Source organism: Cololabis saira, chromosome 22, assembly GCF_033807715.1.
Source record: "Cololabis saira isolate AMF1-May2022 chromosome 22, fColSai1.1, whole genome shotgun sequence".
Lineage (NCBI taxonomy): Eukaryota > Metazoa > Chordata > Actinopteri > Beloniformes > Belonidae > Cololabis > Cololabis saira.
Window position 1 is genome coordinate 28,416,713 of NC_084608.1, and position 72,089 is coordinate 28,488,801.

The following is a 72,089-nucleotide window of genomic DNA, read 5'->3' on the forward strand; positions in this document are numbered from 1 at the left end:
TTTTAAGAAAATGCACAAAGGCTAATTACATATTGTTTGACATTCTGTAAGGCATATGCAGGGAAAATCTCCCAGATATGCTGACAGCTGGCTTGGCTGAGTAGCTTCAGTCTCTGAAGGGAGGAGATAGTGAGGTGAGCAATCTGCATTATGCACTGTAATTCCAGTGGAACCACCAGCGTTTGCACAGGTCTCCACTGCCCTCTAGATGAGCAGGGAAGGAAGTGTCCTCCTTAAAAGATAAAGCCTCTTTCTTTTCATATACACTATACCACAGTTACAGATCACATTTTCAACACCAACATAAATCCCCGGCTCTTCTGTATTCCAGGGGATACCTGGGAATTTTCCAAACAGATATACCGCATTATGTAAAAAATGTGCCCAGCCAGCTAGTGTGTATATCAATCACTTACCAGTGCAGTGGGCTGAATTGTGTAAACATGTAGTAACAATCGGATGTTAAAGTCTAAATGGATATTACGGTTTCCCACTGCCTGCAGATGGCTGCTGATGACTTCGCTGGGAAGGCTGAGCAAAGATATATTAATCATGACAAAAGCTGGAGTCTTTGAGCAGGCTGCATGCTGCGTTAGCAGCAAGCGGGTGGTGGGAGGTGGCGGTGAAGCATCACAGATCCCATATGCTTCCACTCTGCAGCATCCTCTTTGGGCTGTGTTTGATCATTAAAAAAAAGAAAAGAAAATGTGTGCAGCCAGTGCAGTGTCAGAGGAGGCGGCTGACGCGGCCCTGCGACAAGACTCGTGTGAAGGGGCAGTGAAGGGCGCTGGGGGGGCGGTGGGAAGCTCTGATGACAGTTACAGTTAAGCTTGCCACCCGTCCCTTGAAATACGGAATTGTTACGTAATTGGGAATTAAAAGTTGCGTTCCGTATTGAACCACTACGAACATATATTATGCTCTTATTTATTGATGTCATAATATACAGGTGAAGGTCGGAAAATGTGAATATATTGCAAAACTATATTCGTAATAAATTCAACTAAAGGTGAAACAAATATATTATTTCCCACTACATTCAAAGTGAGATATTTCAAGCCTTTATTTGTTATAATTTTGATGATTATGGCTCACAGTTTATAAAAATCTCGAAAAATTTGAATATTTGATGAAATCAACAATTAAATCATCAAAATTATGACAAATAAAGGCAAGGCAAGGCAAGGCAAATGTATTTATATAGCACAATTCAACACAAGGTAATTCAAAGTGCTTTACATTGACATTAAAAGCGGCAAGACATAATAACAAATAGGTAAGAATAAGAAAAGAAGTAAAATAATAAAAAGCACAAGCTGTTAAAAAAACAGCTAAATAAATAAAGGTTTAACATATCTTGTTTTGCATCTAATAAGACTATGTAATATATTAGTTTCACCTTTTAAATTCAATTATTGAAATAAATTAACTTTTACACCATACTCATCACCTGTAGATTTTACATCTTGGCTGATGTGGACATACATAGCATAGGAGGCTATTTCAGTTGCTATATGGTTGGCTGTCTGTACAGTCATGCAAGTTCAAAGCTATTAAAGCACTTTAAACTTTAAATCAAAGCATTTAGTTTTTTCATATAAAATAAATACATTTCTATTCAGTAGAGAAGTTTTTTGGCGCCTGGGCTGCTGAAATCGAGGCGTCCCTTATTTCTATTTCTGAAAGGTGGCAACCCTAGTTACAGTACGTACAGTATTCTGCAATGATAGTAGAACAATGTTTTAGCTGTTGCAGTTGATCCCTTGTTGATTACTGGGCACCTTTTATTCTTCTGCATAACTTAAATGAATTTAAAAGTACTGTTTTAATCCCCGAGGGTGAACTATATTGTTGAAGAAAAAAAAGCAGATCACTTTGTCAGCATGACAGTCAATGTGTATTTGCATATATTCAGTCAGCATATGATTGAATAATCATTTATCACAGCGGGTCCTGGTATTACACAACTACAGCCTCACACAAGTAGGAAAATGCACCATTCATCTTATAATTTATCCACATAAGAATTAAGGCAAAAAGGACAAAATCATGTGGGGAAAACTAAGCAAGCAGATTAAGTACCATTTAATACGGGGAAATCAATGAAGTCCTGCTAATTAAAAGCCTTTAATGAAATGATCATCAGCATGTGTGCAGACCGCTTTAAAAACTGGCAGTGTTCCCATCTAGAGTATTCAGCTGTGTTTAACAAAATGCCGAAGGGTAAAGGCATGGGCCTTGGTCTGAGACATCGTTTGTTGCTGCACATCAGTCTGGAACCAGTTATGAAGCAGTTTACAGTTTCTGGTTCAAAATTCTACAGCGAGAAACATCAGTCACCAGTGGAAAGTGCTCAAACAGCTGCTAATCCTACAAGGAATAAACATCCCTGCAAATTTACCCCAAAGTCAGACTGTACAATGCTTAGAGAAATACTGTTTAGTTTATTGTTTATTTGTAAGGATCCCCATTAGCTATGCCCTCAAACACACTAGTCTTACTGGGGTCCACATTCAAAAACAATACATTAAAGCATACAGTATAAAGAAAGAAAACGAAATAACACGACAAACCTACATTATACTTTACCTTACATGTAAATCATTATCTTAAAGCAGGGGTGTCGGACTCCAGTCCTCGAGGGCCGGTGTCCCTGCAGGTTTTAGATGTTTCCCTGCTTCATTGCACCATGATACAAGGAGCTGTGTCATCAACAGAACTATCCACACTTTGATGACAAGTTGATGACGATGATTAATTAGAATCAGGTGTGTTAAAGCAGTGAAACATCTAAAACATGCAGGACACCGGCCCTTCTGGGATTCAGTTTGACACCTGTGTCTTAAAGCAAAACAACATACATGAAACATTCCAATATACAGTAAAACATCATGTAGGACATGAAAATCAGATCAAAAATATCAGTTCAGTATCAGTATACGTGTGTGTGCATGTATGGTATCCTATGATATTCCAAGGTGTTTCATAATTTGCTTTTTGAATATTGATTTATGTGTTAATTTAGTCATAGGCAGTGGTAAAGAATTCCATGATTTCATTGATCTATTCTACTGTATGCTTCAGAAAATTAGTGTTTGGCTTAGGAAGTGAAGACCGGCCCTTTGCTGCCTGTCTAGTGGCGTATGTATATGACTCTAGATTGTGTCTTAACTGATTGTACTGATATAATGGAGTTTTGGATTGTAAAACCTTCCACATTGAAAACAGAAGTGCAGCATTCATTCTGTCCTCAACTTTTAACCATTGTAGACAGAAGTGCATGCTGTTGATACTGGTATTATATGGACACTGGAGAACAAGGCGTTGTTCTGTTCTGTATGTAGGTCTATGTGTTTAAGTACGAAGAACTTAAGAATTACATGTCAAACCCTAAAGTCCGTGACAGAATAATCATGAAAAATCAAAAAAGCTCATGTGGCACTGTTGTCAGCATGAAAAGAAGATGGTAACAATACTGTATCCCAACAAATTACAAGACTTCAAAAAACATCCTGTGAGTTATTCGGCCTTGGTGCCACTGCCATGTGTGGCAAAAACCAAAAACAGCATTTTATCACACACCGCATAACGGGAGGGGGTTGGTGATATGGACGTGGGCACCGTTTTCTTGTTTGTGCTATTGAGTATTGAATGTTGCAATTTATTTCCCTGCAGCTGTACAGTCTAATGTGAAAAATCAGACCTTGAATCATAGGTAGTCTCTGGGGTAAATATGAAGCAGATTGTTCAACAGTTAAATCTTGATCAGAAAAAAAAGAGTTATGCAAATGGAAAGATTTTAAAGCCCATCAGATGACAGCTCACTGTTTTGAAGTGACCGCTGTGCAAATAGAGAAATAACCGACTGCTAGAATCCGTTCAAGGCTTAAAAATGAGCCCAACAATTTGTCTGTGAAGGCAGTAGTTCAGCTACTGTACTTGCTGATGTGGTTAAGTTGTCATGTGCTACAAAATGATGTAGGAATGCAGCATTAAAATATTCCAAAATAATCTTCTGTCATGGACAAATCTGTGTTGCTTTGTTGTCGGACATTATCACATTAGCTTGATAGCAACCTAAACATTAATGTACAACTGGCCTTTTTTTTCTTCCCACGTTAAGAGTTATGCAACAGGAAAAGATTTTAAAAACGCACTGAAAATGTGCATCAGAATGGCTGAATAATAAAAGAATCATGGTTTTCAAAAAAACTATTCTTCTTCTTCTTCTCCTCCTTTCGGTTTTTCCCTTCAGGGGTCACCACGGCGAATCAGTTTCCTCCATCTGAGCCTGTCTTCTGCATCCTCTTCTCTTACCCCAACTACCTTCATGTCCTCTTTCACTACATCTATAAACCTCCTCTTTGGTTCCTCTGGGCCGCCTGCCTGGCAGTTCAAAACTCAGCATCCTCCTACCAATATATTCACTATCTCTTCTCTGGACATGTCCCAACCATCTCAGTCTGGCCTCCCTGACTTTATCTCCAAAGCCTCTAACATGTGCTGTCCCTCTGATGTCTTCATTCCTGATCCTATCCAGTCTGGTCACTCCCATAGAGAACCTCAGCATCTTCATCTCTGCTGCCTCCAGCTCTGCTCCTGTTTTCTCCTCAGTGACACTACTCTCTCTAGACCAAACTACATCGCTGGTCTCACCACAGTTTTGTACACCTTCATCCAATCACAGACCGTCTCCAAAGTGGCTTCTTGCTGCTCAGTTTTTTACCTGATTATTTTTCTCTGCAGGAAGATTTTACTCTCAGCGACGAGCTTCCTTTCTCTTCTCCAAATCTTTGCCTCCACTCGACTTTCATACTGAGTTAACAGCTCTGGGACGTAGGAAACCTTCCCCAGAGACGTGCTGGGGGAGCAGCAGCAGCGTTAGCAGCAGGCTATATCAAAACCTGCAGCTCACTGTTTTGAAGTGACCGCTGTGCAAATAAAGAAATAACCAACTGATAGAAGACGATCAAGGCTTAAGAATGAGTCCAACAATTTGTCTGTGAAGGCAGTAGTTCAGCTACTTACTGATGTGCTTAAGTTGTCATGTGCTACCAAATGATGTAGGAATGCAGCATTAAAATATTCCAAAATAATCTTCTGTCATGCACAAATCTGTGTTGCTTTGTTGTCGGACATTATCACATTATATTGTATATACATTATCTCATTATATCCCCGACTGCAGCTGGTCTTGTCAACAAGGCCCCGGACCCCCCTCTCCCCCGTCTACCACACACTGTTCTCCCCTCTCCGTTACATTAACATAAACACTCCACTTCTGACCTTATGTGTCACATTAACGCACATCCTAGGTCACCTCTGTACAGACTCATCACTCTGGCACTTTAAAACCAACATGTTGTACTTTTTTTTTCTTTTAATATTATTTGTTCTTTTGTATTGCACCAATCACCACAACAAATCCCTTGTGTTGCATAAGTCTAGTCTATTCTACATCAATTATACCTTACCCCAGAAAAATGACTGTGGCAGGGTGGAGGTGCAGCCACTCTGGTTGATTGGGTCCCAGGTGTGTCCCATCAACCTCTCCACCCTGCCTGCCTTCATAAGGCATGGCTCTGCTGGGAGAAGAGGGTCTGCTGTGAAGGAGCTGAAGCACGCGTGTTGGTGTTGGGTAAAATAAAAGGTTCCTGCACTGAAACTCCGTGTCCTCTCTGTCCTGTCGGTCGGGCCCCGTGGCACTCGCCGTGCTACACTGGCGCCCAACGTGGGGCCCGACGGGATGGAGAAGGGAGGCACGGAGCGGGCCCTGGAAGCGCTGGCCCGAGCAATGGCAGACCTGGCAGCCGTGCTTCAGGGCCAGGGTGAGCGGCAGCTCGCAGGCGCTGGAAGCGCTGCTGGCGCCGCAGCCGGCAGGCCGGGAGGCAGAGGTTGCGGGACCAGCGGAGCGACCCACTCCAGCGCCACGCCTGAGGTTCGCCACGCCTGAGGTTCGCCACGACGGTCCCGGAGGATGCGGTCCTGGGGGATGCGGTCCCGGGGGATGCGGTCCCGGAGGATGCGGTCCCGGAGGATGCGGTCCCGGAGGATGCGGTCCCGGAGGATGCGGTCCCGGAGGATGCGGTCCCGGAGGATGCGGTCCCGGGGGCGTCGGAGGCTGAGACTGAGGTCGGCGAGGCGGAGACAGACCAGCTGCTGGAGCAGTGCTGCGTCGGGGAGGAGACGGACCAGCGGCCGGAGCAGTGCTGCTTCAGGGAAGGGGTGGTCCTGGACACACACCGGCCGCGGATGCCGTCTGGCCCGAGGCCACCCTGGGCCCGGTCCCGAGAGCGGCTTTCTCGGCGGTTACGCCGAGGGCGACCTCTCGACCGTTCCCGCTGGTTGGCCTGACGCCGAGGGCGACCTCCCGACCGTTCCCGCTGGTCGGCCCGACGCCAAGGGCGGCCTCCCGACCGGTCTCGGCATCCGTCCGAACCAGGAAGGCCCGGGGGCGCAAACGGCGGTTCCGGGCTTCCTCTCCCGCTCCGGGAGGGCAGGGGGGGGGAGTAGGCTCGGCCGGACGGACCCCGGCGCGAGTTTGGCGTTGGGGGTGTGTGGCAGGGTGGAGGTGCAGCCACTCTGGTTGATTGAGTCACAGATGTGTCCCATCAACCTCTCCACCCTGCCTGCCTTCATAAGGCATGGCTCTGCTGGGAGAAGAGGGTCTGCTGTGAAGGAGCTGAAGCACGCGTGTTGGGTAAAATAAAAGGTTCCTGCACTGAAACTCCGTGTCCTCTCTGTCCTGTCGGTCGGGCCCCGTGGCACTCGCCGTGCTACAATGACATTCATTCAAACCTGACCTGTCAGAGATGTGCTTCAGATGTGACACTGAAGTTGGTTCCTTTCTGCATTGTACCCGGCACTGTACCAAAGTGAGGCCTTTTTGGCATGATATCCGCTCCACTTTAACCAGGATCACAGGAGTTAGTGTTCCACTGGACCCTGAACTGTGTTTATTGGGGAACCTTACATGTATCCGTGGTTCTCTAAACAGTGCACAACTCAAATTCATGGAAGTTGCTCTGTGTGTGGCCAAGAAGTGCATTGCAGTGTCATGGAAATCTGATTCCCCTCTATTTATCAATAGATGGTCTTTTGAGATAAATAATTGCATCCCACTGGAAAAAATTTCATATTGTCTCAGAAAACAATATAACACCTTTTAAAAAAATGTGGCATCCTTATCTAGACCAGTGGTTCCCAAACTGTGTGCCGCGGCACACTGGTGTGCCTTGAGGCAAGTCCAAGTGTGCCGTGGGATTTTGTGACAACCATAGCCTACTGCAATATAGTATACAACTAGACAAAAATTATTATTTTAATTTACTATATACTACTTTGAATGCACTCATTCCATAATACAGAGGCAAACTCTTTATCTAAAAACTATTTTAAAAAATCCTCCTGAAATGGGTGTGTTTGATGAAGCCCAATTTGATATTGATATATGATTGAATATTTTTGTGAAGTATTTTGTTAATAAATATTTCATGAGTAGAATAGTTGTCTTTGTCATATCTTATTTGGCATTAGTAAATAATAAACTTAACAGATAAACAGATGATATTAGTGATAACACGTGTTATAAGGCTATTTTGCACAATAGGTGTGCCTTGAAAATTTTATTTGTCCTTTGGTGTGCCTTGGGCACAGAAAGTTTGGGAACCACTGATCTAGACCATATAGATACATCTCTTACACCAAATACTAAATGTAATTGTTTGTATTGACTTTCCACACTGACTGTTTTTTTTGTTTTGTGCTTTTTTTGTTTTGTTTTTGTTTTTTGTTTTTTTTTGGGGGGGGGGAGGGTATATTATGTATATACTGTTGGTATATGTTTGTATACATTGCAAAACTGAAAATAAAATCGTCAAAAAAAACCCAACAAATTCCTTGTGTGTGTTAAACTTCTTGGCAATAAACTTCTTTCTGATTCTGATTAGCTTGATAGCAACCTAAACATTAATATCCAACTGTATTTCTTATCATTTATTTATTTATGTCTGAATTTATTTTATTTATTTACTTATTTATTATTTATGTTAATTATAATTTTCAATATTTTGTTTGTTATCTTCTATGTGCCTTGTGTAATTAAGTTCATTGTAATGGTTTATATGCCTTATTGTATGTAAATGATACATTTTCAATAAAAAAATTTAAATTAATATACAACTGGCTTTTTTTTCTTCCCAGGTTAAGAGTTATGTACTACGGAGCCCCTAAAGGGACACAGATTTTTTGTATATATATAATGAGTTTTACGCGTGCGCGTGAAACCTTTACGTGCGTGCGTAAAGTTGTTTACTTGCAAGCAAAGTGGTGATGTCCTTATAATGAAGTCCCAGGTTAAAATATAGCTCAACTAAATCCTGTAATGTCATTTCCATTCATAAATAGAGCAGGGTGCAACTGGATGGTCTCCTGTTCCAGCAAATACTCCCATGTACTTGTTTTTACGCGCTCACGTAAAACAACTTTTAGGCGCCCGCTTATAAGTTTTGCGAGAGCGCGTGAAACTTTTTAGTGAGTGCATCATTATGGCAAGCCATAGGGGCCATTGAACGCGTGTAAAAAGCGGCGTTTAAGGACCGCGGGAAACGCAAGTTTTTAACGCGACTCGTATAAAACGCTGCTTTTTACAGCGTTTTTTGTGCTCAAAACAGCTTTTTTAACGCCCTTTTATTCGACAACGCGCTAAATCAAGCTCGCTTTATGGCCCCTATGGCTTGCCATATAAGGGTTTTATGCCCGCGTGTAAAGATTTCACACGCGTGTAAAACTCATTATATATATAAAAAAAAATCTGTGTCCCTGTTTAGGGGCTCCGTACCGTAGTATTAGGGCCATGCAGGAGAAAAAATATTTGAGAGGGGAAGATTTTTTTTTATTGTGCACTTTTTTCTCGGCATTTCGACTTTTTTCTGCATAATGCAGTAGTGCATAATGAAAAAAAAATCTTCCTTTTCTAAAATACTATTTTTATTTTTCTCCTGCCTGGCCCTAATACTCTTCCGTACTCTCCTGTATTATGCAACAGGAGAAGATATTAAAAACGCACTGATAAATGTGCATCAGAATGGCTGAATAATAAAAGAATCATGTTTTTCAAAAAACTATTATTATTATCATCCATATTTGGGGGCGTGGCTTGCGAGTCCTCCCCCTGTGATTGGTGGAACCGTCGTCCAATCACAGACCGTCTCCGAAGTGGCTTCTTGCTGCTCAGTTTTTTACTGATTATTTTTCTCTCCTGGAAGATTTTACTCTCAGCGACAATCCTTCCCTTTCTCTTCTCCAAACCTTCACCTCCACTCGACTCCCAGCCGGAGTTACCATCTCTCCGAGCAGAGATCCGAGCAGGAGCAGCATTAGCAGCAGGATAGCAGCATGACACCAGGGGAATCTGCAGGCTTTGCTCGCTGCAGGTGAGTTGCAGCCGCAGCTCGGGCTGTTTATCCTTCATCTGTGCAGAGCCATCACAAGTGGCAGCTTTACTTTACATGCAAGTTAGTTTTTGAGTGAAAAGCAAAGTGCAGGCTGGTGAATGTCGCAGGTCAGGCTAGGCTAGGCTAGCTGTCGTGTCTCTGTCCGCCTGTGTAAACACATCTGTGCAGGAAAAGCGGATCATGTCCTTTTAAAGGTTGATCCTGGTTGACAACACGCTAGTGCATGTTTTTTTCTGGTCTGTGCATGCAAAATCAGATATGAAATGCTGTCTCTCCTTGTCTGTCGAGGTTATTTACTACTCTGTCTTGTGCAGCCTTTTGTGAAAACTAGTGCATTTCTGTGTAATCTCCAAACTTGTTCATGTTAAAACACCTTCATTCTCCAGCAGTACATGTGTAGCCATTAATCCTGCAATTAACCTTCAAAAGGAGAGGAAAAATAGTGCTGTGGCTCAAAATACTGAGATGTTTGTCATGTTTTCAATTGATTATTATTACTTATATATATACATCTATATATAATCCTCCTCTCTCTTGACACACATTGTTTTTTTTAAACAGGCCTCCATTATGGTGTTCAGTTGAGAACTCATTACCCCCTAATGGATGATCACCGTGTCTGCCTCCCACATCTGGATCTTTCAAAAACGCCCGCTGGAATCCTCTCCCACCTGTGCAGGTCATTTGCATTTTTAATCCTACTTGTTCTGCTATGATGTACAGGCATGCATTTGCTACATGAGGTGTGGCCCTCTTGTGTTGCAACACAGTAAACAAGTAGTGACACTCTAACTAGCCCCAGGGCTGAGATCATCCCAAGTTAGGGCACTTTCCAGCTGTTTAGGTGGTGCCCCGGTTTTGTAAAACCACCATGTGATGTGGGTTTTCAAATCCTTTAAAGAGATCCATGTCATTGCATTAATATTGTATTTGTTTTAGTTTGCAAAATAAACCTAGCTAGTAAGAATAAAATCCCATAGAAGGGGATTGAGAGAACTGATTTTCATTCTTCCACATCACAGCACAGATGTTCCAAGTCTGAGTTATAATTTCAGAGCTTCATAGTGAAGGACTTCAGTGTGGTTCAAATGAAGACGGGTCTTTTTGTGTCTTTCAAAATACTGTATATGAAGGCTGACCTTGTAATTTTGGGGTTTCCTCGTGGCGGCAGGGGCCTACGTGTCTGCATCGTGTCTTAACTTTGTTTGGAGTGAATCACAATTTCTTTTCTACAGCTTTTGGAACTGAGTGGCAGGCTGTCATAGTTGAAAAGCAACGGTTATGAAATGGGACAGCTTTTATACTGTACAAAGGGTTGTTTTGTTTTGTTTTTGTCAGAGACCTCCATGCCCTCCTGAGTGATGGCCAACAGTATGTCCAATAAAACCATCACATGACTATCAAAACATGCCAGCTCTCTGTTTTGAAGTGATCGCTGTGCAAATAGAGAAATAACCAACCAACTGCAGCGTTGGCAGCAGGCTATATCAAACCTGCCAGCTCACTGTTTTGAGATGACCGACTGATAGAAGACGATCAAGGCTTAAGAATGAGCCCAACAATTTGTCTGTGAAGGTAGTAGTTCAACTACTTACTGATGTGCTTAAGTTGTCATGTGCTACAAAATGATGTAGGAATCCAGTTCAATTCAATTTTATTTATATAGCGTCTAATACAGCAAAGGTTGTCTCTAGACGCTTTCCAGAGACCCAGAACATGACCCCCGAGCAATTATTACATAAACAATGGCAGGTAAAAACTCCCATAGTGGGAGAAAAACCTTAAGCCAAACAGTGGCAAGGAAAAACTCCCCTATCCAGCATTAAAATATTCCAAAATAATCTTCTGTCATGCACAAATCTGTGTTGCTTTGTTGTGGGACATTATCACATTAGCTTGATAGCAACCTAAACATTAATATACAACTGGCCTTTTCTTCTTCCCACGTTTATGAGGACCGTAATTCACAAGAAAGACATCAAAATAGACATTGCAATAGTTGTTGCACCTTTTAAGTTTGTATCAACAGTTGAAATGTTGATGTTTCTTGTTTGAAACATGGCCTAATTTTCTTGCCATCTTGCTGTTGTTGTTCATTGGATAGCATTGATTGGATGTGCTTGAAGTGTGAGCCGGAAAAGTCTAATTTCTAAGGCTTAGGTTGCTCTACACTTCTATAGGTCCGTTTCTATTATTGGGGAGGTTGGGCCTGTAAATTAAGAGATGGAAATAAATGCTGCTTTGCATTTTGGATTTTAGAAATACTCATGTCGTATTTTGTGGTTCAGTGGGTGCAACCGTATAGTTAATATATAATGCTGCTTTTGATTTTTGAATGTTACGATTTCTTTTCCTGCAAACTTTTGGCAACACAGTTAATTGTACAGTGTGTGGCTGGCTTTAACTATTGGAGCCTTTCCTGGATCATAAATTTGGAACTGTCGTAGCACATAAAGGATTTCTGAAAAATGAACGTTGTTGCTTGCTCACCAATTAAATGAAAGAAATTATGGTTGCTCAGAAACAATGTACCCAGCACCGGTTGCAAAATGCAACTTAATGACAGCAGTTTTAAAACCCCCTCAAATACATTTTTACTGCCATTTCTACAGATAACTACAATACATGTTCTCTTAAACATTGTGCATATTCAAATTGTTGTCTAATTTGAGCACACGTTAAAATCATGGACAGTCTAATGAGGCTGTAAGGCTTATTGCTCCGCTCACTTCTGGGGTTCCTATCCACAGGTTGATGACAAGTCTGATAAAAATTGCAGAATACCTTATCAGCCATTACCCTGTTTGTTGTCGTCCAAACACCAAGTTTGCCTTGTAAGATTTTATTTACTTACTGTGCTGAGTGATCAGGGCGGTTGTTTTGCCCTGCCAACTAGGGGTGCAGCGATTTAGTTGACGTCGTCAACAAAAATCAATGATTTAAAAAAAAGTCTCCAAAGATTTTAATTGTCGGGGAAAAAAATCAAAGTGAGTCATTGTCGCAATAGTGTTCAGCCGCTGTCACAACACTATTTTTCACCAGAGTGAGGCATGTCTTCCATCTCTAGCTCTGCTGAGTGTTGCACATGCGCCGCAGAGCGGCTGCCGATGCAACAGCGTCAGCGTACAGCGTACTGGCATCAAAGTTAATTAAGAAATACAATTTGAATGGAGTGTCCATCTTTCTTTTATTTGTAATAAGCACATTATTATAAAAACTTAATGCAGGTGAAACTGAGAGCGAAATAAGAGCAATTTAATTATTATGAGGATCGTAATCCGATTAGTCGACTAATTGTTTCTATAGAGGGAACGCGCATAATGTCACAGATGCGACTTCACAGCAGGTTACGCCCACTGAGTGGCAGAAAGACTGAGTGGCAGAAAGACTGAGTGGCAGAAAGACTGAGTGGCAGAAAGACTGAGTGGCAGAAAGACTGAGTGGCAGAAAGACTGAGTGGCAGAAAGACTGAGTGGCAGTGTAATCTTTCAGTTTGAGCAAGTGGAAAACATCTAAAATTGGAAAGAGCTGTTGTGCGATCGACTCTACTCATAGATTTAGCAAGAAATTGGAGTTATCGTTTAACAGACTGCCGAAAAATAAGCTTAAGAGAGACAAATGGATCACTGCAATTCGCAGAAACAACTGGATTCCAAGAACCGAAACGTGGATTTGTGGTTCCCATTTTGTATCAGGTAATGTTGGATTTTTGGGTAGCTAACGTTAAACGGTCAAATCATAAAGTTTGGTGTCCTCATCACTTTAATTTATACAACAAATCCTGCCTTGAAGTCGGACCAAGCGTCAAGACTTTTGTAAGCCTTCAAGCTTTGCTTTGTGTATTTCCCCGGCGTAGAAATTAAGTACATATAAATATCAGGAAACTCAATTCGTGGCCAAATATTAATGTCCATGGACCACTGGTTCTTGGGGTAACTGTACGGGTCACTGTCAAGTCCAACTGCATTTAATTTAAGCCGATAATCAGCTGTTATCACATCTTCTCCACTAGTTGCAGCCGTTTTAGCTGATATTTTGCCACTCAGTGCGAGTAAGGGGGCGTGACATCAATGCATTCCCTCTATAGTGAATGACTAATCGTTAGTTACTGTACATCCCTACTTCCAACCAAGTCTAATAACGTACAAACACGTCTAATAATCGCTGAGTTGACATTTTCTCACTTGGGCCATTAGGTTGTCCATCATTTTCTTAGGGCAATATATTAAATTCTAGGTGTATAAATATCATTGTCCCGGAGTTAGTGATGGTGTTCATTCATGTTGGCGTACTTAATTATGAGATATGCCTCCCCTTTATGATTTATTTATTCATTTTGGGACAGGTAATTCCCTAATAGTAGCTTTTGGCACAATTATCAAAACAAATATATTTAATATATTTGTTTCAAAGAACTTTTGTATTGTTTCAGAAATGATCTGTTCTTGAAGGTCAGAAGGTCTGTTTTTATCTCATGACTTACTTCATGGACGATTCAATAGTAGATTAAGTTTATTTTGCGTGTATAACCCATCCCATTAAGCATCATCTTCACAAGGCACTGTATTACTCTATCCCTATGCAACCTCCACGGGTGGAAAATGCAGTTTTGGTCAAGACAATGAACAGAAAAACAAGCAAAAGCTCATTAAACTGCTTACTAAGTTAACTAAACAATGCAGTACATGATTGATGTACACACGCGCCTCTCAATATGCACAGTTTTCCCCTCAATTAAGATTTGGAATACCACATCTTGACAGTTGCCAGCACGAAGATGAAGCTGGGATGAAATGACTCATCAAAGTGGCAAAGCTTCCTGTGTAAGTGTTGGTTGCTTGGCAAAGCATGAATCCAGTGTTTAATATTTTAGTATAACAATATAATTACAGCATATAATTAGCTTTCTGGAAACAATCAGGTCAAGACCTACAGTCTACAGAAAATAACTTACGTTTGGGACTTTTTGGGATAAGCCAGGTTTTTTCTGGTGGTGTTTCTTTTTTTTTTTTTTTAAACAGCTTTGACTTTTTGCCTGTAATTTGATCAGTTTTATAACTGGATCATAATATCAGTTTTCAGATTGCTAAAATGATCCAACCAGGCAACACATATTTAAATTTGTTTTTTTTACTTTTCTGACATTGCTATAAAAGTATTGCAATTTTGATAACAGAAAAGATTTACTGTAAAATTCTTACATTTTTGTCCCACTTCTTATACATTGTACTACATATTTGTCTTTTATTTTTCATATTATTTTATATAACTAACTTATTTATTTTTGGGATCAATAATGCAGTAGTTGACAGTGTTTCAAACTATTTTGGCATGTCTTGCACGTGTATGAAAATTAAAGGCTCATTTTAATCAGTGCAGGATTGTAGTTGGGTAGTTTGCTCCACGGGGGGCGACATGTGCAAAACCTATGAATAAATGTACTAATGTTGTTGGGCTGTGCATCATTTTGACATAACGAAAGTTTAAAATTTTGCCAGGATTGTAAACATCCTCATAGCCATAAAAGCTTATTAATTATGTTTTATAGTAATATGTAGTTGCGCATTAGGGAGTGGGTTATATTCACTTTTTTTCTCTCCATTTTCACTGAAATTTTGATTAATGTGTGTGGTAGTTGATTTGTCTGGTTCTCAAAAAACAAATAGGTATAATTGGAATTCAGATAGAACATAAATGGAAAGAGAGGGATTGATTCTCTCATATTCACATTTTAATGCATTAAATAATTTTTTTTTTTTTTATGTTGGCAGGATTGTAAACATCCTCAGAGCCAATATATAAAAGCTTATTAATGATATTTTATAGTAATATGTAGCTTGGTTGAATGTAGTTGCGCATTAGGGGGGGGTTATATTCAAATTTAATGCAATAAATAATTGTTTTCTTGAATGATAGTGGTAAATAATAAGATCCCCAAACTGTTCACGTCCCGTCTTCAGCCCCCCCCCCACTCCTCCTCCTCCTCCTCCTCCTCCTCCTCCTCCTCCTCCTCCTCCTCCTCCTCCTCCTCCTCCTCACCGGTTCTCCCTCCTGCTTCCTTCCCTGCTCATTTTAATCAGTGCAGGATTGTAGTTGGGTAGTTTGCTCCACGGGGGGGCGACATGCGCAAAACCTATGAATACATTACTGATGTTGTTGGGCTGTGCATCATTTAAAATGACTAAAGTTTTAAATGATGGCAGGATTGTAAACATCCTCATAGCCAATAAATGAAAGCGTATTAATTATGTTTTTTATAGTAATATGTATGGTTAAATGTAATAATAATAACACTTTTTTTTTTTTCCTCCATTTTCAGTGTGTGTGTGTGTGTGTGTGTGTGTGTGTGTGTGTGTGTGTGTGTGTGTGTGTGTGTGTGTGTGTGTGTGTGTGTGTGTGTGTGTGTGTGTGTGTGTGTGTTTTAATTGATTTGTTTTGTTCTCCTAAAAAAATAAAAAATCGGTAAAATGGAAAATCAATGGAAAGAGAGGGATTGGTTCTCTGATATTCAAATGTTAATGCTTTTTTTATGTTGGCAGGATTATAAACAGCATTATAGCCAATGAATGAAGGCTTATTAATACTTATTAATGATGTTTTATAGTAATATGTAGTTGCGCATTAGGGGATGGGGTTATATTCACTTTTTTTTTCTTTTTTCTCCATTTTCACTGAAATTTTATCGTGTGTGTGTGTGTGTGTGTGTGTGTGTGTGTGTGTGTGTGTGTGTGTGTGTGTGTGTGTGTGTGTGTGTGTGTGTGTGTGTGTGTGTGTGTGTGTGTGTGTGTGTGTGTGTGTGTGTGTGTGTTAATTGATTTGTTTGGTTCTCCAAAAAAAATAGGGGAAATGGAAATTCAGATTGGAAAGAGAGGGATTGTTTCTCTTATTTAAATTTTATTTTTTTTAATTTTTTTTTTTATGTTGGCAGTATTATAAACATTATTATAGCCAATGAATGAAAGCTTATTAATGATGTTTTATAGTAATATGTAGTTGCGCAATAGGGGGCGGGGTTATATTCAAATTTTAATGCATTAAATAATAGTTTTCTTGAATGAGATTGGTAAATAATAAGATCCCCAAACTGAGGGTCCCATCTCCATCATCCCTCCTCCTCCTCCTCTTTCCTTCCCTCCTTTCCTCTCCTCCTCTCCTCCTCCCGGCTTGTATACATACATATATGATGTTTTATAGTGATATGTAGTTAGGGGGTGGGGTTATATCCAAATTTTAATGCATTAGTTGTTTTTTTTTTTTTTTTTTAATGTTGGCAGGATTATAAACATCCTCATAGCCAATAAATGAAAGCTTATTGATGTTTTATAGTAATATGTTGTTAGGGGGCGGGGTTATATTCACTTTTTTTTTAAATGTTCTCCATTTTCACTGAAATTTTATTGTGTGTGTGTGTGTGTGTGTGTGTGTGTGTGTGTGTGTGTGTGTGTGTGTGTGTGTGTGTGTGTGTGTGTGTGTTTTAATTGATTTGTTTGGTTCTCAAAAAAATAGGTGAAATGGAAATTCAGATTGGAAAGAGAGGGATTGGTTGTTATTTAAATTTTAATTATTATTATTTTTTTTTAATGTTGGCAGTATATAAACATCATTATAGCCAATGAATGAAGGCTTATATATGATGTTTTATAGTCATATGTAGTTAGGGGGCAGGGTTATATTCAAATTTTAATGCATTATTATTATTATTTTTTTTTAAATGTTGGCAGGATTATAAACATCCTGTGTGTTTATTGATTTATTTGGTTCTCAAAAAAAATAGGTGAAATGGAAATTCATATTGGAAATAGAGGGATTGGTTCTCATTGGTTCTCTTATTTAAATTGTAATTTTGTTTTTATGTTGGCAGGATTATAAACATCATTATAGCCAATGAATGAAAGCTTATTAATTTTTATTTTTTTTTTATTTTTATTGAAATATATGAACAGGAAAATGTTACATCACTGTAGGACAAAATGTAGATACACAAATATAGAATATTTCACATTTCAAATTTACATATCCATGAAAAACAAAGTAAAAGAACAAAAAAATAAAGAAGCTCGAGATACAAGATTTATATTAAATTGTATTCTTCACAGTCTTCTAGTTTTGCTGGCTTTAGGATTAATACTTTCTTTCAAAGATTTTAAATAGGATGAAAAAAGTGCATGAAAGCTTATTAATGATGTTTTATAGTCATGTGTAGTTGCGCATTAGGGGGCGGGGCTGTATTCAAATTTTAATGCATTAAACAATAGTTTTTATTGAATGAGAGTGGTAAATAATAAGATCCCCAAACTGAGGGTCCCATCTCCATCATCCCTCTTCCTCCTCTCTCCTTCTCTCCTTCCCTCCTTTTCTTTCCTTTCCTCTCCTCCTCTCCTCCTCCCGGCTCGTCGGAGCGCGCAGGCGTGCTGCCCTGCGTGGGAATGGCTGTTCTAGTGATCGAGGGGGTTGGGCCGCGCCGAGCGAGCGAGCTGCGAGCTGCATGAGTTTGTAATGTCCGCCATGTTGGCCATGGCGCACTGAGCCGCGGAGGACCAGCGGAGCGCAGCAGCGACACACACCGACGGAGAGCACCGAGACCCGGGCCTGCCGGGGCTCTGCGCAGCGCTGCCACGGACCTTCTCCACTCACCTGCTCGGAAACCGTCCCAGATTCCTCCATGAGAACTCAAACCAGACCTGCTGTTACTCCGAGCAGATTTATGCGTCTTTTATCGTGAAAAAAAAAAAAAAATGAGTAAATTGTCGTTTCGGGCTCGGGCGCTGGATGCTGGTAAGCCCCTGCCCGTCTTCCGCTGCGAGGATCTGCCGGACCTGCACGAATATGCCTCCATCAACCGGGCTGTACCGCAGATGCCGACTGGGATGGAGAAAGAAGAGGAATCGGTATTTATGTGTATTTATTTGCGCCCCGGTTGAGCACTTTGACGGGGTGTTCGTGTCGACGGATGCAACTATGTTGCCTGCGCAAGCTTGTGCAAAATGGCGGCCACATCGGCCCCTTTCCTTCACACGACGGATCTCGACGGGCGTTTGAATTTGCTCATCCGTTTCACCGCGTGTGGGATTGTGAGCTTTAACTACTCCGATATTTTATCCACGAAGCGTGTTTTGTGCACTGGTTCCCCGCGAAACGGCGCCCGAATGCACAAAGAAGTCACGTGATCCGCGTCGGCGCCGCCATTTTGTTGACTTTCTCTTGGGCGAGCGGGACAGGCCGCGGGCGCGCGCACCGGCGGCGCGCCGCCGCCAGGGGGCGACGTTGAGCCGCGCCGGCTCTGACAGCTGACAGGCAGCCGCCATGTGTGCTGCTGTTAGGAGGAGAAAGCTGATTAATTAACAAGAAATAACAACCTTACACTAATTGCTGCATTGCAAAGTCCAGACTGGCTTTATGTGCACATTTTGATACTTGAGCATAGGGTTGCCAACTCCCTGTAAACTAAATAAGGGACACCTCAACCAGATTCCTAGTGTTGTGAATTCTTTTTAGCCCCTTTTTTGTGAGTGAAACGGTTTTTTAACTATTTGACTCGAACCTGAATTGAATTAGATGCTTATATTTGAAAGCCATGAACACGTGGAAAACAAATTATTATCCAGCAATTCACTTTAATACATAATAACAAAATGAACTGAATAAGATAAGTATCTTTCTTAAACAGAAACCTGTCCTGCTTAACTTAAAATTGTATAAATGAGTATAAAACAATAGAAAGAAAGCAGAACATCCATTCTGTAATAGTACAAGTTTTTTTTAGTGCAATAACAAAAGTGCAAACAGAAAGTCTGTAGAAAACTTGTAAACAACAGCTCAATACCATTTTCCATTGGCATTTTATGACTATTTTTTGACTCTCACAGTAATATGGGACAAAGTGCGTCCCTTTTCAGCTCAATACGGGATGCATACTTTAGTTTATAAATATGGGATGCATACTTTAGTTTATAAATACGGGACGATTCTGTTTTTCAAGGGGGGGTTGGCAACCCTACTTGAGCAGTATTTTGACAGTCAGAGAGAATGGTAATGATCTCTTGAGCTCTTCAGTCTGTGCTTCTGCTTTTACTATCAAAGACTAGTGAGTTGCAACAGTGATGTTGGTAAAAAACACACTGTAGAAGATTAGTGGAGTCGATTTATTGACAGTTTTAACCCCACTGTCAGAATTGGCATTATACTTATGGTTTCCCGGGAGTCCTGCATGGTTTCCTTCAAAGATGCTGTGATTGATACGGATGAGATGTGATGTGTGGTTTGACATGTTACATCTTTCATTTACAGTTGCAAACTAATAAATCCACGTTATAGTTGTAGAAAGATGCTGTTAAACTATTTAAAAGTTGTGTGCCTTTCGATCTAGAGCTGGTTTGGTGTTTGAATTCAGACCGTAAGTCGAGTTTTGTAAGTCTGTTCATAATGGAATTTTACTTGGACACATTGAATGCTTTTATATTAGTGCAATTTTGGTTTGCAAACAAAAATGTTTCCATTTAGAAACATGGTGAGTTTAGCAAAACTATCAGAAAAAAGTTTCTGCACTCGGATGGGTTTGTTTGTCTGAGATTCAAAAACACGTTGCTCAATGGAAACACATTTTCTGCATAGCGAAGAGATTCACTTTCACTTATCTGTAGGAACCGGCTTCCCTGGTGTGATTTGTGCAGGCTGTTGCCTCATCTAACTCCTCCAAAGTTGCACAAGTGGTTGTAAAGTTTTGAATCCACGGCTCCTCCGGGAGACTGGATGATGCCCTCCAAGAATCCCCTCACATGTGGTCGGCTCCACCCACGAGGGGCTTTCCCTGCGCTGATTGGTCACGCGTGTCTGTCTTTTTCGAGGGAAAAGCATTGACAGTTCGTGCTTGCAGGAATTCAAACGAAACTACCAAAACGTGAGGAAGTTCTGATTTTTATTCGTCATTCTCAGAGGACACTTCTTGTGTGATTTGAGAAAACGCAACTTAGTCACAGTCATTTCACAGTTGGGTTTCATCAATATTTCAAACTATGGCCGGGTGGGATGGCTTGAATTCCAGTTGAGGTGCCGGTAATTCCTTCAGCAGACACAAACACAGGGAGGCCACTGACACAATGCAAAGTCAGCAGAGCTCCAGCCGCGGCCCCGCCGGCTCCCCCCAACCTACTGTAAACATACACACTGTGTCATTACATAACAGCGTGACATAAGAGATAAAGAGGACAGTTTTACTACGAGCCAGTGGCTGACTGAGCTCCGTGACCCACATCCTGTCCAGTAACAATGGAGCGGCTGTCCTGAGCAGACTAAATGAGCGCACGAGGGACTGCGAGTAATGTCGAGGTGGCGAGTAGCTGCAGCGTGCAGGGCTTTTGCATCGCTGCCATAAAACATGCACGCATACTTAGATTTGATATATTGAGCTGTGGTTAATTCACCGTATTTAGTTTGCCGACTGTAACGCTGGATTTGAGGATTTGGGCATTTGTGGATTTGTCATTGTGACTGTATTTTTTTACGTCTGCCTCATCAGCATTCGCAGCATCAAGCCTGCCAGACTCGATTAACCCCTAAATGCATAATTTGTGCCATCAGTGTTGTGCTGTGGATCAGAATACCTGATGTTGGATTTACTAATGCAGTTAACCGTTGGCCTACAGGGCTCCGCTCTGTTTTATGTCTAGATTTCAGACTTAAATAGTTCAATTAGCACGTTTAAATGTTAACATTTGCACTGTGGACGGCGGCCAGGATCACTAGGTAGAAATGGATAATGTTGGGAGTGAAAAAAGGACAGACGGCTTTTAATAATCAAGTAGATCCTAGAGGTCTGGAATTAAAACTAATTCTGTTCAGAATTATTGATCATGAGGTGGAATTGGGCGTAAAAGTTTATATCTGCTCTGAATGTTTTAAATCAGCAGTTTTGCATCAGGAAACACTTGAGCTGTGATTTGTAAGTCCACATTAGTGCGCTGGATGTTTCCTGGCCGTTAGTTAAAGCAACTTCTGACAGTGTTGGTAAATATTGATCACCTCCTGGCTTTTATGAAGGTATAAATGTGTGGCAGTGTTTCTGGGACTAATCAGCTGGTTGTGTCTTAGTTGAGCGTACACATGGGAGTCCTCAACACTTCCTCGCCTTCCTGCGGTCAGCATGGACCTGAAAACACCTGCAGGAGGCCACTCTCGTTGCCATGGCAACTTTTATAGGAGTCTCTTTTTTTCCTCCCCTTTTTACATTTAATGCAAGGAACATGTAGTGCTGTGGAAATGATGTTCTCTCTCTCCCGTATCTGCGTATCTTACCATGAGAGACTATCTGAACGGCCTTGCCTCCTTTTGTTGTTGTTTCTATTATTATTAAACTGCATCTTCTCTGGGCCGAGGCTTATTTCACATCGTCTGCAGCAGAGCACGTCTGTCCTGTGGCTGAAAGTGCCGTTTCTCATCGGCCAGACAAGCGTTGTTGTCGGAGATGAGCCGTGCAGGACCGTCCCTGGGAAAAGATTTGTTTCAACAAGATGATGAAAGCCCCCGTTCTGTAAACAGCGTGATGTTGTTGTAAGAGCGTTGGCTCCAGACTGACCTCCCAGCGGTCCAGATCGACTGGACCCAGAAAAAACACTTGTGCACTAATATAAAATATTGCACAATAAAGGGAGGCCCAAACTTAGCAGCAGCTTGTTACATGATACTCTCCTAAGACGTAGCTGCTCTGTATGCTCCGTCAGGTCCTGGGCTTGTCCTGGGATGCCCTTCCTGACATGTAGTCAATAACACCAGCTCATTTGTGTCAGATGTGTTCAGATGTCTTAACAATCTGCTGTAGTAGTTGTGCAGACGGGTTACGGGGAGGCAGAGTACCATGCTGCGTCCAAGTGTGCAACGATGGGCACGGTAAACGAGACTACATCTGTGTTGATGGCTATTTAGTATTTACCAGCACTGCACATGGTTGTACAAGTCTGGAATAACAGAAACGTTCATATAAACCAGGTGGAAAGCTAAAGGATTTCAAATCCACAGATAGAAACTGCCTGTAGACCTGAATCCTTAAGTTGTCTGCTGTATTAAAGTACGGTCTCATTTACAATGGTAAGATGAGTGAAGCTGGTTCACCCCTAAATGCATAATAGTTGATGGGAGTTGAACATTTAGGCCCAATCCCAATACACCCCCTACTTTCTTTCACTAGCCCTACTTTCTATCACTACACGAAAAAAAAAGAAGGGATTGATTTTAGGGCATTTGAAATCTTCCCAGGGGCCTGTCCCAATACTCCCACTACTCCTACTTTCAGCATCACCCCTAAAACCAGAAGCTGAGAGCCAACCCGATGTTTTCGGAGATGAGAAAAGCCGCCGGCTCGAAGCAGCAGCCGGAGTACAGACGTGATCACGCTGCGCCGTCGTCCCGGGGAGAAACCTGCAGCTCTGTGGAGAATTACCGCTTGCTGAAATAAATCATTTAGGAAGATAAATGTTGGTTTAATAGATGAAATCTAACAGTTGTAGCTACGCCTGTTAAGACATTTGCTCAGAAAACTTCGGGATTTCTGCCTGCCGGCTCCGGAGCTGATTTATGGGTCCGCGTTAAATCGACGCAGAGGTTACGCGCGCCGTACGCCGTACCCTACGCCGTACCCTACGCCGTAGGCTCTGCGTTGGTGTAATGCGGAACCATAAATCAGCCTTTTGTTCTGGCGAGGTTTGAAAAAGACTTCGCAACAACGGGCAAGCGAGTGATTATATACATTCACTGAGTGAATATTATGAAAGTAAAATATATATTTCTCGCTAGAAATGTAATCAAAACGCATTTTTATGCAGAAACTAACTCAAAATATTGATTTTATTCCCTAAAAAATAATAAATGTCCGCCATGTTTTTGTTTTTTTTGATTCAGTCCGCAAATGATGACGAAAAGCATTCTAGGAAATGTTTCTGTCCCTAGAAAACTAGCGAGGATCGGAAATCCCTACACCTGTAGGGATAGATTCATAGCCACTACACTACATTTCTTCACTAACCCTAGGTGAAAAGAGGAATTGGGACACCACTACCCTCACGGGAACGCGCAAAATTTAGGGGTAGGGCTGAAAACTAGGGGTTGGGGGAGTATTGGGACAGGGCCTTAATGTCTGGGGGGGGGGGGGAGCCGTGCGTGTGTATGATCGTACAGTATTTTTGTGTCAACTTTAACTTTGAAACTGTTGCATTCGGTCCAAGAATAAACAAAGAACCCCTTCTTGTGTGTGTGCACGTGTGTGCCATTCAAAAAAAGCCCCTAATCTGCAGTCGCCCGGTTCCTGAGCAGAGGAAATCCCAGGCTGTTAACGGTGGTTGTGAAGATCACAGCTGTGAGAGATTAGAATATGTTTAGGTCAGAGGAGGGTTAGGGCAGCCGGCTGAACGCTGCCAGACATTCATCACAGGAACCTGCGGAGGCCGGTCTGGTGCAGGCTCAGGTTTCTCCTCGTTTCACGCAGGATTCTCAACCCTCCACCATTGATGGTCATTCACGGGTCGGCGTGGTTTCCCACTGATTATTGCTCCAGGGCATAGAGAAGCTACACGGCATGTTTTTCTGCCCTTGTATCTGTGTGAATTCACAGATGCACACAGTAGCTTCATCAACACATAAATGAGGCTTCAAGCCTTATTTACCAATGCATATATTCATTTTTTTAAAACCAATTCTCCATTTAATCCATTAATTTTTCAGCCTTGAAGGAAACTTCCAGCTCAGACTCATATAATGTATGTTATCAATAGGTATTGTATTATTTAAGTGTAAATGGTCCAGCCTTGAATGTTAGAAGCTCTTGTGATGTCAGATCAAGAAGTCATTAGTCATGAAAGTGTTGTAAACACAGGGGTTGAATTGATCCCTGGTTACTGTTGCTAACGGGCTGCAAGATTTCTTTTTCCTATTATGTAGATGTCTTTAACATTTTCAGTAGCAGATGTGCTGTAGTTTGATGCCGTGTTCTCAGCTTTTTAACCTTCAGTTGAGAGCAAGGAAATGGTTGGCTCCTCTGTCAGCGGTGTGAAGTGATGCCGCTGCGTTTTACATTCCCGCTCAGACGACCATGTTTATCAATTTATACCCGCCAAGCAATTGGTTGTGACATTTACTCTGACACGAGGGTGTTGTATGGCTTTTCTTGGACGATTCCAGTGGGAAAATCACAGAATCAGTCTCGTATCTGGACACGCTTAAGCGTTTTTCAGTCTGTTTTAATATGGTGGGAAGAGCTGATAACGACTCTGAGCCGATAACAAAGCAGAGCGTAGACCTGAATGGGCTGAATATGTAAATAAGAGGCACCGCCGCCGCGCTCTTATTGACGATGCTGTTCTCGTGCAGCTGATTCTGCAACACGAACTTGATCTATAACACGAGGCAACGGGTGTGTGATAAGGCCTGTTGTAACAATTATAACCCACATTCAGCACCCTATTATTCATTTAATTATGTCATCTATGATCAGCATGCATGCGCGTTCCAGATGTTCAACGTGGGTGCGTGCTACGATACAATTATGATAGTGATGTAGAATCACTAACGAGCAGAGTATGTTGTATTTTGGTGTATGGTGTAGGGCTGCAGCTATCGAATATTTTTGTAATAGAGTATTCTAGTGAAAATTCCATCGATTAATCGAGTAATCGGATAAAACATATTTTTGTTTAGTTAAAAAGCTATTAAAAATATTCATAAGTTGTTAGATGTTAATTGACATCACTAAGACTAAATTATATAATACAGTAGGTTCATGGCTGTGCATTTAAAAACCCTGAACTTACACCAGTTGACCAAATTCACTGCCTTCACTCAAAAAACTAAGGATCTTACCAAGAAGTTTTCTTATTTCTAACCTAAAAATGCCATTACACCTGATAACACACATCACTTAAAAGGTTAGGTGTTTTTCCCACGTGTTTCAATTGAACTTTCATTTGTGTCAAGTAGGGCTGAAATGATTCCTCGAATAATTCGATTACAAAAAATGATCGAGGAATTTTCTCTGCCTCGAGGAATCGTTTAATTAATTAATTAATTAATGTATTTATTTTTTTCGTTTAATTTCACCAGCTCAAAGCCTCGTATTACGCCCGGACCACATTTAATGCGACACAACACGCTGACGCTGCGCACGTTAAAGGGGGGAGAAAGAGGCGGCGGATATGTTTGTTTTGTAACATGCCATGCTCAGGCAGTCTGCAATGGCCAAGACGGGAGACACATGTAGTTCAGTGCTTAACTTTTATTTTTAATCCACGCTATATTATTCTAGTCCGTTCTCCTATATGTTCCCCCTCTAAATGTTCCGCGTTAAATCGACGCAGAGTCTACGCCGCTCTCCGGCGAGGGCGGAGAGCGGCGGTCCGACTGGCCGGGCTGCGCTGGCGTGCAGGCTCTCCACGGCGTCGCCGTAGCCTACGGCGTAGGGTACGCAGCGACGCGCACCATACTGCGTTGTTGTAACGCGGAACCATAAATCAGCCTTTACCCGGTACATAAACCTCTGTTCCCGCTACAGTTTTAACTAAAAGAAAAGGCAGAAAATGTCAGAAAAATAAAAACGTAATAAAGCTAACTGGGTAGTTTTCATTTCATTTTATCTCTATAGTCATTCATGGATAAAACAAGCAGCACTGGTGCCTAATGTGCTCCAATACAGCAGGTCTCATAATTTTATTTTGAACACTGCCAAAACTCTAACTTAAAACTTAACTAGAACTTAAAATGTGCTTGACACAAATGAAAGTTCAATTGAAACACGTGGGAAAAACACCTAACCTTTTAAGTTATGTGTGTTATCAGGTGTAATGGCATTTTTAGGTTAGAAATAAGAACATTTCTTGGTAAGATCCTTAGTTTTTTGAGTGAAGGCAGTGAATTTGGTCGACTGGTGTAAGTTCAGGGTTTTTAAATGCACAGCCATGAACCTACTGGATTATATAATTGAGTCAATTGATGTCAATTAACATCTAACATCTTATGTATATTTATAATTGCTCTTTAACTAAACAAGTTTTATCCGATTACTCGATTAATCGATGGAATTTTCAGTAGAATACTCGATTACTAAAATATTCGATAGCTGCAGCCCTAGTGTCAAGCAAATTTTAAGTTGTAGTTAAGTTTTAAGTTAAAGTCTTGATAAGATTTTGAGTTTTGGCAGTGTTCAAAATAAAATGATGAGACCTGCTGTATTAGAGCACATTTTCTTTTAGTTAAAACAGTAGCGGGAACAGATGTTTAGAGGAACCTATGTAGGACCGGGTTAGAGGGGGAACATATAGGAGAACGGACCAGAAGAATATAGAGTGGATTGAAAATAAAAGTTAAGCACTGAGCTACATGTGTCTCCCGTCTGGGCCATTGCAGACTGTCTGAGCATGACGTTACAAAAACCAAACGTATCCGCCGCCTCTTTCTTCTGCGCGGCGTCAGCGCGTTGTGCCGCATTAAACGTAGTCCGGGCGAAACACCTGCTTTGAGCTGCAAAATTAAATGATTCCTCGAGGCAGAGAAAATTCCTTGATCATTTTTTGTAATCGAATTATTCAAGGAATCGTTTCAGCCCTAATCCACATGTTTGACTCATTGTTTAGTTTGTCCATTGGATGTAGACGACACCTACTGCTGTTCTTGATCAACGTGTGAAGGACAGATGATTCAGACCTGGACACGTGCTGCTCTTTCATTGCCGTCTCCCAGCTGTGATGCGCTTCTCCTGTAGCTTCTTTCTAAGCCAGAATCTTCCAAAACCCAAACACAAGTGTGTAGAGTTGCTCGTTTCAGGGGATGGAAATGCAAAGTTTCATTGAGGTTTTAATTCTGATGGCAGTACTTCGCTTTAAGCTGGCCAAAAAACTGGTTGTGACAACTGTGTAACGAGCAAAACGAGCAGGAGCTCTGCTAGAATGTGTTGGAGCGAGATGGGACTGGACCGATCTGAACAGACGGGCCATCTGTTGCATCAACACCTATCACTAGTCTGCTCTGCAGTTGATCTACAAGAAGTGTCTTTTTTTCCAGGATTAGTCTGAGTATTATATTTCATAGGTTACGTCCTGATTAAAAGATAAAAATAGCGAACTCTGAGTCATTTGCCAACGTTCGTAGCTGTTCTGCCAACTTCATTTACATTTTCTTTCCTAGAAAGTTTCAGATATTTCAGAACTGGTTTCCTGGCTCAGGGTGTGCGGCAGCATTCCTGACGGACATTAATTTCAGCTCACCTTGAACGGCTCTGTGACTTAATGTTCCTCCGAGGCACAAATAAAAATGAGTCATTGTTTTGAGTGTTAGTCGGGATACCTACGCAGGGCTTAACGTTGTACCTTTGCCAGAATGCTCACGCTTTTAGGTTCAGCTGTGTCGTATTTTACGCCCTCACATTTCTAAACTTGCAGATCTACGGGTGAGCGCATTCGCTGAGACCCTGCACTGTTGTTTTCTTCTCCTAAAGATTATCTATATATGAAACCAACAAATGCATTCTTTCCAAATGGAAAGAGTATGCGTCATTTTAGCGTCCGTTTGATGTCTGTGTGCTGGATCTGTTTAACGGCCGTCGTGTTTTGCACTTGGTGAGAACAGTAATGTGAAGCTGTGCAGCTTTTGTAAAACACATGGCGGTTCACGGTCGGCAATCATCTGCAACTGCTTTGGATAAATTATACCGCCGGTGCACCGAGAGGACTGTGCGGAAGTGACCTTAAGATCTTGTGGTGGAGACAAACTGAATTGGTTATAAGAGCTTTCCGTGTCCGTACCCCGGTTGTCTCGACTGGTAGGATGATATTTACCTTCTGTGAAAAAGACAAGGTTCCTGAATTTGGTATGAAAGATTGATTTAACCTCCGATCAAAATTGCAGTCCCACCAACTAAATTAAATTCCTAATTTTTGTCACGTTACTCTGATTTATCAATGCATGTAACTAGGAATGGGCGATATTTTACCGTTTGCCTGATTTATGGTTCTGCGTTAAATCGATGCACAACAAGAAAGAAAGAAAGAAAGAAAGAAAGAAAGAAAGAAAGAAAGAAAGAAAGAAAGAAAGAAAGAAAGAAAGAAAGAAAGAAAGAAAGAAAGAAAGAAAGAAAGAAAGAAAGAAAGAAAGAAAGAAAGAAAGAAAGAAAGAAAGAAAGAAAGAAAGAAAGAAAGAAAGAAAGAAAGAAAGAAAGAAAGAAAGAAAGAAAGAAAGAAAGAAAGAAAGAAAGAAAGAAAGAAAGAAAGAAAGAAAGAAAGAAAGAAAGAAAGAGAATCAATCAATCAAATTGGTGTAGTTTAGTAGCATTTAGTTTTCTTTTAGAGCAGTGTTTTGGGGGCTCCAAAGACTGAATTTAGTGATAGATGTATAGTTAAAAAGGTGGAGTTGAATTTATTTATTTATATTTTTTAATCGTAATTTTTATTGTTATCGAGATAAATGTCAGAAATTATCGTGATACATTTTTTAGTCCCAAGCTCTGGGATGTACAAACAGGCTCTATACAGATTGATTATTCTGTGTTGTGATGATGCTTCAAGCCTTATTTACCAATGCCTATATTTATTTTGTAAAACCAACTTTCCCTTTGGTCTGAATGGGAGTGTGTTTTGAACGTGTGTGTCCCTCCCTCTCTTCCAGGAACACCATCTCCAGCGGGCGATCTCGGCACAGCAGGTCTATGGCGAGAAGCGGGACAACATGGTTATTCCAGTCCCCGAGGCAGAGTGCAACATCACGCACTACGAGTCCCTCTACCCCGGGGAGTTCAAAATGCCAAAGCAGCTTATTCACATACAGCGTGAGTAGCAGGCTGCCCGCCGCTGGATTATCTGCTAATGCCGTGGCTCTGCGAGCACATGGGGGGGATGCTGCTGTTTGGGTGGGAGGGGGCGAAAATGAACAAGCTGTAAACACCTGCATACATCAGCTTTCATCCATGACCACCTGGGATGCATCCACTGTTGTTTTTGCTATGGGAGACAAAAACCTGTTTATTTTAAGGGCCAATCCCAATACTCCCCCTACTTTCTTTCACTATCCCTACTTTCAATCACTACCCCTAAAAAATAGGGGACAGATTTTAGGGCACTTGAAATCTTCCCAGGGGCCTGTCCCAATACTCCCACTACTCCTACTTTCAGCACCACCCCTAAAATCAGGAAGTTGAGAGCCAAAAGCTGTTTTAATTTCAGTTGTAGCGCTGTTAATATGCCACTTTATTAAGTTTAATATTTTTTCAGGCGTAAAAGTAACCGTTAAAATCCCCAACCTGGGCTCAGTTTATCCAAATAACGCCTGTTAAGAAATTTGATCTGATGTTTTCGGAGATGAGAAGAGCCGTCGGCCCGCAGCAGACACAGCTCACGTACAGACGTGATCGCGCTGCGCCGTCGTCACGGGGAGAAACCTGCAGCTCTGTGGAGAATTACCGCTGGCTGAAATAAATCATTTAGGAAAATAAATGTTGGTTTAATAGATGAAATCTAACAGTTGTAGCTACGCCTGTTAAGAAATTTGCTCCAAAAATTACGGGATTTCTGCCTGCCGGCTCGGGAGCTGATTTATGGTTCCGCATTAAATCGACGCAGAGCCTACGGCGTAGGGTACGGCCTACGGCGCGCGTCGGCGCGTAACCTACGGCATAGGCTCTGCGTTGGTGTAACGCGGAACCATAAATCAGCCTTTATTCTGGCGAGGTTGGAAAAAGACTTCACAACAACGGGCAAGCGAGTGATTATATACATTCACTGAGTGAATATTATGAAAGTAAAATATATATTTCTCGCTAGAAATGTAATCAAAACGCATTTTTATGCAGAAACTAACTCAAAATATTGATTTTATTCACTAAAAAATAAGAAATGTCCGCCATGTTTTTTTTTTTTTTTTATTCAGTCCGCAAATGACGACGAAAAGCATTCTGGGAAATTTTTCTGGCCCTAGTTCAGCTAGTGTGCATCAGAAAACCCTTGATCCGTAGGAGATCAGTTATCAGTTAGGAGATTCATAGCCACTACCCTAGTTTTCTCCACTACCCCTAGGTGAAAAGAGGAACCACTACCCTCACGGGAACGCGCAAAATTTAGGGGTAGGGCTGAAAAGTAGGGGTAGTGGGTGTATTGGGACAGGGCCTAATAATAATGTAATTCAGGGGACCTTGAAAATTACTCAGATTAAAATTTGTTTGGAGATTGACGACATAAAGCTCTCTTTGGAGACTAGTAGAGGATACAAGCAGCAGAAGTTATGGGAATTGTTATTTTTGAATCTCTCTTGCTTTCATTGGCTGCAGCTCTCGTCAGTCGGCGCGTTTACAAACGCTGTTAGTCTGATCTGCAGTTTTAGTCGGTTACCTCCGACGTTTGTTCCTTTTTTTTTGAAGCGCTGCAGTTCAAGTGAAGGGCATCTCGGAGCGCTCTGAGAAGAGTCGCTGCCAGAAGACCTGCCAGGCGGAGTGCAAAAGTCAAGCAGTATTTATAACCAGCTGACAGGTTTAGTTCGGCTCTCGGAAAATATCTGTCCTGCAGCTCTTTGTTGTCTGGTGAAAGTGCTTAGCCACATTTAGTGACATGAACTTGACAGAAATGAACCGAACAAACCTGATACAACAGGTTGGTGCGTGTAATAATTACTCCTGACTACAAGCAGTTGTGGATGCTGCATTCCTGTTGTTTTTGTCTGGGACAACCCAGAATAACGGTGAAGATGCTGGACCTCACCCAAATGACAAACATTGTCATCACTTCTTTTACTGAACAAAATGTTTGTGTGAGTGTAACTTTTAAAAGAATGTGGCTGTGGCTCCTGTAACCAGCTCTTCTTTCTCTCACAGCTTTCAGTTTGGATACAGAGCAGCCGGATTACGACCTAGATTCAGAAGATGAGACGTTTGTGAATAAGCTGAAGAAAAAAATGGAAATCACCGCCCTGCAGTTTGAAGAAATGATTGATCGACTGGAGAAAGGCAGTGGACAGCAGGTATCTGTCTCCTTGTGTTCTTGTTTGAATGGATCCAAACGCACCTCTGGCTTTACATCCGTCACTGAAGTGTACAAACTAGCTGCTAAAAAATACGTCAGTGTTCCAGTGCCGAATATACTTCATGCTTGGAAGTCAAAGGGTTTTTTCCAGACATGTTTTGGTTGTTCAAAACTCACCCCCGATTTCTCCCGGTTGCTCTTCAGCTCGTCAGTCTTCAAGAAGCCAAGCTGCTGCTGAAGGAGGATGACGAGCTCATCAAGGAGGTGTTTGATTACTGGAGCCGCAAGAGGAAAATCTGCAAGGGTGGCTGCCTCCTCTCCATCATCAAGCAGGAGAAGAGGGATGGATCTAGCACCAGCGACCCTTACGTGGCCTTCCGCCGACGGACGGAGAAGATGCAGACCCGGAAGGTAGGACACACCGGCCGAAGGAGGAAAACGGGGGTCGAAAATGAGAATATTCAGTCTCTTTATGGCCCACCGGTTGTTATTTTTAGTTGAAAATGTCTTGTTTTCCCATTAGGACTTTTACTGTAGCATGTAACCCAAAGTATTTCTGAATTTGTGGCCAAAGTCAATGTTGGAAACTAAAAACAATGATAGTGTAATCTTTTGTGCACCACATGTGTGCGATGTGAAATTGACCGTAATATATTAACACCCAGTGATTTAAAAAAAAACCAAGACTGAACACACCAGTAACTCTGTCTGTGAAACAAAGAAGCACTGGCGGCGTTATCTGAATCACCACTCATCTATTTTCAGAATCGAAAGAATGACGAGGCGTCATATGAGAAGATGCTGAAGCTGCGCCGGGACCTGAGCCGAGCCGTCACCATCCTGGAGATGATCAAAAGGAGGGAGAAGAGCAAGAGGGAGCTGCTGCACCTCACTCTGGAAATAGTAGAAAAGAGGTTAGAGTGACATTTCAGCTTTGGAAAGGGTCCAGAGAGAGCCTGGCGGGCGGTTGTTTGGCTAGAGTGCGCCGCGTCAACCACTTTATTCGCTGGTTTTGGCGGCGTTTTGAATGAAGCCGCACGCCTCGCTGCTTTGATTGTATGAGAGGGGCAGAAATGCATTATTTTTGGGGAATATTAGTTTGCAGCTGTGGCTTTATTCTCTCCTTTTTGGAGTGCTTTCTGTTAAGACGTTATACTTTGTAGCTCCTCAGCCGGCGGTTGGTTGCGGTAGTGGACCTTAGGAACATGTGGTGCTTCGAACAGCTTTGTAGTGACGACTGTTTGAAATCCAGAGCTCGGGTTGGCGTGTGCGACTGCTCCAAACCCCATTAATCTGTGACACAGACACCGCTCTCCTCTCATGATCAGTTTAGGGTCATTTCTTCAGCACGGTGAGGACTATGTAAGCTCACTGACTTGCTTGTGTCTTCAAAGATACATTTGTCTTTCAAGTTTAATAAGCTATGAGGTCGTAATATCTAAAATGTTTGTGTGCAAGTGTTGAGCGGTTGTATTTTTTCCTCTTCAATGGAGCCTTCACAACACATCAAGACACGAGGCGCAAATGAAATGAATTTCCTCTGAAAGTAGCAGTCGGTGTGAGCTTAAATTGGAGCCTTCTCCACGGAGCGCCGGTGATTTGTAGTGACATTTCGATTTCCTCTTGTTATTCTGGCCTGCGCTCCGTCTGCACATCTCGGCGAGTGTTTGCTCCCAGACTGGACCGTTCTGCTCCCAGTAGATGACTCCGGCAGACGGGAGCTCGGGTGCATTCTTGCAGCTGTTTCTGTCCACGGATGTCAAAGTTTACAATCACCTATGAACGCTTGGTTACGTCATTTGTTCTGCCGAGTCCTGGAGATAATTCATGATATGGTATATTCAGAATTATTGGCGTTTCATGGTTAATAATAAGTGTAAGACTTAAACTGACTTGTTCCCCAAAGTAAAGGTGTAACTACCGTATTTTCCGGACTATAAGTCGCTCCGGAGTACAAGTCGCACCAGCTATAAAATGCATAATAAAGAAGGAAAAAAACATAAGTCGCACTGGACTATAAATCAGATTTTTGGGGGGAATTTATTTGATAAAATCCAACACCAAGAACAGACATGTCTGCTTACGTTACATGACCCAACTGAGAACGTGCCTGGTATGTTTACATGACATATTAAGAGTTATTCAGATAACTATAGCATAAATAACATGCTAAGAAGTTTACCAAACCATCAGTGTCACTCCAAATAACTAAAATCCAATGAAATCTTCATCCTTGGTGTCACTTTTAAACGACTCTGCTAACTCCGGAGGTAGAAGATGCGGCTTTTCCTCTTCTACGTCACTTACGTCAGAATCATCGTCAGTTGCAGTTCTTGCGGTTTAGTGTGAAAATACCGGTAATAATGTGTTAATAATAAAGTATAAGTCGCACCCCCGGCCAAACTATGAAAAAAACACGACTTATAGTCTGGAAAATACGGTACGTAGATTTGCCGTGTGTTTGAGGAGTCGTTTTGTCGTTGAAAAATAATCATTCCGAAAATTAGATTATTTTTTTTTGTAAACGTGGCCTTGATTCCATGAATAATCTCCCCTTCTCTTTGTCTGTCAGGAACGTGATGCCAGATTTTGGCAGCGAGGTGATGGCAGAAGCTCTGGCTCAGCGGGCTCTGGTGAAGCCCGTCTACACCATCCCCATCATTCCTCTGTCCAACAGTAACCAGTACCGACACCAGGACCACTTGGACATGAAGGACTACAAGAAGGTGAGGCTGCACCTGTGCACAGAATACTTAATATTTAAAAAAATGAGTTGTCCTTCCCATCAGCTGTAAATGAGCGTGGCTGCTGGAACAGTAGAAATAGGAGTTGGCGTGTTACGGCCCTGCTGTGAGGTAGGGATGGGCGGTATGGACTAAAACATTTACCACGATCATTTCTGGCATTTATCCCAATTAAAAACTGATAAAACTGACGATAAAAAAAAAAAAAACAATTCAACTCCACCTTTTCAACTATAAATCTATCTCGCTCTCAGATCCGCCATGTTTGTTACACAAACACGTCATCAACGGGAATTTATCTTTCTTTCTTTCTTTCTTTCTTTCTTTCTTTCTTTCTTTCTTTCTCCATCTTCCCTTCTTTCTTTCTTTCTCCATCTTCCCTTCTTTCTTTCTTTCTTTCTTTCTCCATCTTCCCTTCTTTCTTTCTTTCTCCATCTTCCCTTCTTTCTTTCTTTCTCCATCTTCCCTTCTTTCTTTCTTTCTCCATCTTCCCTTCTTTCTTTCTTTCTCCATCTTCCCTTCTTTCTTTCTTTCTCCATCTTCCCTTCTTTCTTTCTTTCTCCATCTTCCCTTCTTCCCTTCTTTCTTTCTTTCTCCTTCTTCCCTTCTTTCTTTCTTTCTTTCTTTCTTTCTTTCTCCATCTTCCCTTCTTTCTTTCTTTCTCCATCTTCCCTTCTTTCTTTCTTTCTTTCTTTCTTTCTTTCTTTCTTTCTCCATCTTCCCTTCTTTCTTTCTTCATCTTCCCTTCTTTCTTTCTTTCTTTCTCCATCTTCCCTTCTTTCTTCCCTTTCTTTCTTTCTTCCTTTCTTTCTTTCTTTCTTTCTTTCTCCATCTTCCCTTTCTTCTTTCTTTCTTTCTTTCTCCATCTTCCCTTTCTTCTTTCTTTCTTTCTTTCTTTCTCCATCTTCCCTTCTTTCTTTCTCCGTCTTCCTTTCTTTCTTTCTTCCCTTCTTTCTTTCTTCTCCATCTTCCCTTCTTTCTTTCTTCTCCATCTTCCCTTCTTTCTTTCTTTCTTTCTTTCTTTCTTTCTTTCTCCATCTTCCTTCCTTCCTTCCTTCGTTGTGCATGGATTTAACGCAGAATCATAAATCAGCTTTACACAAAAACGTCATCAACAGGGATTTATCGTTTTTTAACGCGAGATGACAAATTCTTACCGTGGGGAATTTTTTTGACGGTTTATCGTGAACGGTAAAATATCACCCATTCCTACTGTGAGGTCATCCTGACGTCAGTGTTGTCAGTGACCCACATCTCCTGCCCTGCAGGGAGACGTCTTTTCCTCTCCCTCTTCCTCTCTCCCAGCTGATTCGGTCTTCCCTTTTGTTCCTCACACATTTCTGGGTAAAGTCGGCCCCCTCCTCGTGCCAGCCCTGCTGCTTTCATTGATTTGACGCGGGGGCTCTTCACCGCGGAGCCTCCATCCCTGTTCGCTTTGTCGCCCGAGTCTGAGCACTGAAAGGAGTCGGGCTAATCGCGGTGGAGCTGGAGTCTGTTCAGACAGGAGGGGTTGTCCCGCCGGGGAAGTTGGGGTGAAAGGTGGCACGGGCTGGATTGAGGAGGGGGGAAGAAGAGCCAGCTGGCTCCACGGAGGCATCTGGCACGTGCTGCCATCTGCATATCAATGACTCCTTTACTCACTGTTGTTTTGAAGAGGCTCTCAGAGCCTGGCCGTAGACCATCGGCACTAAGCTACTACATATGGTATTATTTTGCATTTGGAAATGGTTTTTATTTACTCAGACTGTTGTATAAATATGTAATTTCCTTCCTGTTTTCCAAGCCTGAGAAGATCGAGGCAGTACGAACTAAAAGGAAATACGAAAAGAAACCCAAGATCCCTCCGTTTTCAACTCCTCAACATTCAGGGCCGTCTGTGTTCAATCCCAAGGACCTCAACCAGTACGATTTCCCCAGCTCAGACGAAGAACCGTACTCACAGGTATGTTGCTGTCAAATAAAGTGATAATATTGAGCAAGTGGAATTAACCACCACTTAAGAAGAATGTTAAAGGGGACCTATTATGAAAAACAGGTTTTTTCTTGCTTTAACATATATAAAGTGGTCTCCCCTCAGCCTGCCAACTCAGAGAAGGAGGAAAGCAACCAAATTCTGCAGTGTCTCCCTTCAGCCAGCGGCCACTTTATTGAGGTTTTTGTAGTGAAATGAGGAGGAATCATAGAGATAACTTCTCATTTCAACTAGGGCTGTGCGATTTTGGACCATAATAAAATCCAGATTTTTTTTTTTTAATATAAAAACCCGATTTTCGATTTCGATTTTTTTTTTTGGTAAAACTACAAAAGACAATGGAATAAATTGTTTCAAATATTTTATCTTTATTTTTAAAGAAAAATAGCAAACAAATTTCCCTATTGGGAAATTGGAATGAAGTGCAATCGAAAGATACTGTAAATCCTCCTTGAGTTTAGTAAAGTGACAACATTTACAATTTTCTTGACCAAACAAAGATGACTAGACGAGCTCTGTCTGTAATGCAGACAGCTCTCTTCTTCTTTTCCAGCTATATGAAAAAGAGAGGAAACATCGATTTTCCTTTTTTTAACATAGTCTTGATTAATAAATCCGATTTAGATTTAAAATGGATTAATCGCACAGCCCTAATTTCAACTAACTGGACCAGCCGTTCCTCATCCATGACTTTTTCCTACTTTCAACGCGAGCGACAGGAAGAAAAGAAAAGCAGGGCGTCCGACAAATGTTCAGCTCAAAACGCTGCGCAGCGTCGCTCGCGGCCAGTTAGGACAGTCCAATAGAAAATAAAGCAATGGAATTGATTTTGTCACTGACGCTCGCTCGCATCGCATGCAGTTAGGACACGGTGTAACTCCGCCGGCCGGAGCTTCCGCCATTTTTTCGTAGCGGTGTATCGCGTCATTCAGGCAGCCAACCCCCGCCCACTCAGAATCCTGCATAGATAATGAGGTTAGAGAATGGGAAGATAAAGTCATGGCTCAGAGGCTGAATTTCTAATTTATTTAGCAAAAACAATCAAAAGCTTGTTTTTAAGACATTCAAGGCCTGTTTAAAATAGGTATTAGATGCCATAATAGGTCCCCTTTTAATAAAAAAAAAGTTCCTGTGTCAGATATAAAAGTGTGATTTGAAGCCCTCGGCTCTGTGTTGACTCAGTTTTTGTTTGTGTAGATTCATTCAGGTTCCTCGGAGGCCGAGGAGGAGAATGACCCAGATGGCTGCTATGCATTCAGGAGGAAGGCAGGCTGTCAGTATTATGCTGTAAGTGCCCTCCTGTGACTCCAGTGTTGTTTCTATTTATAGTGGCAGCAGCAGGCTGGCTCCTCTGGCTGCCTTCCTGTTCGTCTTCCACTCTCTGCTGGACAGAACAATGCAGTGGTGAACTTGTCTCCCTCTCCCCCCCCTCCCGCTTGTCTTACATCAGTCTCGTCCGGACAAGAACGGCAGCTGGCCCTGGGTGAGCCCGTCGGAGGGCGGAATCGGCGACCCGCGCTTCCGCTACTGTCCGACTTCGCTCAACACGCCGCGGCGCTGCATCGGTTTGGCACGGCGCCGCGTGGGCAGAGGGGGCAGGTGAGGTTCTGGATGTTTGCTCACATTTCCTGAGCTTTGGATTTAAAAGGAAGCCTGTTTGGGTACAGAAACATAACCGGCGTGATTTGATGGCTGCTTATGTGTTTTCCTGCTCAAATGTTCTAATCTGTTCTTATATAAGAAGGGAAAAAAAGGGGGGTGAAGTGACGAAAATGTAGAAATCTGAAATATCTGCAGGAATGCTGCCAGCTTCAGCCCCGAGCGGGGAAATCAGCCAAGTGTTGGCTGTAGCTGCTGGGGTTGTTTACCATCCCGGCTCTCTGGCTGGTTCCCAGCAGCTCTTTGGCAGGAACATCCCATTATAAATATCAAACTGGCTTGTAAAATGATGGAACACGACAATCCCAATGCAGGAATCACCTGTCACTGCAGACAAATGAAAAAAACACGACTTCCTCCGAGTCTCGGCAGCTACGTGCGCTGCAGTTTTCTCCCAAAACCGCTTCAGTATCCAGGTGAACACAGAACAGGAAAGTCAGCAAGTTATTTCCAGATGTCATGATGGGAAACATCTGGGTTACGTAGTGTGTTTGGATAGTAAGGTCATTTATTGGTCCACAGTTAAATATCTGTAACGTAATTAGAGTACGTTTGTTGTTGTTGTGCTGGACATGTTTTTAAATATAGAATCTAGAAATTATGGGTTTGTTTTTGTTTTCACAACTTGGTTATTTACTCATTTAGACATTTTTCCCAGCAGCAGTGATTTTTGAGCCGTTTCTGTCGTGGAGTTTGCCGTTTACTTCGTTTCCTCCGTTACACAAGTGTTCAGGATTACAGCTGCTCGAACAGTTTTTGTTTTCTTCCTCCCCTGCGGTGCTGACCCAACAATCATTGTAATTACATAAACAGTACGAAAGTAATAACTGAGGAATGTTGATGTCGTAACTCTGTTATCGGGTCCAGATTTGGTTTTGGTGGTGGTTTGCAGAAGTGTCAAGTAACAAAGTACAAATACTTTGTTACCTTACTTAAGTAGAAATTTTGGTTATCACTGGAGTAATTATTTTTCAGACGACTTTTTACTTTTACTCCTTACATTTTCACGCAATTATCTGTACTTTTTACTCCTTACATTTTAAAAACAGCCTCGTTACTCTATTTCATTTCGGCCTTTAAAAAAAAAACTATCCAGTTAAATTGCTCCATCCGGATAGAGTGAATTTGGTTGTGGTTGTTTCAGATGTTCTTGTCCAGTTTTGTTCTTACATCCGTTCCCTCAGATTCCTGCAACTAAACTTGGATGTACATTCCAATAAACATTAGGATAAATGATAACATGCCTCTGAAGTTTGACTTTTTGCACCATAACAATACTTATAGGCAACTAGTCATCATATCTTCTGCTCTCTGAAACACATGTTAATGCTCAATAGTACACATATATGGTTCTTTAATATATTTGCATTATACTAAGATGCATTCATTTTCAATGGACTTTTTCCCCCTTACATTACTTTTACTTTTATACTTAAAGTAGTTTTGAAAACAGTACTTTTATACTTGAGTAAAAAACTTGAGTTGATACTTCAACTTCTACAGGAGTATTTTTAAACTCTAGTATCTATACTTCTACCTGAGTAATGAATGTGAATACTTTTGACACCTCTGGTGGTTTGTAATTCACCGTTAACCTGTGACTTTGGTTTTTGTCGTAGGATCTTGCTGGACAGAGCACACACAGATCTAGACAACATCTGCCAGAACCTGGACTCCGACCCGGAACCTGAACCACTGGCCTCAGCGCTGTCAGGCTCTCTGCTCCACAACTCCAACACCAGTACCTCAGAAACCAATACCTCGGACCCTACCAGCTCCTCCCGCGTCCCCTCACCTGCATCGCCCCCGTCATCCGCACCCATGGACCTTAGCCAGATTCTTTTGAACATTAAATCTTGCCGCTGGAGACACTTCAGACCACGGACGCTATCCCATCACCCTCTGGGTGGGGGGGACTTGTCTCGCAGAGGATTTAGGTATATCAGCAGAGCCGCGTCGGGACTATCACGGACCCTCTCCGGAGGGGCCAACGGGCAGAACCGCAGCGGCCCCGCCACTCCTGTCAACGGTGAGTAGCTGGTTCCCTGTTTCCTGCCGCTTGCTGTGCACGCTGAACTAAGGCCCAATCCCAATACACCCCCTACTTTTCTTCACTAGCCCTACTTTCTTTCACTCGCCCTTCTTTTCTTCACTACCCCTAAAAAAAGAAGGGACAGATTTTAAGGCACTTGAAATCTTCCCAGGGGCCTTTCCCAATACTCCCACTACTCCTACTTTCAGCACCACCCCTAAAATCAGGAAGCTGAGAGACAAAAGCTGTTTTAATTTCAGCTGTAGCGCTGTTAATATGCCACTTTATTAAGTTTTAATATTTTTTCAGGCGTAAAAGTAACCGTTAAGATCCCCAACCTGGGCTCAGTTTATCCGTTTATGTTAAGAAATTTGATCTGATGTTTTCGGCGATGATGAGACCAGGGCACAGCAGCCGGAATACAGGATTGATCGCCAGGTCAACCTGCGTCGTCTTCCCGGGCAGAAACCTGCAGCTCTGTGGAGAATTACCGCTGGCTGAAATAAATCATTTAGGAAGATAAATGTTGGATTAATAGATGAAATCTAACAGTTGCAGCTACGCCTGTTAAGAAATTTGCTCAGAAAATTTTGGGATTTCTGTCTGCCCGCCAGCTTCGGGAGCTGATTTATGTTTCTGCGTTAAATCGAGGCAGAGCCTACGCCGCGCGTCGCCGCGTAACCTGCACCATAGGCTCTGCGTTGGTGTAACGTGGAACCATAAATCAGCCTTTATTCTGGCGAGGTTGCAAAAAACGGGCAAGCGAGTGATTATGTGCATTCACTGAGTGAATATTATGAAAGTAAAATATATATTTCTTGCTAGAAATGTAATCAAAACTCATTTTTATGCAGAAACTAACTCAAAATATTGATTTTATTCACTAAAAAATAAGAAATGTCCGCCATGTTTTTTTTTTTGGATTCAGTCCGCAAATGACGACGAAAAGCATTCTGGGAAATTTTTTGGGGAGGATCGCAAATCCCTATCTCCGTAGGGACAGATTCATAGCCCCTACACTCGTTTTCTCCACTCCCCCTAGGTGAAAAGAGGAATTGTGACACCACTACCCTCACAGGACACGCAAAATTTAGGGGTGGGGCTGAAAACGAGGGGTAGTGGGAGTATTGGGACAGGGCCTAAGAGCATCGATTAATTCTGTTTCTTCATCACCTGGCAAGGGAAGGTTTCGTGACCTCACGCAAGGCTAATTTAATTGATTGTTTTTTCTTTAATTTTCTTTAAATGTTTTTGTCTAGAAAGTCAGTCAGTGTGGAGGTAATCTTCTTGGGAAATTTGGCAAAACGTGGTCACCATTTGTGCATTCTGATAATTAAAATAAGTTGGATTTGGTCTGATTGTCAGCCAGAAACGATCTGCTGTGTTCATTTAGCGGCACCTCGCTTTGATGTGAAATCAGTCGAGGTTTAGGATTTTGCTTTCGTTGTCTGTTGCTTTGGCTGTTTACAAACCCCCGTCAGGCTCGTCCCTTGCTCAAGAACTAGTGCACATTTAGCAGCTCATTTCTTTATTTCTCCATCTCCTCAAAGAAGGTTTAATGCTGCTTTGTGAACTTGGCACCAGTGGATATTTAATTGTGGTCCAGATGAACATTTCTTTAAAAGCATGTTTCAGTGTGAAGTCTTAAATGCTAATGTGTGGAGGTTTTTCAGCACAGAGCTAGCGCTTTCAAGGGTGTGAAATGTGTAACATTTTCTTTAAATTGAAAGTGACTCATCGTGCGATAAAGCCCCGCCGGCAGCGGGCGGACGGAGAAAACGAATTCACACTTAAATATTGCAGAAGTATGATTAAGATCCAAATCAATCATGCCACTCTGTAATATCCATCTACTGGTGGTGTGTTATACCAAAAATGTGGGTCTCCTACCTGTTTCTTTTCTATAATTAGTAGTATTATTTCTTACTTCTTTCTCTTGGATAGTCTTCTGCTTTATTTTGGAAGTCCAACCTCCTTTCAGACTGACTAGGCTGCACAATGTATCAATGCTTTAATGCAATCGTATAATAAACATGTGCAATGTCAATATTACAAATATGTACAAAAATGAAAAATAGTGTAAGAAACGGTAGTCTGTTAATTTGCAAGCGCCATGCATTCACTCTTGAGCTATCAATAATATATTTTGCCACTCAGATTGAGCCTCACTGCTGTTAATGTCAATTTAAATGCTAATTTAGACGGAATGGTGGCGGCGTTGCAGTGTACATTAATTTATTTAAAAACGGTGTTGCTGGAATCGAAACAGGGCAGTTCATTTTTCTGCACAGGCTGTTTATTGCCAGGGGACAGTTTTATCAACAAAACAGACCCGATGCGCTGAATTATTGGTTTATAAATCACAAATAGTGTCATTGCAGTTTTCAGCATTGTTTTCTCATATTGTATATTTACCTGATATCATGCAGCCTGGAGGTAACAACATAAATAGATACTTGTTTCATCTTTAGAAGCTGATGTTATCCAGGTTTGTTGTCATACGTGAAACAGCAGAGCCAACGTAGCCTGTGCTGGCGTGGGAATGAAGGGTTTCTGTTTTTTATTGGCAAAATTGTGCACTTGGCATGTTTATTGGTAGGGCTGGGGATCGATTCAAATGTCAAGATTCGATTCCGATTCTTAAGATTCAGAATCGATTATCAAAGATTTGGTTCGATTCGATTCCGATATTGATTTGGGTTAGTGTTATTAAAACAGTTTTTTGAGCTGTTGCATGAATTATATGACTGTAGTTATGCAAAATATTACTACTAGTATTATATTGAGATTAAACAGCAAGTATTGGCAGCTAATGATGCTGTAAGGACCAATCAGCTCCCAGAATGCTGATAGAACTGCTTTCAGAAACATCGTGTGGGTCAGAATTGCCAAACAGATCCAGGGAGGAAACAGAGACGGATGAAATCGGTTTTATTTTTGCCCAAATTCCGTTTTTATTTGTTCCATTTTCGGTCTATTTTGGTTTTTAATTTTTGAGCATTTGGTTTTTATAATTTTTTGCAAATGTAATCCCAAGACCGTATATAAAGTAAGGAAATATAGACAATTTATGCAATTATAACCTAACACTTTAATGTTTTCATACCTTCAAACATATTTAAAGGCAAAAACATGACACCAGTTATTCTCGTGTCCGACAAAACATTCCTTTTTTGGGGATAAACAAAAAAATAACCAAATACTTGTAATGTAATGATGGGAAAAAAATACATAAATAAATAAAATATAATAAAAAAAACGGCAAAAAGAAAAAATCGATCTTTAGACAAATGAATCGATTTTTAGGAATTAATATGAGAATCGATTCAGAATTGGGAAATCAATTTTTTTTCAACACAGGCCTACGTGGGACTGACGGGTTTCCGTTTTTATTGGCAAAATTGTGCACGTGGCGTGTTTATTGGACATTTCTTTTTAATGATATCTATCTGATGAAGAAGCGGGAGCATCAGTGTTGCTAAACGCAGCTGCGCCGGCGAGTCTTGCTGGCAGAACCCAGTGTGTTTCCAGCATCTCTCGGGATTAAAAGCCCCAACTTTCTGGGGAAAACTGCAAGGTTCAAGTTCTTATCTGTTAAAACTCAACATATTTAAGCTGTTAGGAAATGTGACTTTTAGATGGAATATGCAGAATAGCCTTTTCTAGTGTTTTAATTTGTCTTGATAATGAGGCTTAATTGAGATGTAGTGGAGCTGTGGCACTGAAACCTGGTAACTGTCCCGGGGATAAACGATTAAAGCAAGTTGTATTGGCAGCTCCGACATTGAGTTTTTGGAGAGGTAGAGACACACACACACACACACGCACAGGCGCGCACACACACACACACACCCATGCTGCCTGCAGGGCCGAGCAGCTCTGACACACATTCTGCAGAGTTTAAACACACAAGCAGCTTCTGCTCTCGACAGATTAAACTTAACACTTGGTCGTGTTTGCTGCAGACACAAGCAGGGTGTTTCTCACTTGCATAGAAACATTTTTGTATCATTTTGATTTGAGTTAATGTTTCGTCTGTTCTGCTCAGACCCGCCGCTCTGCTTTGGCTGCAGGGCGACGACTCACATGAGATTTACGTTTATCTCCCACCAGAAAAAGACACAATTCCCAGACTTGTTGTGTTTCCACACAGCCTCTTCTTTCCATCCCACACGGCACCAAGCAGCTGGAGCCAATAATTTTACAGCCTGGAGATGACGACATCAGTTTGTACTATAAGTTAGAGATGCACGGATTGCAATTCTTTTGGCCAATTCATATTACTGAAGTTTTTATTATCATAGAAACATAAGGCTGTAAACTTTAACTCTGGTCTGGGTTAACTGTGGCTTCTCTGAAGCAAATCCAGCTGTGCCGCTTTAGCGATATGCATTCATCAATAATTGAAGTGGATTAAAACATTTAATCAGCGCTTTCCAAAGACAAGAACTGAGATGGTTAGAAATTCTTTCATAATGTGTTTTTAATCCACTTCAATTGTTGACTTCTGTATATTTAGATTTTGTTCCACATCAGGTGAATATATCAAATGTTTTAGTTTATTTAAATTAAGCTCTATTGAACTCCTTATTCAAATGTGCAACTTTGCGTCAGAAATAAACATTTAAATACTGATTTAATTACTAGATAGCCCATCCAATAAGGCTCCAATGATGCTTCAGATGAATTAATATAAAGCAATAAATGTAATTACTGTATTTTCTGGACTATAAACCGCATCTGCTCTATTTAAAAAAAAAAAAAAAGATATGCAAGCGGCAGATATTTATGCTGTCAGATCAGATATTTACTACATGTACAGAACGATTTTGAACTGTAAATGATGTACGTTTGTACCTAAATAGATCCTTTTAACACGGCAGCAACTTTGCTGATTAAAACGGGACAGAACCAAGAGAAAATAACCGCTATTTATATATCTATTTATCTATTTGAAATCTGCTTCTACCTACTTCTATCTACTAAAGAAGAAGTAGCATATTCTTCTTTGCATTTATTTTCTCTTAGTGTTGATTCTAATTCCGGTTAGAGCGCCCCGAGCGGTGGAAGAAAAATCCACAGAATAGCCGCACCTTTGTATAAGCTGCATGGTTCAAAACCTATGAAAAAGTAGCGGCTTATAGTCCAGAAAATACAGTATATTACAGGGCGAAGCCTTTTGTTTGGTAGTCTGTAATAAACGGCTGTAAACGTTGGCAGCAGCTCACGGAGCTGCCGGCACGTCCAAGTCGGTTTGCCCTTTAACAACATGGAGCATCCTGAAACCTCCTCCTCAGAAAACCTCTGGCCTGATGATGACGATGATCATATAATATTTAAGTCTTTGCTCGGTTAAAAAGTCCCCGTTGCCCTGCGTTACGTACTTTAGATGGTGCATGTGCTCAACGGACCGGAAGGTAATCGGTAGGAAAGTGGGGCTGACCTGCCGGTGACCGGTCAGACCAGTCGAGCTGAAAGTCTGAACGCTCACTCGCTGCATCTCTGCTACAAGTATGATTGAATCTCCCTCAAGTTATAAAATATTCCCTTTTCCGCAAACCAGTGGCACATAGATACATTAATTTGATAGAAAAGGTTCTGTTTTTGTAGTATAAATGCTGGTTTTGACCACAGACGGAGCCAGTTGCTCTTCCTGAGAAGACCGGCCTGATCTGCAGGCTCCACAACTTCACTGTTTTTCTCTCAGGAATGTTATTTATTATATTGGTCTCCATATACACGCGGAGGGAGAGGGATACGGTCAGATGGTCATCAGCATCGGCCCTGACTGCCGGCGACCCGGTATCGGTTGCTGATATCAGCGGATGCTGGCTGATATTTTGTGCATGCATTGGAAAATGTTGCTTATTTAGTGGTTTGGAGGTTATAAGGGGAGCAGTAAAAGTGCTTAGAGGACAGAGAAACTCTCCCACCCCCCCCCCCAATCTGGAAGGAAGTGCTTATGTAGTCTCTGGGAAGCATATTGTGGAAGGTGTTCACAGCCTGTCAGGCAAAAAAAAACACAAAAAACTTGTGTAGTAACAAAAAAGACAAAGCATTTATTGACATCCAACGCATCCTTTGTTAGCTTCGTAACATTAAACGTGCTCGGCGGGTGATGCTGTTTCAAGTACTGGATCAAGGGCTAAAAACAAAGCCAGTGCAGCACACAGCTTGCAGACTCTGCCTTTCACTGGGAAGTTCATGTTGGTAATGAAGTTGATTGTAGTTCCAGGAAATAAGATTGAAATTGGGCTAAATATATTTTTACCTTTTTTGAAGAAAAGTAGAAATTTGAATCTACTGATAGACTTGTATACTTTAATAATCAGCATAATGGAACCGTTTTGCTTGAAACTACAAAGTGGAAAAGGTTTCTTGCACGTATATTTTTTTTTATTTTTCCTCCGTGCATCAGTTACTTTACTGGATTCTTACCATTTCTGCAATAACATATTAACTTCTCAATGAAAACGTATATGTGCCGTTGTTCTTGTTGTAGCTTGACTCCTTTTCCGAGGCTTTTAGGCAGCACCTTCTTCTGCAGACCAGTTATACAGGACTGTCTCAGAAAATTTGAATATTGTGATAAAGTTCTTTGTTTTCTGTAATGCAATTAAAAAATAATAAAAAAAACATCATACATTCTGGATTCATTACAAATCAACTGAAATATTGCAAGCCTTTTATTATTTTAATATTGCTGATTATGGCTTACAGTTTAAGATTAAGATTCCCAGAATATTCTAATTTTTTGAGATAGGATATTTGAGTTTTCTTAAGCTGTAAGCCATGATCAGCAATATTAAAATAATAAAAGGCTTGCAATATTTCAGTTGATATGTAATGAATCCAGAATGTATGACGTTTTTGTAATTGCAATACAGAAAATCACAATATTCTAATTTTCTGAGACAGTCCTGTACATCCTCTGATTGCTGATTCACCATAAGCAGAAGCATGTAACACAAAGTATTTCTGAATTTGTGGCCAAAGTCAAAGTTGGAAACTAAAAACAATGATAGTGTAATCTTGTGTCTCCGATGTGAAATTGACCGTAATATATTAAAACCCAGTGAAAAGGGAAAAAAAAACCAAGACTGAACACACCAGTAACTCTGTCTGTGAAACAAAGAAAGCACTGGCGGCGTTATCTGAATCACCACTCATCTAGACGGTCCTGTAACTTCTCAATGAAAACGTACATGTGCCGCTGTTCTTGTTGTAGCTTGACACCTTTTCCGAGGCTTTTAGGCGGCACCTTCTTCTGCAAACCAGTTCTAAGTTGTTTGATACCTGCCAACTTGTTGCCCTGTGGGTCATTGTGCTGATTTTGTCTTTTGCTTTTCTTCCCTTTTGTCAGTTTTTTCCATAGACCTCTTGTTGTCTGAAATTACACCGAAACAACTAAACCCACCACTGTTTCCTTTCCGAGTTCCCAAACTCGTCTGATTCAGTTCCTTTTTTTTATTATTTATTTATTTATTTTGGTGGCTTTGGGATGTGACCTGGGTGTCCTGTGATCCGACAGTGTTCACGGCTGAGCAGTACCAGCAGCATCAGGAGCAGCTGGCCCTCATGCAGAAGCAGCAGCTGCAGCAGCAACAAGCCAACAGCCCTGCAACAACAACAACCACCACCACCACCGCCACGCAGGTCAGTGTCGGCACGCCAGCTCTCACAACTTCACTCAGCCCGTCCTATTGGATCCTGGCTCGTAGTAAATGTGCCGCTCCGTCCAAACCCAACTAACTGGGAGCTCCGTGTAACTAATGAGTTGTCCTCCTCCCAAATATGGGAATCATTTGGAGCTGAAAGGCCGGCTCACGCATCCTCGGGTTACATCCCGATTCCCACCAACCGTATTAATGTCGCTGGCTCGGTTCCTGTTTGGCAGCAGAAGTGCTGAGCTCAGATGTTTCACTAGTTTCATGCGTTTCAACAGAGCAGTCAGGTTTTTGGCACAGACTCACTTCATTTCTTTTGCGTGCCACCGGTTTCCGTTCATCAGGTCCTCCTGTCCAAGACGCTGGATCAGGCCAGCGCCCAGTTCGCTGCTTCGGCCCTCATCACCACAGATCAGCTGCTGGCGTTCAAATCCAAAGAGGAGGTGGTGGTGGCGGCGAGCGGAGTCAACGGCGTCCTAGCAGGGGCAGGTGAGTGTTTGTAATCACGTATGCCAGTTAAACCCTTAGATCAGTGGTTCCCAACCTTTTTTCCATGGAGCCCCCCTACTTGTGTCCAAGACCAGCCAGGCCCCCCGACCCGTACGTACTAAAAAGTGATTCGTTATAAATCTTTAATTGAAAAAATTAACATTAATTATGCTTTTTTATACATTTCTCTTTGGTTTACCCTGTATACATATGACTTTGTTTTTCTCACTTCATTTTGTGTCACCAATGTATAAAATACGCACAAAAAGTAATTGCAAGGACATAAAAATATTTCTGAAAAATGTCTCTTAATATGAGAGCAAAATTTGTTTAAATTTTTCCTTTAAAAAACTGTCGGAGTAGTAGTAGTATGATTAAATGTTGAATATTAATATAATACATTTTTAAGTTTTTATCCTGCTAAATAACTTGGTATTTTAAAATGACCAAAATATTTCTAAGTGGGTTTATAAAGACTTGGATTACAGTATTCCATTAGTTGTGTTATTATGATTTTTTTTTTTATTTATTTAACATGCGCGAATATAATTTGTACAACTGCATATCCTCAAAGCAGACAAAGTTTCGTGCCCCCCCAGAGATCTCTGGCGGACCCCAGGTTGGGAGACACTGCCTTAGATTACTCTTTCTTACTACAGTAATCCCTCGTTTTTCCAAAAAGAACCCGTGATAAGTGAGATCCGCGAAGTAGTAAACTTTTTTTTTTTTTTTACAATTATTATAGGCTTCAAGGCTTCAAATTGCAGAGATCAGCCCCGCCCCACCGCGACCCAAGTAATTGGATTTGAACGGGAGAAAATGAAAAAGGATTATGAAAAAAAAAATACAATAAGTTCAGTAGGACAAATTGTGACTCACGCGCTGCTTCCTGACTCGCGTCTTTCTCTTCTAAAGCCGCGGTGCAGGTGTTTTTTCGAGAGAAGAACATAGTTATGGGTCGTTGTCTTCGCTCTTTTTTCTTCTGGGCAAAAAGATTCTTATAAACCGACATGCCAACATGGATTATATCTGAGAACTGTAATGAATGATTTATCAAAGGCTCCCGTTTTTGAGCTGCTGCTGAAGCTCATTGGTCGTTTTCAGCTTGTTGCTAAGCAACCAACGTTATTGACACAGGAAGTGAAGAAGCGGGGAGACTGTTTAGCCAATCAGAATGCAGAACACAATCCACAATGCAAATCCGTGAAGCAGCGAGACGTGAAAGGGGAACCGTGTTATAGCAAAGGATTACTGTACTAGAATTAGAGAATTGACCCATTATTAGCTAGTGATTCACTGAAATGAGAATTTGTGGCCGAAACCGAAAATAATAATAAACACTTATACCGAACATGGTTCTTCGCAGTTTTTCATTTATTTTGCCAATTTTTTCACCATTGCATGAATCAAATACATTTTATTTAGGCATGCTTTTCAAAGAAAAAAATCTTTCACAAAATTACAAGGTAGAAAATATTTATTGAACATAAAAAACTGAACATCTTTTAATTTCCCAGCATTATGTTGTTTTGGTTCCACCTCCTGGTGAATGTTAGGTAAAATTCTTACATGGTTACTTTTTGGTTGGCCAACGATTTATGTTTGTGGTGCGCAACCGGTACGGGAGCGGCCAGTCTATTTCCTTATATTACAACGCCGTTATTAATTGTTCGTTTTTTTTCCCACTTATTCCACCGAACACCGAAAGTGTTTTTTTGCCATTTTCGGCCGAACAATTTCGGTTACCGAACAATCGGTGCATCACTATTATTAGGGCTGGGGATCGATTCAAATGTCAAGAATCCATTCGATTCCGATTCAGAATCGATTATCAAGATTTGATTCGATCTGATTCCGTATTGATTTGGGTTAGTGTTATTAAAACAGTTTTTTGAGCTGTTGCATGAATTATATGACTGTAGTTATGCAAAATATTACTACTAGTATTATATTGAGATTAAACAGCAAGTATTGCAGCTAATGATGCTGTAAGGACCAATCAGCTCCCAGAATGCTGATAGAACTGCTTTCAGAAACATCATGTGGGTCAGAATTACCAAACAGATCCAGGGAGGAAACAGAGACGATGAAATCGGTTTTATTTTTTCCCACATTCTTTTTTTATTTGTTCCATTTTCGGTCTATTTTGGTTTTTAATTTTTGAGCATTTGGTTTTTAGCATTTTTTGCAAATGTAACCCCAAGACAGTATATAAAGTAATGAAATATAGACAATTTATGCAATTATGACCTAACACTTTAATGTTTTCATACCTTTAAACATATTTAAAGGCAAAAACATGGCACCAGTTATTCTCGTGTCCAACAAAACATTCCTTTTTTGGGGATAAACAAAAAAATAACCAAAAGTTGTAATGTAATGATGGAAAAAAAAAAAATCCCCCCAAAAAAAAAATGTTTAGACATATGAATCGATTTTTAGGAATGAATATGAGAATCGATTTAGAATTTGGAAATCGATTTTTTTCAACGGAGGCCAAACTATTATTAACATAAATATATCCAGTTTCCTGTTGACTTATTGGAGTTTGTGTCCATCAGGTATTTTCAAAGGTCTGCACCTCCCCGGCACCACGGCAGCCCTTCACCAGACCAACCAGTCGACACACACTACCACCGCCGCCGCAGCCCCGACCTCGCTCCAGCCCTCCTCCAACTCCAACAACTCCACCCAAGCCGCCAACGCCATCCCCACGTCGCTCAACTCCAGCGCCGGCCACGCCCACGCGGCGGCGGCGCTGGGCCTGCTGGGCTGCAGCGCCGCCGGCACCGCCCCCGCCACCTCTCAGGTCCTCTTCGGGATCAACAGTTGTCTGAGCGCGCCGTCGGCCGCCAGCCTCGCTGGACGCCACATCCCCCGCACCCTCGGCAACGTGCCGCCTTCTGCCTTAAAGCTGTCCAGCAGTCTGCAGATGCCCAAAGTCCCTGGAGCTTCATCTATGGACATGGGCTCCAGGTGAGGGTTCGAGGGTGGGGCGTAGCAGAGCAGCGGCTCTCTGTGTGTCTCAAGTAAAGACGTTACTCCGTCTCTGCCAGAGCAAATAGGGCAGAGGTCGTCCAGACCGCTTTTAATCGTACTAATGATCACAACACACATGGAACACACCCAAGTGAGCGGTGGAGGGCACCTTTTCAGCTGATTTAAGGGGATTTAAATCTAAACAGGACACTTCTGACAGCAAACGGCTAAATAAACACATGTAAATGGGAACAAACCATCCCAAACGCTCGTCTGTTTTCAGTTTCCAGCTAGAGCGAGCGTGAGAATCGGCACTCTGCAACAAATCTGGCCCAGTCTGCAGCCGAAGAGCGAAAAAGAAAAAAAAAAAGCTTTCACTTCCTCACCATCATAATTTCAATTACAGCTCTGGAGTCACATAATCCAACATAATCTGTATCAGATGGAGGAGGTGTAATTACCGGTGGCACGCCGAGGCATTTTCACAGGAAACGGCTAAACTTTTTAGTCATTCTGGTCGGAGATTTATAAACTGGTTACAGATTCTGCTCATATCTTAATTAGTCATCTTAGATTTGTGGTTTCACCCACAGCCGACTGATCCACAGTCCATGCACTTACAAGTCCACTAATGTAAACCCAAAACCATATTTGGGGGGGTATTTTGTGACATATCTAAAATAAGTTTAAGCCTAAATGTGCCAAACTGGGCGATCTGCAAAGTCTGTCCGAAAACTTCTCTTCTTCACGACAGGAACATCCGTGTGCAGTGTTGAGGTTCTCAGTACAGGAATCCATGACATATCTGACCAGACAGAGTTGAAATGTTGTATTTCCGCTGTCTTCCATCCTCAGTTACTTTTAACTTTACACTTAAAGCTGTGATCGTGACAGGAAGCGGTGGCAGAAAAACCTGCTTTAGAAGTCTGTGAGACGGGGATGCAACTTGAGAAAAAGGAGCTAAAATGCAGACTGTTCTTTTCCTCTCTCAGGGATAATCATGACGAGGACAAGCCAGCACTGAACAGTTTAGCAGACAACACAGTGGCCATGGAGGTGACGTAGTAGCGGCACAGCAGAGAGTCCTCTCTTGAAGTGCTTTGCTTCGTAGCATCGGGAATGCAAAAGGGACAGCAGGACTCTGACGCGGAATGACGAGTGGCTGCATCCGCTCGCTTGCAATTCTCATCTCTCATACTTTTTAAATCATTTTGCTTTTTGTCTTTTTGTTACCGTTAAATAAAAAAAAAAAAGTAAACTATTGACTTATGTAAATTATGGATATGGCAAAATTAGTATCTGTACAGTAACTACATATTTGTAATATCCCCGTGTATATACTACTTGAATACAGAACTGTCCATTTGTGATGTTTTGCACTTGGGAGTCAAATTTAAAGGAAGAAAAGAGTCAGCCAAGTTAACTTGTGGCGAGTTTGAGAGATGTGAGAGTTGTATAGAGAAGAGTTTTATCACATCATGTGCATGGTGCGGAGCCTGCTGTTTTAATCTATTTATTGTGCTGTGTTTACAAATTTTTTTTTATTTTTTTTATTTTTTTATTTTTTTTGTTTTAGGTTTGGTTTGTTTTATTTTTTTTTTTATTTGTACACTGTACCTTTGTTGGTTCCTGTGCTGTAGTAAATGTTAGGTAGCTACGGACTCCTGGGTATTTTTGTATATTGTGAACACAAAGCAGGTCCCCCCCACCCAACCCCACCCAACGCCCCTCCTGCATTTATTTTGTGTCCCTGTGCTTTTTTTCTGTGGATCATGTGAAAATCAGTGGTGACATACATACAGACCAGGAGGCCGGAGGAGCCGGGTGGAGGTGAGCAGGCAGGTGACGGAGCGGCTCCAGAGCAGAGGGGGCACCCCAGGGTGGGGGCCCCCCGCACACAGAGCTGCTCCATCCACGCCGGCCCAGACGCAAGTAACAAAACAGGGATGAAGTCTCTTCCCAGAAGCTTCTGCTGCTTCAAATTAAAGCACTATTTTTTTGTGATTTTTAATTATTTTTTTTTATAAATATGAATGCTGCTTTTGTATTTAGTTCTTTTTTTTTTCTTTTTAAAAAAAAAAAAGGGGGTTGTCCTTCATTTTCATGCAAGTGGAGTCCCTTGTATTTGTTTTACCCTACAGACTTTTTTTTGTAAGACAAAAACCTTATTTTTCTATGTTTTTTTTTGTTTTGTTTTCCTTGTGGTTAACTTGATTGTAAGCTTTTTTTTTTTTTGTTTATCGAAAGACTTCATTCTTTTGTTAATTTGTTACTTGTTCATGCATAGGTGAATAAGGGAGGTGAATGGGCAGTAATCGCTGTACGTGTTTCATCATTCCAGTTTTTAATATCAAAAAAAGATGCTAAGGAAGTGGAGTGAGAAGTTTTCTCATCCTTTCCTTTTCCTTTTTTCTTTTTTTTTTTTTCTTTAAAAAAAAAAAGAATCTCCAGACGGCTGCAAGGCCAAAAACCACAAGTATTGGGTGCCTTCCTTTGGGGAATTTAATGTACTCTCTTCTGTGAAGAGTTAGGCACAAAGGCAGCATTACTTAGTAGTGCTTCTCGTCTTTGTTGGAATCTGAATGCCCAGTCCAATGGCAAGATGTATCCTTGAGGTTTACTTGTCCCACCTGGAGGCTGAAAAGACTTAAAAAAAACAAACAAAAAAATTACAAAAAAAAAAAAGCGACAGAACTCTCACTAAAATAAAGACAATAAAGCCCAGGGCATTAAATGTGAACTGTTTGGACTCCGGTGTCTTTTTTTTTAAATGCATATAAGTGTTTGAGTTTTGTCTGCTTTCATTTGTAAGAAGGTTTGTCAACGTTTTGCCCAGGAAACTGCTCGCGGGCGTCCCTGGTGGAAGCTCCGGCCCACGCTTGGCTCACACTCGCCTGGCTGGCGGTTTTGGTTTCGGCCCGAGGCGCGTGAGGCTTCCTGGACTCAGCCGCAGATCTGCCACACTCGGCCCAGTTGTTTATTTTCCACACACTTCTTGTAATGTTTCATCTTTAATTCTTGAATGTCTAAAATTTACTGGATAATGTGTGCAAATCTGCAAGACCTGGAGGTGATTTTCATCCCGTTTTATTAGATTCCTGATAAATTATTGCATATTATTAACACATGAAACACTAAAAGTGAGTCTACAGATGCAGAAATAAGAACATGCGGTGAGTTGATGTTAATAACCATCACCATGGAACAGGATCGGTCCGGACTCAAGTCACATGACCTTTTGATCGCCAGAGAAGACTTTTAAACCTCGTTGCATTCAGATCTGTTACCATGGTGAATATGGGAAGCTGTATCCTCCTGGCAAGCCTTAGAGACAAACCGGTGTGCAGTCTTTCTTATTCAAACATGCATGTTATTTATTTGTGATCTATCTGATCATTACATTCTGACATCACCTGAGGGTGAACTCTCCTCGTCTCCTGGGAGGATGGGCAGCTCCTCAGGAAGTGAGTGTTTTCCACTAATGAACCTCTCTCTTCGGAGCGTGATGTTCTCAGATTGATTCATCCTTCCTGAATGAATAGGACACATTAGCTATCGCTCCTCCAAGTCAATTACTGATGTCAAGTCAAGTTTATTTATAAAGCACTTTAAAAACAGCTGACCAAAGTGCTGGACAAGCGAAAGGAAAACAAAAATCAGGACAATGTAAAATATAAAACAGATAAATAAAAAAAAACAATCATGGTGAGTGAAATGCTAGTAAATAAAAGAGTTTTAAGATGAGATTTACAAACATCCAGAGGAGACGGTGTTCTGCCAATTTCTGCTACCTACTAAGAAATGCTACTTTGTGGTTCTGCGCATGCGCACAGTCGATTTTCAAAGTTTGATTGCCACGCTAAATTGATAATATGGGATGTTGAGTATTTGATCCTTCAAAATACACTTACCCATGACATGAATTGCATTACACTTTATGAACATTATACGATAAAGAGAAAAACATATCGCTTTATTTGATATTCATTCAGTCATTGGCCTTTTATTTAACCAGGCAGGTCATTAAGAACACATTCTTATTTACAATAACGGCCTGGCAAGAGACAAGGACCACTTGAGGGGGAAAGGAAGTGGTTTAGGCAGTAAAACACAGTCAAATTGTAGCTCTACAAAAGGTAGAAAACCATTATGGAGCACTTTTTGGCAAAGGAGCAGAAATTGGCAGAACACCGGCGTATGTGCAGAAACAGCTCGGTCCGTTTGGGCCCAGTTCCCTGCTCTTTAGCCTGGAGGAGGGAACTAATGGGTGGAAATGGTCAGCTAATGTCTTTCCCCGATGGCATTGTGTTAACACTCCTGAATACTACAGATCATCATTCATAAATGACTGTTACTCCATTTCACTCACTGCTTCTGTTTTTTTTTAAAAATGTTTTCTACGACATCTGATTGTTTAATTCTAAAACCTAATGTCGTCCTGATGTACGAGACCTTATTAGCTCATCTATAAACTTATAATGAATTGTGAAGGTTGATTAGCAGCAGTCCTTCCATGCTCCTCAGCTTCATCTCTGAGTGTGTGACGATGAATAAAACGGCCCCTAATCCTCACTGTGATTGTTGATGTTGGAGGAGAATCAGTGAGCAGGACAACAACCAGACTCGTGCCTTCCCGCTACTTGGCCGTTTTGGTGCAAACTCCTCTGGGTGTTAATAGAGGCTCCGTGGCCGACATAAATCACTGACGGAGATAGCTGCGGGCGACGCTTATGTCTTGGGACTTTTCCATTAAATACAAAACCAGTTCCTGCCCTGCAGAACGACTTCAGCGTGCTGAGAATGCAACGTCTCCTTCTCGCGCTGCGGCTGCGCCTCAGGGTTGATAAGGCCGAGCACGACGAGGTCAAGTTCTGTTTCTAGTAACTCCTCGCTGCCGTTTTCACTCAGAAAGTGTTTTTTTTTATAATTTTATTTATTATTTAGCATTATTAGCACAGCACATGGATACTGACACAAAAGGGTTACAATGCTCATTTTTATATTTTAACACCCTGCCCCCCCATCCCCTGAACAGGTTGGACACCTAACCAACAGAATTGGAAAATTAAATGAAAAAAACAAAGAAACCAACATAGACCAATGATAAATAGAGCAAGTTAACATGCACATGTGCATATATACATACACAAATACATACATATGCATACACATATACACAGAGCCGTCTGGGAGATTTGCGAGGCCCTGTGTGAAATGGCAGGGGGGGCCCCTCAAAATTTGGGGGTTTTTCGGGTCGGATCGGGTGTCTATATGCGCAATTTTAAATTAGCAAAATACTGGATACCTTCCCCTGTCTCATCATCATTTGGCTTGCCTGGAAACGGGGCCCCACGGCTGCTTGAGACCCGGTCGGATCTGTGATTTTTGTAACAAATTTATCAAACGAGCCTTTCAGAGAGGCATTAAACTCTTCCATTTTCTTTAGTTTTTTTCTTTTTTCATCCCCTGATGGAAATTTCCTGAATCTGTCTCGTTCTCTCGACATTGTGTGACAGTTTGTTCCACACTCCACCCGTCTGGATCAGAGCAGCTTGTGTCTGCGCTTGGTCTGACGCAGTTGTATTGAACAACAGACACGTGCATCATTGCACATATATTTATTGATATGCACAGACTAGTACACATTTAGGTCTGTAATGGAACGTGACTGTTGATATTTATAAGGGAAAGAAGGAAAAAAAACAAAAAACGGCCCATAGCGCGAGGCCCCTCGGGGCACGAGGCCCCATGCAGTCGCACGGTTCACACACCCCTTGCGGTGGCCTTGCATATACATATATATACATACACACAGAACACAACACAAAAGGAAAATATGGCCCATCAACAATGAAGCTGTGTACCAAACAAAACACTATTCACATGGATTTAATCACATCTCAAATAGCAGTGTAAGTGGCTGCTATGCGGTATCTAAGTGGGCACAAAGTTTACTGATATACAGTAACACCGGATCCCAGACAGAGAAAAATTTGTCCCTGGACCCCTGAGAGCATATTTTATCTCTAAACCATAAAGATACTTTGGGTGGATTTTTGACTTCCAATACAATCAGAAAGTGTTTTCTGCTGGTTGAATATACTCTGCATCCACATCCACATCCACATCCACGGGGCGACTGGTGTCGCGTTGCTGAAACGGTCCGGCTGTCGCAGCTGCTGGATCAGGTTTCCCGGTCGGAGCCGAGTGTCTGTCTGGGCCGGAGGCCGCAGGGCTGCTGAGATCACTCAGCTCTGAGTCCCAGACTACAGGTGGGAGGACTGATCCAGCTGTGGTGACCTCTGATCCAGCTGTGGAGACCTCTGATCCAGCTGTGGAGACCTCTGATCCAGCTGTGGTGACCTCTGATCCAGCTGTGGAGACCTCTGATCCAGCTGTGGTGACCTCTGATCCAGCTGTGGTGACCTCTGATCCAGCTGTGGTGACCTCTGATCCAGCTGTGCTGACTGATCCAGCTGTGGTGTCCTCTGATCCAGCTGTGGTGACCTCTGATCCAGCTGTGGAGACCTCTGATCCAGCTGTGGAGACCTCTGATCCAGCTGTGGAGACCTCTGATCCAGCTGTGGTGACCTCTGATCCAGCTGTGGTGACCACTGATCCAGCTGTAGTGACCTCTGATCCAGCTGTGGTGACCTCTGATCCAGCTGTGGTGACCTCTGATCCAGCTGTGGTGACCTCTGATCCAGCTGTGGTGACCTCTGATCCAGCTGTGGCTGGGCCGTGAACTAGGAAGAGGTACTAACACGTGAACGCCACACAGAAAGAGGACGTGTTACCTCTCCGTTAATCCCCACTTCCCTTTGGAAGAGAGAAGTTCAGTCACAACCACATCTGGGGGCGTTTCAGTGTTGCCTTTTTTGTTGTATTGAATAAATATGAGAAACAGCTTAAACAAAGCAAACTAAAGGCCTCCGGTTCACAAGACCTTCCTGTAGCTGCTTTTATTTGTGTAAAATGGAGCCAAACAGCCAGGTTAACCTGCCTTCCTTAGCTACTTAGCGTTCTGAGACGATGAATGGGATCCATGCGGCGTGAGGCGTTCCTTACACGCGGCCATACCAGCGTTTATGAGATGTAATGAATCACGTGGATCCCAGTCATGTTCTCGGCATGTAGATGTTGCCTTGCATAAACACACCTGATACTAATTAATGGTCGTCATCAGCTTGTCATCCAGATCTGCCCAAGTCTGTTAATGACACAGTCATTAGTATCAGGGTGTGATGAATCAGAAACATCTAAATCATGCAGGACAGGGTTGGAGACCACTGATTTAAAGTACAACGCTATCCTCAGGTGGAACTTTAGTTTTTGAGTTTGTGTTTTTTCAAGGGCAGCAACACCTCTATAAAAGGCTCTGTCCCGCCTAAACTTTCCCTCTTTTTTTCAGTGATGTCTTCGGGGAAAGGTGAGCTCTTATTTTGTACTTTTAATTTAATATTTTATGTCACTGGGTATTTCCCATGTACATTTTTTGTGTTTATGTTCATGTTATGTTGTTGTGACGCTCTTTTTTTTCTGTGATGTCTGTGGGGAAAGGGAAGGGAAATAAAATTTGATAATTGAACGGCTTGAAGAGCAAACCACCACTGGTTACATTTGTTGGACCAGATTTCATAGGAATGTAAAGTAATATTCATTAGCATGGGGGGAGATAGTCCAGTCCAATATATAGATATAGATAGTCCAATGTAAAGATGTAAGAGCCCCTTCTATTCACTATCAGATCATCCTACAGGGCTTTTTGGTATTTTGTGTGTGAGGACATTTCTAGAAAAGTAGCCAAACTTAAAGAGAAGAATCAGATTGTGTTGGGAAAATTCTCAGTTCTTGTGCATTTAGTTTTATCTAAGGGTCAAAATCACATGACCTCTGAAAACCCGTGGCAGTCTCGTTAAATCTTGTGGTTTAACCTGCAGCAGAAGGTTAGCTTCATCTCTTTTCCACCTCTTACATTACTACAGTTTGGCCACCAGATATCTCATCACGTATGTTTTGTTTGAGCCTGAAATTAAATATTTTATATTACAACAACTAACTTGCAGTAACTGAACTAAACCCAGTTTCACACCAGTTTAAGTCATTTCTTTAACACTTGTCTTCGGCAGAACCACCAGTGCTGACTTTTAAGCGAGGAGTTGTGAGCTAACTTCCGCTGGGTGCACATTTCTGGTTCCCAGCCAGTTTAACTGCTCATCAGTGGCCTGTCCTTGTTGCAACGCTGTTAATTTCAGCGCAGGTGTGAGATAAACACTGAGGTGAAAGCCGCGTTAGCCACGTGACGCTGCAGTTGGGCTCAGAGCTCATGTTGCATTTATTCAATCAGTTCTGCTATAAAGCGGGTGATTTCCCTGAAGAAGCATCTTCTTCACTCACAGCTTTAAATCCTCAGCTAAGATACTGTTTCATATTATTAATATTCACAAAGTCAACATTCAATTCAAAAAGAGTACAAATTACAGTATTTACTGAAATTGTTTGGTCGAAAGCAAATTCTTTAAGAGCTTTCTGTGGTTTGGTGCAGGAGAAACGACTGAGGCTGTGAGGTGAAGCAAAGTGCAACTGCTGGCGTTGTAACAGCAGCGATGATGACGTACGTGTGGTGACCTCAACCCTAGCGGAGAAACCTTCGTTCTGAAACCCGAGTCGCTCGAGAAACAGGTCGGCTGGTGTTTTACACGGCGGAGACGAGAAAACTGCTGTCCTCCGCCTCTGCATCGCAGCCTTGCATCCCTGTGTTTTGGGTTGGGATCAACATTTTTCCTCACTGACTGAATGTTTTGATAGTATTAGAGTGGGCGAGCATCGTCAGAGTTGATGTTTCATTCTGTTTTTTCTGGGATATTCGGGCGTCTCATTTCTTTTCCACAGAGAACACATACTTTAAAACGTAAGCTGTTTTTAAACGTCTAATGACATGTTTTATTCCACCCACTTCGATCAATAGGCACTTTGATCGCTGGGTTTCTTTAATCGGTGTGAATTACCACACTTCTAGGGTTGTCATGGATACTGGCCTGCACTTGCAGGAGGAGTTGAAGCACAGCAGAGAGGGAGGGGGGATTCTGCTTTTATTTTGTAACTCTGGCGTCCGTCAGGTAGACTTGTAGTCAAGAACAGATACCAATACCAGGGGTGCAGATCCGATGTCAGGATTGGGGGGGGACACAAACGTGATTTGAAATTTAAATTTTTTGCCAATATGCAACTCATACCATGCCATAAATTGGTAAAGGCTCCCAAAAAATACTGCACAGCCTGTCGCTGATCCACCAATTGATTATTGAAAAGGCTTCGTTGAAAAGAGACTCATACGACCGGGAGGAGGCAGGAAAACAGCGGAGAAGTGAGCTACATGTTGGCTACGGGCAGGTAAGAATGTAAACAGAACGTTGACAAAAAGTCATTGTCGAGCCCGTCAAAAATTTAAAAAATATTACGGTAATCAAAACGCACCGTGGATGTATTATTTTTTTAGAAATATATTTTTGATAAATATTCTACATATTCAACCTTTAAGTCTGAAAATACATTTGTTCAATTTTGAATAATTTAGGGTATGTTTATTGGGGGGGACAATTCATGTTTTTCTGAAATTGGGGGGGACTGTCCCCCACGGGATCTGCACCCATGACCAATACCAAGACTAGTTCAGCTAAAAAAAAACCAGTTATTTTGTCATCTTGCATGAGTTGTACTTAATTTGTAGATGAAACGTGAATTTTAAATATTAAAGATACACACAATAATCGACTTAAACTCGCATTATTTATAATTTACAGATTACACTGTACATCAGCATCACTGAAATAGAACTAATGCTTAATCAATCACAATACTGTCATTAAATACAGACACACATGCAGATGCACCACAATAAATCAAATGCAAAATACAAATAGTTTACAAAGCTGTACATTAACAAGAGGGAGAACTGGTGATCACTAGATTCTGTCACCTTGGTATGCAACGGCACCTCAATTATCCGAGACCGTAGACTGTCGAGACTGTGACAAGACCAAGACCACAAAACAGTGGTGTTGAGACCAAGACCGGTTCTCGATAACTACAGGTCTAGCGTCAGGTACTCGTCTCTCCTTACATGTGGAGTTAGCACCTTTCCATTCTGCTTATGTTAAGTTACCCTCAGGTAATTTCTCCATCAACTGTATTGATTTGTACAGATTGAGTTCTGCTCCCTGAACTGTTCTGACCGCATTTGAATATTTGTGCGGATTTCCCTTCCCAAGCAGAAGCGGCAGGAACCGTTTCACGGGCTGCTCGGGGGGAACCGGGCCCGATAAGCTCGTCTGGATTCACAAAACAATACAACTTTAGCAGACTCGACACGCTGCTCTGCTTGAATTAGAGGAAGAAAAGCCACCTTCAACGAAACACTTGTCTTTATTTCATTTCGCTGTGCCACTCAGGCGGCCGCCGAGTCAATAAAGCGCCGGCAGAGCTGGTCCCCGCATGAAGCCGCGGCGGTGGCGTGCTAATATCACGCCTCAGACACAGCTCTCGTCCCGGTGTTTGGCCGGAGCTTAGTGCTCCTCCGCGCCAGGAGTGAGCTGACACTTTGATGACACATTCAAATATTCCAACAGGAGAACAGAGAGAGCCACTTTCCCCTCCGTGGAGCGACCGCGGCGCTGAAGGGGCTGTGGGGGAATGCTAATGAGAAGGGCCTCGTTAGAGCCCGCGTGCATCAAGGGGACCGGGTTCCAGGGCCGCCTTCTTCCTCTCATCAAAAACCAGTCTCGTCAGACCACAAAGAACGGATCTTTAGATCTCCAGAGCGCCGATTAAAGCCTATCCAATTATACTTACTCAACTAAAGGTGCTCACTTTGTTTCACATTTGAAGTTTGTTCACTTTGGATGTTTGCCGTTAAAACTGCATAATGAAGCGGTGAGGAAATGGGCGAGGTTAAGCGTTCTCTGTGCACTATATACATATTTGAACATCTATTTCACGTTAATTTAGTAAAATATAATCAGTCAGACTTCACTTTAGCCCATAAATAAAACCTTAAAGGGGACCTATTATGAAAAACAGGTTTTTTTTCTTGCTTTAACATATATAAAGTGGTCTCCCCTCAACCTGCCAACTCAGAGAAGGAGGAAAGCAACCAGATTCTGCAGTGTCTGAACAGCCGCCCGGATGAGCCATCCAGAGTGATGTGGATCTACGAGCCGTTCAGATTCTGCTCCCGTCGTTACGTAACCAAAATGCGATTTGCATAGGTTGGCCTCCGATGCGTGAAACCACGCCCACAACTATGGTTGCCACCTTTCAGAAATAGAAATAAGGGACGCCCCGATTTCAGCAGCGCAGGAGCAAAAAAAAAAAGCCCCAAAACTTCTAAACTGAATAAAAATGTGTTTATTTTATTTATTTTGAGTTCTCCTTTGATTTAAAGTTTAAAGTTCTTTAATAGCATTGAACTTGCATGACTGTACAGACAGCCAACCATATAGCAGCTGAAATATCCTCCTATGCTCTGTATGTCCACATCAGCCCAGATGTATAATATAGCCTACAGGTGAAGAATATGGTGTAAAAGTTAATTTATTTCAATAATTCAACTAGAATATGGTGTAAAAGTTAATTTATTTCAATAATTCAACTAGAATATGGTGTAAAAGTTAATTTATTTCAATAATTCAACTAGAATATGGTGTAAAAGTTAATTTATTTCAATAATTCAACTAGAATATGGTGTAAAAGTTAATTTATTTCAATAATTCAACTAGAATATGGTGTAAAAGTTAACTTATTTCAATAATTCAACTAGAATATGGTGTAAAAGTTAACTTATTTCAATAATTCAACTAGAATATGGTGTAAAAGTTCATTTATTTCAATAATTCAACTAGAATATGGTGTAAAAGTTAATTTATTTCAATAATTCAACTAGAATATGGTGTAAAAGTTAATGAAAATACGGTACAAATCGTGTCCCGTATTAGTTCAATACGGGACGCAACATTTTTTTCTCAAATAAAGGACAATTCCGTATTTTACGGGACTGGTGGCAACCCTACCCACAACTAACTCCACCGGCCGGAGCTTCCGCCATTTTTCCGTAGCGGTGTATCGTGTCATTCAGGCAGCCAATCAGCACAATGACTCATTATCATAGCCCCGCCCACTCAGAATCCCGCATAGATAATAAGGTTAGAGAATGGGAAGACAAAGACATGGCTCAGAGGCTGAATTTCTAATTTATTTAACAAAAACAATCAAAAGCTTGTTTTTAAGACATTCAAGGCCTGTTTTAAAATAGGTATTAGATGCCATAATAGGTCCCCTTTAAACAATTAAACAAGTCCTGAGTGCACTCTGCTATTTCTAACTATCAACCTTTGATGCATTTATAGTCTACGTTACGAGACATTTGGCCTCGGTTTCACCGGCAGGACTGGTTTCTCCGAGGCTGAGGCATCGAAAGGACTCGCCAAAAGAAATGAAAGGAAATATGTTCCCATTTCATTTCTGAATTCATTTTTGAGGTTTTAGATGAAGTCACCAAGAAGCGCTTGAATTTTACAAGCGTCTGCATTTTTGTAAACCCTGCCATGTGCGTCTCTTTATTGTAGGCTAGCGTCATGGCGATGCACTTATGACAAGATTTTAATCAGACTGGATCAATGAGATGCACGTGAGGGAGATTTTGGTGCGCACGTGCTCCCAGCTCCGCCAGACGGCTACAACTCCTTAATTTCAGCTGTGAAATAAACATCACTTATCTTGAAATGGAGCCACGTCACATCTGCTCGTGCAGAGTGTTCAAATTTGTTCAGCTCCATGGGCTGAATAAACATGCAGCTCCAAGCACAGCCCCCCCACTCCGCCGCCAGCGCCGGCGCTGCCCCACTCCCTCCTCAATATGACCCTCAAGGAGCGTTTAATGGGGCGTCTCGTATTAAACGGGTGCAGCAGAGGGGAAAACGTCTCTCATTGTATTTCAATTACAACCTCAATCATTTTCACGTCTGTGAAAAACGGCCAATATTGTTCCACTCTTGTTTTAAAATAACGACCTCATCTGAGCAACCTCTTTTCACTATAATTTAATTGCGCAGGTTGGAAACTGTTTTTGTGTGAATGCTGATATATCCTGTAAAAATGAGCCTTTTCTCGTGGGTTTAAGAGTAAGAAATAGAGACGGTTCATCCACCGGTCGAGTCCATTGATGCCTGCCTGCTGACAATAACCAATGGCTGTGAAATGAAGTTTAAGTTTGCCACTGTAGTTATTTGAGCATAAAAGAGCTCCCACCAAAAGACTTATTCACTCCGAGAGGATACAATTGGCTTTTTTTTTTTCATTTTCAGTGAAAAGCTGAAAATTTGATTTGTTAGTGAACTTAACATCAGAAACAACAGGATTTCTGCTGTTTTGACTGTTTTGTGGCATGGTGTGAGGACGATCATCTTATCTTTAATGTCAACAAGACAAAGGAGACTGTGGATTTTAGGAGAGCCAGGATTAAGTCAAGTAGGTTTTCCATCATGGGAGAAGAAGTGGAGGCGCTGGAGGAGTATGAATACCTCGGTGTTCACCTGGACGGCAGACTGGTGTGGAGTTCAACACTGATGGTGTTATAGGACAGGGCAGAGCAGACTTTGCTTCTCGAGGAAGCTTAGGTCCTCCAGCGTTTGCAGAAAGATGTTGTTTGTTTTCTATAAATCTGTTGAGGAGAGTTAAATCCCATCTGCAGTTGGAGGAGCGACAAAAGAGTCAGTGACTTAAAGAAACTGATACAGAAGGTTGGTTCTGTTCTGGAGCTGATTGTGTGAAGGAAGATCCTATGGGAGATCCCTCCTGCCCACAGCTATATACTTCTACTTAAATCATAACTACTGCATCAATAAATTTCCTTTTGCTGATTGATAAAGTGTATTTTATCAACAGTGTAAAACTAGTTCATGCGTTTGTATCTTCTAGACTAGATTACTGTAATGTGTTATTAGCAGGATGTCCAAGTAATTTGCTGAATAGGCTCCAGCTGATCCAAAATGCATCAGCACGAGTACTGACAGTAATCAGCAGGAGAGACCACGTCTCTCCAGTGTTGGCGTCGCTCCATTGGTTACCCGTAAAATTCAGAATCCAATTTAAAATGTTATTACTTGCGTATAAAGCCCAAAACGGCTTAGCTCTGCATTATTTGCAAGACCTGATAGTGCCTTATGTTCCTGGCAGAGCTCTCCGTTCTCAGAGTTCAGGTTTACTCGTAGTTCCTAGAGTATCTAAATGTAGATTTGGAGGGCGGGCGTTCTGCTATCAGGCACCACTACTCTGGAACCAACTTCCAATCTGGGTTAAGGAGGCTGACACCACCTCCACCTTTAAAACTAAACTTAAAACCTTTCTGTTTAGTAAAGCCTATAGTTAGTGTTTAGTAAACCTCTAGCTGGTGTTGGTAAATCTCTAGGTAGTGTAAACTCTAGTGTGTTAGAGTCGCTCCTGTAGTTTCTTCTCTTCTCTTTTTTCTCTTTTGTTCATGGTGCAGCATCCTCTGCCGGTGGCGAAGAGCATCTCTGAATGCAAAACACCGGATCCTGCAGTGTGGGAGTGAGGGGGGCAGGGTAACGGCCCCTTTTGGGCGGGGGAGAAGGTTCGTCCCTCAAGACTGCTCTCCCTGGCCCTGCCCCTTCTCAAACCTTTCCCCGACCCTGCACCCCAACCTGGGACTTTCTGATTGGGCCGGAGCTTCGGGAGCTGCGTGCTGGCCTGCGGTCCCCACCCCTGGTCATCCCGTTGCTGCTTCCACCTGCCTGCTGTGCTGCTGAGGTCCCTGACTCCCCCAGTCTGGCCCTCGAGTTTTTCCTTGCCACTGTTTGGCTTAAGGTTTTTCTCCCACTAGGGGAGTTTTTACCTGCCATTGTTTATGTAATAACTGCTCGGGGGTCATGTTCTGGGTATGGGTCTCTGGAAAGCGTCTAGAGACAACTTTTATTGTATTAGACGCTATATAAATAAAATTGAATTGAACTTTGAATTTGAAATGCATATCAATCAATGCATCCTTCTTAATTAGATTGTGCCTGAAGCTTCCATGTAGCACCTACACCACCTACCCCACGTTTAGGACCCAGGTCTTACACTCCTCTGTTGCTTTGAATCAGCCATAACTACACCAGCAACCCTGGGTGGACGTGGGAGGTCTCTGCAGTGCTGTAGCATGTGCCGCTGAGCTTTCTTTGTTTACTTCCTATGTGTGACTCAGACATGCAACAACGGAAATAAAGAGTCTCGTTATTAAATGCTGAGCAACAAGCAATTTTACTGACATCGAAAAAAATTGTTCTACCTGGTTGGAAAACAATGAAGAAGATGCTGGAGCGGGAACGATGAAGACGTAAAGGAACAATATAGTCACATCTGTTGCAGTCTGCGTCTGCCTGGCATGTGCACATCAAGGCCTGACATAGCGTACGGAGTACGGTTCCCCAGTTGGGTTTACTAGAATCCTAAGGGACACGTTTAAAGGGGCCGGTACCAAGTGTCTGTTGGAACACTGCAGATGAGGAAAGTTAGAGTAACTACGACTGACATTTCCAGTCCAAGTGTTTGTTATGCAAGCTCATGATTAGCTACCGTTTCTTTCTTGTACCGTGATATTTGTTGAGAGTAATTTGTTTCCTTATTTACGTGGTGATTTAAAGCTGCAGGACAGTTCTGAAATGAGGCAACCCAGACATCCGAGGAGGTTCCTTCACTCATGCCTGAAAAGGGAAATTAGTGAAGAATCTTTGTGGTATTTTGGCCAAAGCATCCGTCCATCCGTCTGTCCATCCATCCATCAGTCCGTCCATCCCCCCATCCTTTTCAATTTTATTTATATAGCGTCTATTACAACAGAAGTTGTCTCTAGGATCTTTACAGAGACCCAGAACATGACCCCTGAGCAATTATTACATAAACATAACATAAACAATGGCAGGTAAAGACTCCCCTAGTGGGAGAAAACCCTTAAGCCAAACAGTGGCAATAAAAACTCCCCTTTGGGAGGGAAGAAACCTTGCCCATCCATCCATCCATCCTTCTCCCAGCCCAAAACAACCCATCATTCCATCCAGCCAACCAGAAACTCGTTTCAGGTGAACAGATCCACGATCCTGCTCTTTAGGCCACCAGCCAGAATTCACGACCGTTGGTGAAGCTACTAGACCACAACAGACCGGTTAGGGTTAGACCCTGAGATCCTTAAACTCCTCCACAGGAGGCAGCATACACTTGGAACCCAAGGAGGGAACCGTGATCACAGACTGGAGGAGACTGTAACCCCCTCTCCTTGTTGGGAAACCTAAACATGACCAAAGCATGTCGAAGCAGGTTGGAGCTGAAACAGGATATGAGAGCACACTGAAACATGCACACTTAAGGAGCTGGTGGCTGAGTCTTTTAATCAAGCATGTTAGGTTAGTAAAATATGTTAAAAAAAGTATATATAATAACTTTGAGGAAACATCAAAACATCAAGGCTTTCTCGCTGAAACGCTGCTGGCAATCAGACTGAAAGGTGAAATTCCTTCATTTCCCCACATTGTGCTCTTGTTCACTTTAAAGAGGCAGCGTGCTGTAAAGCAGCGGCATCTCCTCAAACAGACGGCTTCACCTGACTTCCTCTTTCTCTGTGTTGTTTATTTAATGCTATGCAGTGTTTTAGTGTGGATAAAAATTCATGCCACTCCAGAGCACAGTCTCAGCGGCCTATGAAGGAAAGAAAATCCACATTGTTTTGTTTGGGCGTCTCATGTGGGTCGTCATGTGGGCTCTGCCGCTGAGCTTTTCAGGTACAATCAGCCTGAAGTGGGTGAGTAATATGTTTTTCTGGTATGGAAGACGGCCAAAAATACAATACTATGACCCAGTTTGTAACAGAAAAAAAGGACAGAATAGACATTATTTCCTTTGGTGCCACTCCACAGGCCCCCTGAACTGTTGGAGAAGAACAATGGAGCCGTCCAACGGGGGTCACGTTCCCCCTGTGATGAGGGAAGTGCAGCGGTACCGATCGGCGGCAAAGCCCCCCCCTCTACCGCTTCCATCAGTGTCTGTGGAGAGCAGGCCGCTCTGCACGCTCGTCACCGGCTGTTTTTGCACCCACACCAAAGTTACACACACGCGAACACACTCTTCATAGTTTTCAGAAAAGACAATCTTTTCTCTGTCAGAAAAGGCAAGGAGTGAAGTGACCTTTCAATCCTTCCTCCAGGGACGGGGAGGGGCGGAGCTTCCCCCCTCTGTCAGAAGATTGGAAAAAGCCTGCCTGGGTTCTGTTGCTAGGCAGCAAGGCCCTGCAATGACATTGTGTCAACAATGAGGGAAAAAAGGAAAAAAAAGAAAAAGAAAAAATGAGAAATAGATTGAGCCTGGCCGCTTGAGATGAAGGGGCATTAGATTCATGGATGCCGCGTGTGTGCGAGCTGCTCGGCACGTTCGCCGGGCTCAAGGTCCGGATCCTCGCAGGCCTATTCATGGACATGCTCTTCCCGTGTGCCACAACAGTAATTGTAATTTTCTCCCGACAAGGCGACCTTCAAATTACGTGTGCGTTATCTCGAGTATCATTCCAGCAAAAATACAATCAAGCCAAATTTCGTATTGGCAGATGGCAAATGGAAGAGCCTTAATTTCACACCCTCGATGGCTGATGAAACATTAATTACTTGTATGTGACGTGACTTGAATTTTAATATTCTGAACAACAGTGTGTTTCGTTTTCAACCCGGATCCATCCCAGCTAAAAGCCGGCATTAAAAACCTTATTTACTCATTATAACTTTATACATTTGGTCTTTATGCCTCAGAATCTGCATTTGTCCAACTGTAAAAACTAACTTTTCTGAAAGTAAAAAAAAAAAGCAAATTTTCAAGAAAATTTGATTACTGTTTTTAATTATTTAACAATTCTGGTTAATATAATGTTTCTTTCCCCGCTGGCAGAGATATTTTGCTTAAAATATGATAATTTTTACTAGATTGAGGAATGCTATGCTTATTTTTTGCAGAGTATGTATTAGGATTAATACCTAGGTTGCTGTGGTGCAGAAGGGGCATGTAATCTAACGTGTAGTTCAGAAAACACTCCTAATACCTAACCTCTGATTAACATCCGCTTGTTTTTATTTTCAGACACAAAAAAAGTCAAAGGTTCTCCTTAAAGTGATGATTTAAAGTGATGATTTTAAGGCTTAAACTACAAGTGTTGTATTCTGAACAAAAACCCCAACTGAGGATTTATTGCCTTTCCACTGGTTTCCCACAGAACATTAGCTCAAAATAACACTTTTACCAGGATTGTTTTTACTTCTGGGAGCATTTCATTTTGAAAATGGTTCCATCTTCCAGTCATGTTACAGGTAATAACTTTTTTGGTCTGTTTTTTTTTTTTACGCCTTAAGTGGCTTTTTTTGGCAGTAAAGCACAGGAACAGTGAGGGGAAATGTGTCTGTGTGGATAAATGATTGGTATATAGTTGGCATTCACAGAGTTGAGCCCCAATTTCATATCCGGAGATGTGACCCTTCACTGCATCCTGGAATCAAAATTAGGCTTGTGTGTGTGTCTGTTTTTGTTTTTCTTCTCCATGGTGCGAGTGGAGAATAAGTGTTGAAATAATAGAGAGAAACAGTGGAAGAGGAGTAGGAGAAATTGACAGCAGCAAGGGAATCACGCACACCTATTTGTCATGAAGGTTGGGGTGAGTGAATTTGTTCAGAGGGGGTGGGGGTGCAGAGAGACAGACCAGTGTGGAGAGACACTTAAAAGGGACCACAAGTGGTCCAGTGTTCGCTGACGGCAGCACCTGCCTCACTGCCTCCCTCCTCTTCATTACTCTGCAACAGAACGCCTCTTCAAGCTACCGCGCAGGGTATTCAGGGCAAGGGCGACATTTGTGTGAGCGTGCACGCGTGCACATATGCATCTGAGTGTGTTACATCACAAAGAGCATCTTTTACTGTCCAGGGAGGTGGAATCACTCGAGAAAATACAAACTCTGATTCACAAAATACCTGCTTTTGCTTCAGAGCTGCAAACCCAATCAACCGGCTAGCCTTCGTTGGCATGTTATAAGTAAACCCATCAACACGTATGCTCCTCTACCATTAAGGGGAAAGGGGATACAGTTGGTGAGAGCACATATAGAGGACACGTGTCTTCTCTCCATAACTGGTGTGATTTGAGCTTCTTAGAGATTAATGTGACAAAAACAAAGGAACTGGTCATGTTGGAAAAAGATCCTGTGCAGCCCCTTACAATCAAGGATCACACTGTAGAGGTAGTAGGAGACTTAAAATACTTAGGTACCTTTATTGACAGCAATCTTAACTTTAGTAACAACACTGACCACATCTTTAAATCTTGTAATCAACGGCTACATTTACTACGCAAGCTCAACTCTTTTAGTGTGAGCAAGCAGATTATGGAGACTGTCTATAACAGGGGTCGGCAACACAAAATGTTGAAAGATCCATATTGGACCAAAAACACAAAAAACAAATATGTCTGGAGCTGCAAAAAATTAAAAGTCTTGTATCAGCCTTAGAATGAAGGAACACATGCTGCATGTTTCTATATTAGTTATAACTGGGGGAAGATTTTTTTTTCATTATGCACTTCGAGAAAAAAGTTGAAATGTCGAGAAAAAATTTGAAATGTCGAGAAAAAAGTCGAAATGTTGAGAAAAAAGTTGAAATGTCGAGAAAGAAGTCGAAATGTCGAGATTAATGTTGAAGTACAAACTCGAGAAAAAAGTCGAAATGTCGAGATTAAAAAGGAAAGGAAAAAGGAAGAAAAAAGAAGAAAAAAAGAGAAAAAAAGGAAAAAAGAAAAGAAGAAAAAAAGACAAAAAAAGGTCAAACGTTTTTGAAAAAGCTCCAGGGAGCCACTAGGGCGGCGCTAAAGAGCCGCATGCGGCTCTAGAGCCGCGGGTTGCCGACCCCTGGTCTATAAGAACCTCATAGAGGGAATCTTAACCTTTAACATGGCAATGTGGTACGGCAACCTTAACACAAAAAATAGATGCAAGCTACAAAGAATAGTGAATCTAGCCTAAAAAATAATAGAGAAGACACAGAGAAACTTAAGTGGTATTTATAAGGAAATGATTGGGAAAAAAGCTGCTAATAGCAAATGATCCTCCTCACCCACTCTGCAGCAAATGACTTCCCTCAGGTAGACGGTACAGTTACCAAAGGCTAACCGTAACATATTTAAAAACTCATTAATTCCCAAGGCCATTAAGGCTCTGAATGAGGGCACGTCTCGGTAGACCTGTCTTTTATGTACATGCCCTTGTTGTTCCTCCTTTTTTGCCATTAAGATGTTTTGAGTGTAAATTTTAAGTGTTTGTTGCTGTGTCATGTTACTATTGTTTTGTATTATGAGACAAAAGACAAATCTTCACTTGTGGACAAATAAACTAACTAACTAATTATACCGTTTTTGACTGGACTCACCTCTGTCTCTCGCGTCTTCCAGCTCAGCTCAGTACCACCTTTCATTCATTGAAAGGCAGGCCGAAACGCGTTGCCCCATTGATGATGCGGTCGTCGGCCACCGAAACGTGCTCACCTCCTCGTTGCACCATAAAGTAGGTTTGCTTGCCATATTTTGTTGTACCATAGTTTAGTTGCAAAGTAAATATCGTGGCCGGGTTCTAGATGTGGCGAGTGTGAAGGAGTTGCAAGACGTTACTCTCTGGCGAATCAGTGGCTTGCAGCCTGGTGACATTTTTTTTTAAAGCCAGACCCAACTTGGCCCCAAATAGGTGCAAAAAAAAACAGGTACTAACCAGGTCTATCACCTAGTGAAGAACCAAGCAAGGTGAGGCAGCGTTCAGTTATTCTGCTCCTCACCGGTGGAACAAACTTCCTGTAGACCTGAGGTCTGCTCCAACTGTCAGCTCCTTTAAATCAGACCTAAAAACATTACTGTTTACTGAAGCGTACTCTTAAATTAAATACTTACCTGCTGTACTTTACTGCCCTTACTTTTAACAACTTGTGCTTTTTATTATTTTACCTCTTTTTTTATCATTTTATTTCATTTATTTGTTATTTAAGCGTACTCTTAA

General features: G+C 41.8%; 1 protein-coding gene across 1 annotated transcript; it reads left to right on the plus strand.

Annotated features, from left to right (window-relative positions):
• Window positions 1-17,939: 17,939 nt before the first annotated feature.
• On the plus strand, window positions 17,940-53,707 carry LOC133423212 (enhancer of polycomb homolog 1-like). Its single transcript, XM_061713375.1, has 14 exons — window positions 17,940-18,343; window positions 29,091-29,250; window positions 31,285-31,430; window positions 31,637-31,843; window positions 32,198-32,346; window positions 34,005-34,158; window positions 35,960-36,118; window positions 37,346-37,435; window positions 37,599-37,747; window positions 39,427-39,836; window positions 47,371-47,495; window positions 47,851-47,995; window positions 50,557-50,971; window positions 51,967-53,707. The coding sequence occupies exons 1-14, from the start codon at window positions 18,191-18,193 to the stop codon at window positions 52,037-52,039; spliced, it is 2,535 nt and encodes an 844-aa protein (XP_061569359.1). The 5' UTR covers window positions 17,940-18,190; the 3' UTR covers window positions 52,040-53,707.
• Window positions 53,708-72,089: the final 18,382 nt, after the last annotated feature.

Bases quoted from the DNA above. Each gene is read 5' to 3' on its own strand.
- LOC133423212 (XM_061713375.1), top strand. From the start codon at position 18,191: ATGAGTAAATTGTCGTTTCGGGCTCGGGCGCTGGATGCTGGTAAGCCC. The intron at 34,159-35,959 runs GTGAGGCTGCAC...CTGTTTTCCAAG, and splicing joins ACATGAAGGACTACAAGAAG to CCTGAGAAGATCGAGGCAGT. The intron at 37,748-39,426 runs GTGAGGTTCTGG...TTTTTGTCGTAG, and splicing joins CGCGTGGGCAGAGGGGGCAG to GATCTTGCTGGACAGAGCAC.